General features: G+C 47.3%; 1 protein-coding gene across 1 annotated transcript; it reads right to left on the minus strand.

Moving 5' to 3' along the window:
- Nucleotides 1-26,259: 26,259 nt before the first annotated feature.
- LOC147736818 (uncharacterized) lies at nt 26,260-53,476 on the minus strand. Its single transcript, XM_086953516.1, has 2 exons — nt 53,275-53,476; nt 26,260-30,716 (listed from the first exon to the last, which is right to left on the minus strand). Exon 2 carries the CDS (start codon nt 29,997-29,999, stop codon nt 28,824-28,826), a length of 1,176 nt encoding a protein of 391 aa, XP_086809642.1. The 5' UTR covers nt 30,000-30,716; nt 53,275-53,476; the 3' UTR covers nt 26,260-28,823.
- Between the last annotated feature and the right edge of the window lie 18,613 nt (nt 53,477-72,089).

The raw sequence follows: 72,089 nt of genomic DNA on the forward strand, positions 1-72,089 counted from the left end.
TGCCATAGGAGTGACTGATAGGAACTCGGGTGTCCATTGGAGGGTTAGATATAGGGCTACTATATCTACAGCAAAGGGTGATTACACGACTTTGCCCCAGCTGTCATGCAGCCAGTTGTGTCAGATTTAGGAGGCCAGCCAGGGGTGGCATAATACATGCTGCAGCCCCTGGCGGCCCTGGGTACACCTATGCCCTGGGTTACAGGGTCTGATAAGGTGGCCCAGTACCAATTGGTAAATGCACCTAGGGCACATATCGTAATTTAGAGAGAGAACAGCCAGGCTGTGGGTCTGATTGGCAGGCCCACAGCCAGAGAAAGTCGTAAACCAGTGAAACAAAAGCAAAAAATCTGGGTGATCATAGGATTGCAGACCCTACTCTCCTACACTGTGGAACAATGCATTTATTCAGTTCTCGCAAATCAATCACCAGCCGATATACTGGCGGTGCATTGGGATCAGTACGTTTAAGAATCGGAATGATAGGGGAATTACAGATATTGGAGTCGGTTTCTACGACCACTCCTTGGGCTATGAGCTCTTCAATGATTTCCAGTAAAGCCACTACAGCATCGGGTGGTAACTTGTATTGTCTGATTCGGGGTAAAACAACACCTGCCTTGAGTGTAACACGGTATGGTGTAATGTGCATGCAGCCTACATCGGTTGGGCCTTGTGCCCACAGGTGTTCCGGTACATTTTTCAATCTGACATCAAACTCTTGTACTACATAGTGACCCTTGAAGTCACGCAAGAAAAGTCTAACTCCTTCCGGAGAACAACATATCACAGCTCCTAGAGCCTTCAGTGTCTTGATTCCTAACAAGTTTTCTGGACATGATTTCGTGAGTAACAGGTCTGTAACACGTGATAATGGACCTACTGCTAGGGGAACGGGTTTCGATACTTCATTTACAATAGGCTGTCCTGAAAAACCAAGGGAAACATTCTGTGAGCCTGAGAGGGGTGCCCCTGGGACTTCATCATGGCTGATTGTTGTGCGGCTTGCCCCTGTGTCAATTAAAAACTTTCTGTCTTTTCCCAATACTTGACTGTGTACGTAAGGACCTTCTTGATCTACAGGAATCTCAATAAGAGGCAAGCCAACCTCCCTCTCTCGGCTGTTTCATGTGTATCGCTGATAATCTGGATAATCAGATTGGGCATACTGATACATTTGCTGTGACACTTGCTGAGTCGCGGCAATGGGCTGTGGCTGTGACACTGCTACGGTCTGCGCTGTACGAGATGAAGCATGCATAGGCTGTGGGTTCTGTGAAGTCTGTGGCTGGACCTGGTCTTGTCTAGGCTGACGCGGTCTTTCTTTAGTTTTACCGGTTGCTATATTGTGTTTCAGAACTGGGCATTCATGTACGTAGTGACCTGGCTGCTTGCAATAGTTGCATGTCCCTTTAACGGGAGCTGCTGAATTCTGGGTCTGGGTCGTACCCTTTCTCTGGCCGTCGGATGGAACCGACTGGGCCACTAACATTTTCATTTTCGTGTCTTTCATACGTCTCTGTTCATGATCCTGTTCTTCTCTAATTCTGTTCTGGTGATACTGTAACATTTGTAACATCTGGGATGGCGTATTAGCTTGCCATGTACTTTCAACTTTGTATACACGGTTCTTAACTGATGTCAGGGAATTCTCGACTAATTTAGTTACAAAAAGATGTGGGTATGACTCGCTACCTGGTTTCAGGCCACTATTTATAATGAAACATTTCTCGAATCTTGAATAGAAGTCACTAGTATCTTCATCGTGTTTCTGTTTACAGGCTGAGATTGCGTCCCAGTCTTCCTTTTTAGTTGTCAATAATCTTGGCAAAACCTGTACTATCAAACCTGGTAATGCTTTAGCTTTCTCCCCAAGGCCTAGCCCTGGAGTACGAATTTTTTCCTCGTCTTCTATTTCAGTCCATATAATCTTTTTATCTCCCACCTCCCATTCTCTCTCTTTGAGTTTCTCGTAGATGCCGGTGGGCAACAGTACTTTTAACAATTTCATAATATCAGTATATGTGTAATCTCCCATAAGTAACATATCTTTAAGTTCTCTGTGAAAACCTGCAGGGTCTTTATCGTGACAGGGTACTAGTTTCTTCATCTCTAATACTTCTAACTTGGTCAAGGGTGTGTACACATGCACACGTTTCAGGGTATTATCGGCACCCATGACTGGGTGTACTTCTCGTAAGGGATTCTGCCTGTCAAAATGCTCCATATGGAACATTTTTCTTTCTGGGGGTGGAGCGGAAACATATTGTGGGCCTAAGAAAGCGTTATATCTGTGCCGTTGTTCTAGAATTATTTGAATTAACTTGGTACTTAGGCCTCTCCATCTATTCATAAGTAGTGCTTCTAATGTATCAGGTAAGGGACCTGGGTCCGAATGTTGATTTCTGTATAACGTGAGGAGGTGTTGAATCATGTATACACCAGCTAACTTCTGCTCGTCTGGGGAGAGGTTCAGAAATGTCTGTGCTACTGTGTCATCATTGTATGTATTAGGATTGTCAGCCCATAGTACCGCTGACCGGGCTAGTTCTTGTTCATCCATAGAGTTTAGTACGTGATACCCCATTCGTTCTTGAAGCATTTTAGCGGTATCTTGAAACAGATATTCAGGAGAATTTGGTTTTGATATGCTGGAGAGAAAAACTCTCTTGCTTTCTGGACGAATGCCTTTCCTAAGGTAATTTCCTTTACCTACATACGCTATCCTTTCTATAGTCGTTTCTGGTTCTTCAGGTTCCTCCTCCTCGGAGGAGTTATCATTTTCCCTTTCCTTTTCTTGTTCTTTTTTGTGTATTTCTACTACTTCTTTTCTGATTTTCTTGTACATGCTTGCTATGCAATTAAGCTTATCATGCTTTCCTTCGGCTATATTTTGACCCCATCGGTTTAGTGCTTCCATCTCTTCCTGGTCTACTCCAGGCCTGTCTCGGTCTCTTATTAAGCAATTTATGAAGAAACGTAGTATGTATGCTTGAGTGTCAACTTTCTGGTGTGCCATGGCGTCTTTAATACTTTCAGGATTTTCCCCAGTCTGAACAAAATGGTATATTCTATCTAGGTGGTCAGACATCCCTGGGAATAACACTAGGTAATCTGTAGCTTGTCGTATACGTAGTGATGCTATCAACATTCTATCGTCTTTACCGGGTACTGGATCGTATCTGCAAACTGGAAGGGGTTCTTTGAGCATGTTAGAACCTGGTGATTGGGGTGTACGTTGTTTCAGCATGTCTCTAAAGTTTAATCTGTGTGCTGTTGGCGGGGTCTGGAGACCCCCCGTCGCACCTCCTGAGGCTGAGGCTTGAGCATTATCTCTCTGTGGGGTCTGTATGTGTACCTGAATTTGTCTCTTATTTGTATCAGGCAAAAACGGATTTGGTATCTTAATCTTAGGTGTGGGAAGTGGTGGAGGTGGAGGAACAGACTGTCGAGCGGGTGAACTTTGTTGCGGTAATGGCGGGACATTGTCTTGGGGTAGGTTGCCACCTCCGTCACCGTCAACAGGCGGCACGCGGGCAGGTGGATTGGTGTAAGCGGGAGCTACATCGTTTAGATAGGAAGCAAGGAATATGTCTTTTGTAGTCCTGTGATTTACTTTAGTTGGGACTAAGGGTGGCGGCAGATCTTTCGGTATTTCTGAAGTGGCTTCAGGCGAACCCTCGGCCACTAAGTACATGCCATTTACAAGATTGTTTCGCTTGCGGTCTACTTGTTCTGCTTTTACTCGGATCCCTTCATTAACTAATTAGTTTTCTCGGACTTCGTCCGACTCTTCTCTATGTTTCTCTTCTTTTCGGAGTGCTTTTTCGGCACGTTTATGTGATTCTTTACGCCAAAATTCTATGGCGTCTTTCTGAGATTGTCTGGCTTTCCTTTTCCACAGCGCTTCTTCTACCTTCATGATGCACTCGGCATCCCATGTTCCTGTAACGGGCCATCTGTGTCTTTCTTCTAGGTGCTTAGTATAATCGGCCCATAAATCTAGGTACAGTATGTCATCTAGGCCATGCTTATGATACATGAAATTTCCAGGCGTGTCCCTAGGGGGGATAGGAATTTCTTCCTCTAGCATCCCTTTCCTAGTTCCTATCTGTCTTAACTTATTGAAAAACGGCATCTTGTTTACTTAGTACTGGATACTCGATACTTGTTACTTACTTTGAACACAGCTCGTTACACAAAAACACAGTAATGTACATCAAACAGTCACTCATACCACGACATTAATCACATGAGACATTTTGCACACATATGACTACCCTTAATACTAGATGTACTGCTAAACAGCACAGATACACTGTCTAAAACAGTGCAAGAACTTGAATGCTTGATATACTGCTAAACAGTACAGATACACTGTCTAAAACAGTGCAGACCGTGTTTGTGTACCCAAACCCGTCTTTACCGGATACATAATAATGCACCCGTCTAGATGCGTCCCCAGCAATGGTACTCACCGGGAAGCACAGAATCGGAAGGCCTCGGAAAACTCGACTGGACTGGACCGGGCTGGACTCGACTCGACTCGATACGTGAATACTTCGGAACTGGTGGGCCTCTTGACACCTCGGACCTTGCTTCTTTCGGCTAGGCTCTGGTCGGGATCCTCCGCACTCCTCACCGCCTCGTCTGGGTGCTGATCGCAGTCTCCGTCACCTCCGTGGGCCAGAGGGAGATACAGGAAATCCTGCGGGTACGCGTACTTGTCCGTCTCGACTTAAGGCAGGGGGCAAAGGTTGCAACGCACCAACCGGCGCGTGGGGTGGGGGAGGGGTCCCTATTCGGGCGCCAAAATAATGTGGTAAATATTTGATTTACCGTCTTAATTTCTATGCAGGTAAGTACTTAAACAAAAATAACTCAATCGGAAAGAAAGACGCAGAGTCCGTGGTGTTAGAGTTCTTAGGGGTTTTATTCCTTTAAAAGGAATGGTTCTTGGTACCGGATATCGTGTTCCTGCCACCACTGGGGTGCAGGAAGGGATAGAGCAATATTTTATTGACAATACATAGCTTATATACTTAAATCATATTATAGAAACCAATACAGTAGGCGTAACAGCTGAGAGAAACAAGATAAGAGCACACACGTGGTAGCAATACGTGATTTAGAAGGCGTGAACTAGGCGTGAACATAGGGGTGTGTGCTAGAAACGTCATATGTAAGTGTCACAAGTAGGTGGGTACATAGCAGAATCTTGCAATGTCAGCAGAAATCTGAGGTCTGGATGCGCGCGCAGCTGCATGACGTGTGATTGACGTGAAACTGGAGGGTGCAGGGGACTTGACATTTACACTAGCGGAAAGAGACAGAAGTCTGGCATGTCAGATCAACTCGTGCCTCTATCATATCTGATATCTGATGTTTAGGAACCATATTATCTAAAAGGAAAAGGTCTCTGGGGCAGAGGCTACTCTATACTGACTGTGAGTGCGTGTATAAGCGTCTAAGTGTCTGCATGAGATGCGAGGGGGCATGGGCCTACCATGGTAACAGAGGCTATGAATTACTTGCACGGAGACAGTGAGGCCGGGCCCTTTGCTCTGCAGCTGGGGGAATGTTTACTTAAACTAGTAGGTAGGAATGCATTTTCGAGGAGCGGAACAGATAATTCGAAGGTTGAATACAGTCTTGGCAGGCAGCAGGCTGAGCTAAGCGCCGTGAGCCGCGCAGGGAGTAAGGCAGAGGTCACGGGTACAGGGGCAGTCCAGGCTGAGGCATTCAGAGTCAGAAGGCAGGAAAAGGCTTGAAGACAGAATTCAGGGCCTACTTTGCCTGGGCTGGAAAACGTGTAAAGTATGCCACAAAAAGACGTTGGCATGGCATATTTAGAAACGGAATATTCAACCCGTTCATGGCGGATCTGAAAGAGGACATGTTAACGTTGGACGCAAATGTATTTGCGTCTTCATAGCTGGCACAGGAGGGAAGTTACATGTACTTTAGGCTGGTACATGGAGACGGTGGGGTACACGTTAGGGAACATTTCTTGACCATAAAATTTATATTTCCTCATTCCCTCCTTGTTCCCTACGGACCCTTCATGATATATCGATCCTCATGAACCGATCAGTCTGTTCACGTAACATCATTTGCTCTTCTTTCTTCTTTTCGCGTTTTGAATGGAAACTGGAATGCGGAATGCATGATGTGGCGCACAGACCACAAATCGCTGGCCCACACTGTAGGCACAGGCAGCAACTGAATACTATGACAAGGGCAATGCCTAGGAAGGATAGGATCTTCCATCCCCAAGCGGTCAACGTTGTCCAGAACCAACCGGACCAAGTCCAGGTGCCTGGATTCTGATGTATCAAACTTGCAATTTTATGAAGACTTGTAATAGCTTTATATACAGTTGGCGCGTTTTTTGGAATGAAAACACAGCAACTTGACCCGATGACCTTACAAGCTCCACCTCTATCTGCCAAGATGACGTCAATAACAAGACGATTTTGAAGAACAACAACCCGCATGGCGGACTGCTCCTCTGTTAGGTTGCCTAGAGCGGAAGTAGTTTCATTCACTACTGCTTCGAGGGTTCTAGTTAATTTGCGTATCAGTTTACTATTAAAAACAGCACCTAAGTAGGGAAAGAAACCTTTATTGAAGTCTGTATATTGCTCCCATGCCGTTTCAGTATAGTCGACAATCGGGAGATCTCTTCGGAGTCTACTGTTTACTAGATTTGTATTTCTATGATAATCAGGAGGAGCTAGGAAAACAGGGGGCAGAAGGAAGGCAATGTAACAGGTACCATCCCAGTCTGGAGGTAAGCGTATGTATGCGGTATGGCCACAAACAAAGTAGGAATGACGAGTAGCTCTAAATGAGGACCTGCCCTGATCATTGAATTCGACCACAGTAGTACATTTACTATGACCTAAGTGTACTGAACCCTTCTTTCTGACACATAAATCACCAGTGACTGGTAATACAGGGATAACGGGTGCGGCTTCGGATTCAACAGTAAGAATCATGAGGTTAATTGTATAATTACCTAATCCATATACTTCATTTTCTAGATCAGTTCCTGTCCTAATGGGTTGTCCCTTCTTGTCAGGGTAGCAGGCGTTGAGCAGAACTAGGTTCAGGTTTCCCCAAATCCAATTCCCCTCGAAAACAGCGATATCAGAATCTAAAGAATTAATTAATCTAAACCATGCACCACATGAGCCATTGTGAGTGAACGGATACGAAAAGAGAGGCAGAACTCCCTTGTATTTCTGGTAGGGAGGGAGTCGGCCACATATCCAACAGTTTGTAGCATTGTTAGTCTGATGGGAGTGATGTAACATACTAATGAATGTATTGTTGCGCAGCGCAAGTCTGTAAGATAACTCATGTAAGGGTAATTCACTAAAAGAATGTTCGGCAGAGACATTGTAAGCAGGTTGTGTATGCTTGAAGATAGGGTAATATAAGTGCAGCAATATACTGGCAGCAATAACCAGGAGGCTTAAGAAAAACAAAACCAATAATGTCACTATGCAGTGACTACGAAGTGATTTACAATATGCACGTTTCTTGAGTTGTCTCTCTCTCTCTCTATCTTGATCTAGGGGATACATGTCAGAAACTAATTTAACCGATTCACCTAGGGGAGGACTTAAACAATTAAACTGTCTGACTTGCTAGATCGAAGTTTTGTTCTATATTCCTCTTGCAGAGTTTTTTCTCTTTTGGGAACTTTAAAGTCACTAGATTCGGGACAGTCCTTTGAGGGGGTGGAAGAGTCAGTTTCTGGCAATAGTTCATTACATTTCTTTATATGACTCGTATGGATCCATCCTTTGCGGCCTTCCACCTTGATAGCGGTCCTCGTGGTCAGAAGGACGAGCTTCGGCTCCTGCCAACGGGGCTCCAGCGGACTCCTCCTGTCGAAGTTACGGATGAGCACAGTGTCGCCGGGACGGACATCGTGTGGCTTTACATCAGTGTTGTCAGGAAAAGCTGCGGCAACCTGTGAACGACATGATTGGAGTGCAGACATCAAGGAGGCAAGGTAATCTGTCAGCATATTACAGTCAACATCGGTTATTTTCTTAGGCATGGGCGTCCCCCACATATTTGGCGGTCTGCCAAAGACCACTTCATACGGGGATAGTCCTGATCTCGAATGGGGGACCATTCTCATATAGAACAGTGCAACTGGCAGGGCGACTATCCAGTCGACCCCTTTCTCTTTGCATATTTTCGCTAGACGTGTTTTCAGTGTCTGGTTATGTCTCTCTACAAGGCCAGCTGCCTCGGGGTGTCGGACGCAATGGAATTTCCACTCGTATCCTAGTAGGAGTGAAACTTGCTTCATGAGCTCGGACGAGAATGGCTGTCCGTTATCTGAGTACACGATACGAGGCAAACCGTACCGTGGGAAGAATTCTCGAACCAGCAGCCTGGCAGTGGTCGGGGCAGTGTAATCTGGGACTGGATATGCTTCGGTCCAACGGGAAAGTGCACAAACAACTACGAGGACATACTTGAATCCTCGACATCTGTCCATCTGGATATAATCCATCTGGAGGACTTCAAAAGGGTGATCGGGAGGATGAAATCCACCTTGCTCTACAGGGACGCTTTTACCTGGATTGAACTGACAACAGATCATGCAAGTACGCACTTTCTGTTTCGCTGCTGCTCGTAAATGTTTGTTGTACCACCATAATGTGTTTTGGCCTGAACACCATTGGCCTGGTCTGCAGCCTGCTGCCGCATACCCACGAGAGAAGGGCATTATTTCTGCTCCTTACAGAATTCCTCCCTGGAGGGTCCTCCTTCTTGCTGCCAATGGGTCAGCTCAGGCAGGTCCCCCAGCTCGGCAATCTGTTCCCCTGTAGGCTCCAGGGCATCCCCCTCGAGGTCTGCTTCCTCCTGGACCGTGGGAACTTCAGGGTCCGGTTTCCCGCGCCCCCTGCGCCTTCTCCCTAAGGCCGGTTCCTGAGCCTCTCCTTCAGGCCCCAGGACCTCTTGATCACCCCTACTGGCTGCCATTGACCGGGTGGTCATGCACGCCCAGTCAGGCAGACCCACCATCCGCAGGTGAGTCGTCTTCTCCACCTTTTCCCAAGGGGAGTGCTCCAAGTCATTCCCTAGCAAACAGTCAACAGGCATGGTTTTCCTTACACAGACCTGCAGAGTACCAGAGACCCCCCCCCCCACTCGAAGGGAACTTGAGCCATCGGACACTGACTCTCTGAATTATCAGCATTGATAACCCTACAGTAGGCATGGGGTACAACCTGCTCTTGAGACACCAGGTGCTGCCTCACTGCAGTCACACTGGCTCCTGTATCTCTAAGAGCCTCAGCTTCCTTACCATTTATGATCACCACCTGCCCATATTTCTTAGTGTTAGAGGGCAGGTAGTTTGTAGGGATCATCTCACTGTCTCCTAGTGCGACTAGGGTCATGTGAACGGGATCTCCACCCCCCGGGACCATCACTTCTTCTCCTAAGTGAACACTAGTCACTTGACGGGGCGGAGCACCAGTGGGTGCGGGTTTTCCAAACAGGCGACACTTGGGGTCACTGGATATGTGCCCAGGCTCGCCACATTTGAAACAATTGAAGGGTCCCTTTGGAACAGGTTTACCTGTCGGGGCCCCATTCTGCTTCGGGGGTGGGGGAGGCTGAGAACCCTGCTGCGGGTTCCCTTGGGGATTACTTTGGGGGCCTTTTTGGAACCCTTTCTGTTTTCCCTTGTCCCCCCCACTCTTCTGCTGGAGACCCTGCCCACTCTTGGCGGAGTCTCCCACTGGACCCTTGTGGACCCTGGTGCTGAGCCAGCGGTCCGCCTCCTCAGCAAGCTTCCTCGGGTTGGACAGCTTGCTATCGATCAGGTGTTGGCGTAACTCAGGAAAACAGTGATCAGACAAGTGCTCCCATGCAATTAAATCAAAGAGACTTTGAAAATCATTCACTTTGCTACCCTTCACCCAACCATCCAGTGCTCTGCAAAAGTAAGTCACATACTCCACATACGTATTCCCAGGCCGCTTAGTACATCCCCTAAACTTCTGTCTATACATTTCAGGGGTAAGCCCGTATCTATTCATTAAAGCTTCTTTCATGTGGGAATAGGACCTCTGGTTTTCAACGGGCAAATCTAGCAAGGTATCTCGCCCTTCGCTAAGGAACCTTCCCCACAACCCCGCTCCCCAATCCTTGTCAGGGACCCGGTGGGAGGACATGGCTACCTCGTATGCCCTAAACCATTGTCCTATGTCATCCCCCTTAAAGAACTCCTTAACTACGTCCTTAGGGATGTGCACTCTTGACTCTACCTGCACTGGCGATGTGCTGCCACCAGAGGGAGGATGATCCAAGTTTCTCTCCTTCAGACTCATCTCCCTCATTTTCAATTCGTAATCCATTTGGTGCTTTCGCTCTTCCAGCGCCATTCTTTTTGTTTCAAGCTCCAGTTGGATTTTTAATTCTGCCAGCTTTCTTTCATGATCCCTCTTTTCCTTCCTGTCCGCCAGCTCCTCTGGCGACAGGCCTTTACCATAGCTGTGCACGCTGTCTTGCCTCTCGAGATCCACCAGATCCCCAGGTGCATTCTGCTCCTCAATTGCATCTTGCTCCGCGAGGGCATCTTGATCCTCCGGGGACTTTCTGGACTCTATCCAGGCTTTCAGGGCCTTGTAGAGTTCTGGCTTGTTCTTGCAACCGGCGTGCGGAACCTTGAGTTTCTTGCAAAAAAACTTCAGTTCAACTCTGGTGTATTTATCCAGCTTTGCGGCGTCCCACTCCACCTCCAACATCTCCGAGGTCGTGGACTCCACTCCATCCAAGCTCTTTGTGCCCGGCATGGTTCTTTCGGTAGGGATCTTTTCTCGGCAAAATTGCAACAAAACCTGTGGCCAAGTAACTGGACTGTAATCACTGTGCAATGGTCAGAAGTTAAGGTATAAACACTGCAAATGTAAATTCGAAAAATCCTCACCGCTGCGTCCAATGTAGGAAGGGGGAGTCTCTAGTTGGCGCAGTGCAACACTAGCGACAAGCAGGGACTCTGCTCTTCCTCGTCAGGGCTGAGGGCTACCGTCAAGACAACCTCTGCTTACCCTCTAGGTAGTGTGGCTTAAGCAGTCTTAGGCTAATCTCTGGGGCACATAGGGTTAAACATTTGCAATATTACACCGTCACAACCAACCCACCACACAATGACACCAAACTGTATTTGTGAAAATATATATCTCTTTATATAAGTTTCAATCAGGTTTGTAGATACAGTTATCAAACTTTCAATACGGTTCCAGGTTACTTAAGTTCAGGTTGCCACAGTTCTCTTTCGGCAATAAGTGTTCTTTTGGGCCTTCTGCCCAGGTTCGACAAGGTTCAGTGTCTCGTAGCGCCTCAATGCGCTCTCTGCGTGGGCCTCGAGGGCCAGGAGCAGTGCGAGCCTCGGTTTCAGAGGCGGCTCGCGTTCAGAGCAGAGGGCACGGTGCGAGCTCGGGTTGCAGGTCGCTCGCACCGGGAGGATACAGCACAGTACCTTTCGAATTTCTTGTGGAGCGGGCGGCTTCCAGGGGAGCTGTCCCACGTCGCGTTGCCTTTCCGGGGTCGCTGTTCGTTGCGGCTCTCAGCCGGCAGGTCACGGGTCATCCGGGGCAGCGGTGCTCTGTGGCGGCAGGGTCCTTTCCTCGTCGTTCGCTCCGACCCTGGGGCGGCGGCCGTGTGGTGGGGGCAAGTGGCAGTACGGTCCTCAAGTGCAGGACGTACCCAGCCAAGTGCCGGTTGCAGCTGTGCGCTCACAGCTGAGCTGTCGGGCAGGATACCGACCAGGGGGATTCTCACAGGGCGACTGTCCGTCTTTACAAGTGGATTGGCTGCTCGTGGCGCAGTCAACTCGGGAGCTCGGACCGGACAGGTCCTCCTTCACTTTGCTCTCGGGCTCCGGGTCAGGGGGCAAGTTCACAGCAAGCCCTTGGAGATCTCTCAACAGAGTTCGGCACAAAGTTTCTCAAAGCAAAAGTCTTTTTGTAGTCTTTCCTTCTTCCTCTCCTTCGGCAGCAAGGCACCAGACACAGGCAAGAGCCGGCACTCTTCCTTGTCCTTCCCGGTCCTTCTCGTCGGGCAGAGTTCCTTCTGTAGCCCAAACTGGATCTAATTTACTAGGAGCAGGGCTCCTTCTTTTATACGGTATTTCTTTTGTTCTCGCAGGCCAGGGGGGCCTTTGCAAAGCCACTTTCAGTCCTTGAGTACTCGGTGGCGTAATCCGGCCTCTGCTTTCAGAGCCAAGCCAAGTGCCGGTTGCAGCTAAGCGCTCACAGCTGAGCTGTCGGGCAGGATACCGACCAGGGGGATTCTCACAGGGCGACTGTCCGTCTTTACAAGTGGATTGGCTGCTCGTGGCGCAGTCAACTCGGGAGCTCGGACCGGACAGGTCCTCCTTCACTTTGCTCTCGGGCTCCCGGTGCAGTTGCGGTCACGGTGTTCGGGCCAGCGGCGGCTGGACCTCACGTTGCTCTCGCTGTTGCTTTGGGCCCCGGTCACGGTGGTCAGGTGGATGTCGTTGCCTTGGAGGAGATTCCTCCGTCGGTACTGCAGCGATGAGCAGCACACACAGTCGCTTTCTTCAGGATGTAGCGCCCACTGGTCCTGGGGCGCTGGTCAGGGGGCAAGTTCACAGCAAGCCCTTGGAGATCTCTCAACAGAGTTCGGCACAAAGTTTCTCAAAGCAAAAGTCTTTTTGTAGTCTTTCCTTCTTCCTCTCCTTCGGCAGCAAGGCACCAGACACAGGCAAGAGCCGGCACTCTTCCTTGTCCTTCCCGGTCCTTCTCGTCGGGCAGAGTTCCTTCTGTAGCCCAAACTGGATCTAATTTACTAGGAGCAGGGCTCCTTCTTTTATACGGTATTTCTTTTGTTCTCGCAGGCCATGGGGGCCTTTGCAAAGCCACTTTCAGTCCTTGAGTACTCGGGTGGCGTAATCCGGCCTCTGCTTTCAGTGTGAGGGGCAGGCGCATCAGACGCCCCACAGGAGGTGGAGCCAGAATCATGCACTGGGACAGGAACAGACTAATTTGCATACAGCCAGGTTCTGAAACTGGGATGGTGCAGTGAGCTAAAAAACGGTGTTGGATCTAGCCCTGATCTTTTGACTGGGTGAGAGCTTTCTGCTTAATTAAGACACTCTGTTCATCACCACCCCCTTTTCTGAATCGTTTTTGGCCACTATAGGTGTGGCAGGGTATACTCAGACATGAGTCCCTTTCTCACTGCATCATCAGGATTCAAGCAAGCCGGGCCGAAGACGGCTGAAATGCCAGAAACCGGTCCCCGGTAGCTTGTCTCCTTTCTGGTGAAGAATTGGCTTGGTAGTTTAGTCTGCCCTGTTCCCATGATGCACTGGGCCAGGGACAGACTGATTTGCATATAGCCAGGTTCTGAGCTGGGATGATGCAGTGAGATAAATAACGGTGATGGATCAAGCCCTGATCTTTGGACTGGGTAAGAGTGGTCTGCTTAATTCAGACACTCTGTTCATCACCACCCCCTTTTCTGAATCGTTTTTGGCCATTATAGGTGTGGCAGGGTATACTCAGACATGAGTCCCTTTCTCACTGCATCATCAGGATTCAAGCAAGCCGGGCCGAAGACGGCTGAAATGCCAGAAACCGGTCCCCGGTAGCTTGTCTCCTTTCTGGTGAAGAATTGGCTTGGTAGTTTAGTCTGCCCTGTTCCCATGATGCACTGGGCCAGGGACAGACTGATTTGCATATAGCCAGGTTCTGAGCTGGGATGATGCAGTGAGATAAATAACGGTGATGGATCAAGCCCTGATCTTTGGACTGGGTAAGAGTGGTCTGCTTAATTCAGACACTCTGTTCATCACCACCCCCTTTTCTGAATCGTTTTTGGCCACTATAGGTGTGGCAGGGTATACTCAGACATGAGTCCCTTTCTCACTGCATCATCAGGATTCAAGCAAGCCGGGCCGAAGACGGCTGAAATGCCAGAAACCGGTCCCCGGTAGCTTGTCTCCTTTCTGGTGAAGAATTGGCTTGGTAGTTTAGTCTGCCCTGTTCCCATGATGCACTGGGCCAGGGACAGACTGATTTGCATATAGCCAGGTTCTGAGCTGGGATGATGCAGTGAGATAAATAACGGTGATGGATCAAGCCCTGATCTTTGGACTGGGTAAGAGTGGTCTGCTTAATTCAGACACTCTGTTCATCACCACCCCCTTTTCTGAATCGTTTTTGGCCACTATAGGTGTGGCAGGGTATACTCAGACATGAGTCCCTTTCTCACTGCATCATCAGGATTCAAGCAAGCCGGGCCGAAGACGGCTGAAATGCCAGAAACCGGTCCCCGGTAGCTTGTCTCCTTTCTGGTGAAGAATTGGCTTGGTAGTTTAGTCTGCCCTGTTCCCATGATGCACTGGGCCAGGGACAGACTGATTTGCATATAGCCAGGTTCTGAGCTGGGATGATGCAGTGAGATAAATAACGGTGATGGATCAAGCCCTGATCTTTGGACTGGGTAAGAGTGGTCTGCTTAATTCAGACACTCTGTTCATCACCACCCCCTTTTCTGAAACTTTCTAAAAGTAGCATTTGCAAACACAGGATACTAAAATAAACTTGTCTACAAGAAATATTTTATCATCCTGAGTTCAGGCATACTAAACACGACTCGCTACCATGCTCCTTGAGCCTGCTGGGATTATAGGGTGTAATAATTCCAGCAGCTCAGTCTGGCCTAATGGAAGCAGGTAGCCTTCAATAGTGAAATACGATTTTAGTTGTAAGTCACTACTAGGACAGGCCACACACATCAGGGCTTGTCCTACCTTACACCTACAATGCACCCTGCCCGCAGGCCTACCATAGGGGTGACTAATATGTAGTCAAGGGAAGGTTCAGGGGCTGGCAAGTGGGTGCACTTGCTCAGCTAGCGTGACAGTACGAGACCCAATATCGAGGCCAAGCTCACAAAGGCTGCAGATTCGGAGTCCCAAACACTGTGTGCGAAAGATTATCGCCTTCTGCCAACCAGGGGCTGGTAAAGATAATGGGCTCCTGATCTCGACCGTGCAGTGGCAACAAATGGAGTACAACTGTGGGCGGTAAGCAAAGCACCCAATTAACAGTGAGTGTGAGCCAAACCAAACTTTGCGCAATGATGCTATATAGCCAAGCTTGTCCAAACGAGAAAACGGGAGCCGAGCAAGTGATGTGACGAAAAACTTTGTAAATGATGGGCTGACCATGCACTGCCTAAAGAGCTGACACGAACTTTAAGCTTGCACACGACGAGCCAACTGGGAACTTCAAGAGTACTTTGAGAGATTATGAGTCGAAGTGAACTTTGTGCGTGCAATAAATGAGCTTATGTGAACTTTAAACTAGGAATAAGTTGAAGTGACCTCGGAGTGCAGAGCGGATCTTGGAAGCACAAAGGATGCTTTATTTCGCAATGTTATTAAGTTTAATGTCAACAGTCTCCGTGTGCCTCTGGAGAGTGTTAAAAATAAAATGGGCCTTATATTATAGCGCTTACTGCAAAGTACTTGAAATATCACCCGTTTCTGGCTCACTGAGCTGCTGCGCTATGTGTGTGCGTCCCTCAGCCTCTTGCCCCTCAATCAATGCCTGGTGCTCTCTGGTGCCGTGGATGTTAGTCCTTGAGTTTGGAGTGTGTGGCCTCATTACTGGGCTATGCATGTAGAGGAAAGCCGACCGGGCCGCAGGCCACTTACTTCGGGATTACTTTTTTAGGGTTAACAACCTGCTTTTAAAATACCATTACAAAAACAGAGATTGCAAAGAGTCAAGCTACCCTACCAACTTTACCCCACGCCCCAGGCACTCACCTACGTCTCCTGAACCACAAAATCATAGGGTTCCCCGAGAACTTCTCCCAAGATAGTTTCCAGCGGAATGCTTCCATCCTCTAATCCAGGAACGCATCTGGTGAGTGTGGGTGCAGCGGGATTCTTGGGAGCACCAAGGAAACTTTATTTCGAATTGTCCTTTCTTTTCACAACGTTGCGGCGCTCCCCGCCCACGTTATTTTGCAGCTCTTGTTGCTTTATGAAGCAAGAAATCCAATGTATAAAAATATAAATATACCTCTTTTGATTGCGGGCGCAGGCGCTCGTATAAATTGCCTTCTGCTGAACGTTTTATATTGTATAATGTTTAAAGGCAATCCTGCACATTTCCAGTTTGCAGTTTGCCGTGCCGCGCCCCAGCTCAGCCAAAAGCCCGCCCTTAGCCAGTCTTCAACGGAAATGAAACAATGTTCCGTGAATGGCTGGCAGACGTGATCTGCTGCAGTGTCATCAGTAACGTGATGACGACACGCTCTCTCAGTATGCCTAGGCCAGGTCGGACTTTCTGTGAGGACGTACCAGGCAGAAGACACAGAAGGAGAGCAGGAATTTTATTTAAATAATTACCGGGCCATCAAGCTGCCGGAGGAGAACAAGAACAATCGTATAGACCCGGCCCTGTGAAAGAAGTGCCGGTGCTGAGCACCGGAAAGCACCGGCACAAATTAAGCCCTGCTCGTACGCCAGTAGCACCATTCGTACGTTGTAACAAAACCAGGCAACTATTCTTAAAATGACCTTCCTCTTTACAATACGCACACTGATTGGGACCATACGGTAAACGCTGTTGAGAAAACTCGTTTCTCTGCGAGTTCCTCGAATATTGCTGAGGCTGCTGATAATCGCGCTGACTATTAGTGCGGGGTGGATAGGCTTGCTGCAACAGAACTTTAGTTTTTAACTCTTTAGTCTTTTTATCCGCCCTCTCTAATTCATCTTTGCGCCTATTTTCGTAGTACTGGGCTGTAGCTAAGATCTGTGCTGACGTTGAGACAGCCCAGGCACTTTCGGAATCCTTCAACTTGGCGCACAACTCCGGAAGTAAATTATGCACAAACTTATCGACGAACAACCTCTGGCCACCTTCAGTAGCCATATCCTGACCGCTATGATCTACAAACGTTTCTTCAAATCGTGCGAAGAAATCGGATACCATTTCATCTTTCTTCTGCTTACACGCAGACAACTTGTCCCAATTTACGCGCAATTCAGGCATTAACGTCTTCATGTAAGAAATTATTCTACCAGGGAGTTCTGCAATTAAAGGTTCGGGTTTGGCACCACCAATTTGTCTGTTATTTACGGCGGCAATATTAGCCCATGTGTCACCTAAATCCTGATCGTGGTCGGTGTGGCGAATCTTTCCCCATATAGGCTGTGGAACCACATTCCCAAACAACATGTCTATATCGGCCAAATTCATAATGCACGAGCTTGCTGTCTGTGACAATTCCTTATAATACCCTGCAGGATTTTTACGGGGATCAGGCAATGTCTGTTTCAGGGCCAAAACTTCAGATCTCTTCCACGGATCATGTACCCATACACGCTGAAAATGTGGTGGTATGGCTGGATCAGCATTTGCGTCCCCTTCCCTCCAAACCGGTGGAACCTCCCTCATGGGGTACTGTCGCGCCTTTTTCCTACCGGGTGCGTCATGCTCAGATAGTGATCGAGAAGTTGCCCCTTTACTCCGATACGACAACAATATCTCAATCGCTCTTTCAACATCGGGACCTACGATCATGCCTTCTGCAAAATTGAACCGCACACAACACAATTCAGGCGGACTGCATTCTAGATCGTTTCCCTCCAAATCTTCCCTGAGATAAATACACATTTGCTCAAAAACATATCTCTGCTTCGGTGCTTCCCACTGTCGGAAGACTTCCACGACAGACTGTACATCATACTTTACAGTGTCGAGAACCCAGTTACTGGCTAACCGATCCAGTAATTCTCTCTCTCGACGGTCGGGCAGTTGACTCTGCAACTGTCTTCGTTCCATATTAGGGGGTCGTATTAGGCGACCCGAAGAAAGGTGAGAGAATGTTACCAATAGTGTCAGCCATTCTCTGTTAAAAGGACGGAGAAGCTGATGGGAGAACAGTAGGAGAACTAGGAAAGGCTGGAGCAGAGGAAATAGTGGAGGAAGTGTCAGGGGAAATAGTCGGGATAGCAGGCAAAGTTGTGGAAATTGGCGGGCCTTGAGGAGGCTCCACCAGAGGAGTAGAAACCAGCAGGGAAGAGGCTGGTTGTCGTGAAAGAACTGGGGTCTGTGCGGCGGGACGTGGTATAACAAAGTGTTGCGGAGGTGCAGTAGCATTTTGTGCATAGGGGGGTGGTGAACTCAATAAGTGGGACATTAAAGGGTCCCTTTCAGGGTCTTTCTTTGCTTCCTGTCCCTTATGCGGCAAAACTGGGTAGCACTTATCTACCGCTAACTTCTTTATTCTAAGCATTTGTTCGCTCTCCTGTTCTTCCTCATTATCCCTAAACGCAACGGCAGCTTGTACCATTGACATACCTCGTTTATTTCTCTTTGCTAGTTTTATTTCTTTCTGTTTGGCTTCCTTGCGCCATATGCGAAAAGAGTCAAACATTGCCGGCCGGGCTTTCTTCTTAAAAAGTTTAACCTCTAAATTATCTAATATCTCTGTATCAAAGCTACCATATTGAGGCCATTTTAAAACACCGTCTTTTCTGGTATAACGGGTACATACTTCATTATATGCGATAGGACCTACGCCGTGTTTTACATGGAGTTCATATGTTGGAGTTCCAATCGGAGAAACCGAACACGAGTCCTCCAATCGGGAATCCTTATCACAACCAAGACAGAACAAATTTCCAAGTCTGCTAAAACCAGGCATCTTCGCTCTCTAGTCTAGCTTCAAACTTCGAAGGATAATCGAATACGATAGTCTCGTGAATACACGAATCCTTCGGTTTTGACACTTGCAAGTTCCAATACAAAATAATCCCGAAGGATACCAAGAACTAAGAATCAAACTAAGGACTGGGAGACGCTCCACTTATACTTAACTGAGGTATCGATGACATCACCAGAAGACTCGTCTATTGTTTTGCTCTACAAATCATCAAGGATCCAAAACAGGGCGATAGTCAGGGCAGCAGTCCTTCGTAGCCGTCGGGACGCGGGGAACCTCGCAGCAGAGACCTTCGGACCACGTCGACATACAGGGGTCGCTGAAGTGGCTGGCTGTCCTCCGGAATTTTCACACGAAGCTCCTCACGATTCTCTGGCTTGGACCGGTACCGCTGATACTGACCAACGTTGGGCGCCAAACTGGAGTACCGGGTTTTTATGGACCCGGCCGTGCCAGGGGACACACCTGAAAATTCTGAGTTCTTCCTGTTTCGGCCCACAGAAACACGAGTCTTCTAGGTGAAGTCAAAGATTGTATTTATTGGCTGCAACCAGTAACAGGTATCCTAGAAGTACAACAGCATGTAGGTTCTCAGGAGACTGCTCAAAGATACAAAGCCAGTCTTCTTATTTATACGAAATATTATGCTTTAGGCTCAAATTCCCTATTTTACAATCGGTTATTCACATACTTTACTACAAAGAAAGAAAAGAATCATGGTGACAAGCCCACATTCTGATAATTCCAACCCATGATCAATTACCCGACGGCGTCCAGTATTTCCATCAGATATCGGCGGACCCCCAATAAAACAGGGAACCTCCTCCTCGTAAAGTAAGTCATAAAGCAAGAAACAGGGACAGGTGTGTGTAAGATCAGGCGTGGTTTGCGTGCGATGAAAGGTTTATGATGTGTTGTGTCCTGATACGAATCTAGCTCGGCCACTGGGAAAAAGACCTGGCCGAACAGGTTTGGCTTCGGGCAGTGGAGTCAGCTTGCCCAGGTCACAGAGGAGTCAGCTACGTTGTACGTGTCCTTTGAACTGGGTTCTGGCTTCTAGCTATTTGGCTATGTGAGGGCAATCGCAAAATGGATGCCGTTCACAAAATGGAACCCGAGGGTTCGGAACGGAAATGCTGAATTCAAGGTGTTTTCGTCACTCGATCGTGACGAAAATGCTTGTGCATAGTATACTTGTCATTTCCGGTCTGCTGATACCAAAATCGTTTCGATACGATGAGGTTTATGACACGGGTCCAGAATTTCAGTACCACAGGCGTGCTCATGATCTGCTCCTCGCAGCTCTCTACTTTGTTACAATGTATTGGGACTGGACACACCACAGGCATCACTGAGGAGTCCCTACCCAATGGCTTGGCTACTTAGTTATTTAAAATATAAATGTGAAGCCTTGAGACATTTTAATAAGTGGGGTTTGAGTCACGGGGTCAGTCCTGCAGTGCTGCCGGCCCGCGCTACCCGCAGCATTGCGAGTGCGTGGCATTTCAGGAAGTGTTCACTGACACCTGTCAGTGTGTTGGGCAAATTAATGGTAGCTCAGGTCCTCTTTGTCGCTCGCACCATGGCATTGTGGATGAGGATCGATACCCGGGCCCAGAGTTGGCCCGCTTGACTTGCCATTTTGGTGAAGCTGGTCAGCATTGCCATATGCTCCCCAGCCCAGCGGTATGGATTCCGTGAGTTACCATGTCACACACAGGCTGAGCCCACCAGCGCTGGCAATAGAGCTGATGCCAGTCCGAGTCAGCAGCCTGCCCCCCTGCCAGAGTGAATACTTTCAGCGCAACACACGCAAAGGAAAAGGAAAGTGGATAATAAAATTTGACACGCACTCAGTGAGAAAAAACTGCCCTCACTCACAAAAAAGTGGCATGCTTCATCATTGGGCTTGCTTACTAACAACCTTGTGTTCCATGATGTCCCCTTGCCCCGTGAGCATCTATCTGTGAATAAAACTAAATAATATATGAGAAATACATACAACTGAACATGCTGTGTGGCAGTAGAAAAAAGTTGATGAACTAAAACGTAGGAGAGACACAAGTTAATGCGAACCTTAGTTGTAACCACACTAAAGTACCATTAGATGCCAGAAATCCAATACAAAGTTTACTACACACCACCTAGAGGAACACCACACAGTAAATGACCTATCCAGGACAGTGCTACTAACCGAGAATCAGACCACCTACAGGAGATAAAAAGAGATTACTACTGACGAGGGAACAGACCTGGGTGTACAGACTAAAAAGCCATGTGTTGGGATTGAATGATGATATCACTTGGAACACCCTGAATATATAAAGTTGACCACTATATAGACTCCAGTTTTGATTAGTGGCTCCCTTGCCCCATGAACATCTATCTGTGAATAAAACTAAATAAAGTATAAGAAATACAAACAACTGAACATGCTAGGCGGCTATAGAAAAGACTTGATGAAGGAAAACGTAGGAGAGATACGCGTTAAGGCTTTGGTGTGCACAAGGGTGTTAGTAACCAACCCAATGATGAAGCATGTCACAATTTTGTGAGTGAGCAGTTTTTTCTCTACCTGAGCATGTGCCACCTTTTATTATCCACTACCCCACTCCTTTGTGCGTGTTGCAGTCATAAATTGGGGAGGTCGGAATAGGGATGTCACCTCTCCCCCCTTCAGGTTGTGTTAAAGTGAGTGCTGTCACCATCGGAGTGTGTACAGTGGCTCATGACCATGAATCATGCAGGGGTGGTGCTGGTTGCACCACAGGCCCGGGAGTCCACGGCGAGTTGTTGCAGGCTGGCCATGCAGCGAGTCTGTCTGTTGCAGCAGCGCCAGTGTTCCGTTGTAGAAGTAAGTACCTGAAAGCGACCCAGCATTCATTCCTCTTCATGTAAACTTGTGCCAGATCTGTTATTTGCTTTTAAAAGACTATCCATACATAGCTACCAAGGTTTCAGGTTGCTATATGTGACATATTTCATATTTTCTGTGTAATTATGAGGGACATTTCAATGACTATGAGTGACACTATCTCCGTCACCACTGACCAGAGTCACCCGACGTCACCGCCGCAGCCAAAGACACTTCTGATGCAGATAGATAAAAAATGAGCATTTGGAAGTGGCATTTCTTGAGACCAGTTGTGAGTAGCCCCCTAGCTTGTCCCATTTATCCTCGGTGAATTCTTTGCTCTATGTTTCCTCCCATGTTCTATATTTGAATCACCTGGTATAATTCGGTCAGAGCCTTACATCCAATGACCATCCTACAGGTGGGCTTACTGGTGAGAATTTAGTAGGGTATTTGTGACACATAAAATAAAGACATTTTCTGCTTAACAAATCATGAGTATCCCACCAGAATCAGGTCTGTCGATATGTATGTTTCTGTTCATTGGACAGCGCATTCTCCCATGTCGTCTTCCGTTAATTTCAACCTTCCTTGAAGCATGCCATGGTACTTGTGTGTCCTTCCACTGTTTGGGTTGTAGGATCTACTTTGCCCTGCTTACTTGATGCCTAGTTACAAACATTTTTAGCCTCAGAGGCTAAAAATTGACCTTTGGAACCTACTCGACACCACACCGCCGGACGTTGCCTTCCTTACAGAAACCTGGATGAACGCTTCATTAGCTCCTGACATCGCCATAGCCATCCCGGACGGCTACAAGATCATCCGAAAGGACTGCATCAACCAAACAGGAAGAGGCATCGCCATTGTCCATAAAAACACCATCCGCATCACAACCAACTCTGATGACACCCTCACAGCCGCTGAACACTAAACTTCAAGTGATTATCGAGCCCTGACAAAGTTTCAGTGGAACGAAACGCGTTGGCTGAGGCTTTTCTAAAGATTGAAATAATAAAGAATTCAGTGATCGAAGATTTTGGGAGTTTTCTGAATTTTGCGTCTTGGCGCACCGTCCTTTTTGGAAAACGTCTGTTATCTGTTGATCAGTGGAGCATATGCGTGGCAAGCTCCGGACGTGCTTTGCACATAACAAGGACTAATTTGGTGACTGTAAAATTGAGGTGCTTAACCAGGGTCAGCCACACGGTTTGTTTTTTGAGGAGTAGGAATTCTTATTCATTCATAAATTCTTTATTTCGGCTAGTTCCGCCATAAATGAGTACAAGATAAACACATTGATTAAAAGGAGATTATGCATAGAGTTGATTTAAGTTGGCACAATAAGTTATACATTTCATACAACGTATAATACACGTATTCACAGTACAATAATCTTATAAATATTTAGTCATTAACATTCATTTGCGGTTAAGTGCCGTCGCTTAAACCACATGGCTAACAAGTACTTAGAAAGTGCAAATACAATGTGTCCAGAAGTATTAGTTTTAAGAATTCTAAAAGCATATATACAATGTAGAAAACCCAGATTTTTACATAAAGGTACTAGCCAATGCTTCTTGGATTTACTGTACGCTGGACAAAAGAAGAGGACGTGGAGTTCATCCTCTACGTCACAGCTACATCCTGGGCAAGACTTCTTTATAGAGGCTGACCATTTGCTTGTAAAAGCTCTTAAGGGTAAAGTACCATATCTCCATTGTTTAAAAGTTTCCTGGCTAAAATCGGATAAACAACATCCATAAAATCCTCAATAAAGTAGGAAACCTTGAATAATAAAAGGAATTGGTCAAAGTGCCAGCATGGGAGTCGTACAAAACAGAATTACGTTTTTTGTCCATAAAAATCCTAGTAAGGGACTTATCCGAAACCTCGCGACAGCCCCTTTCCGGATCATGCCACAGGGCATGTAATCCCAATCTCTCAAATTCATGTTTAAGGAACATCAACCAGGGGTTTTCTGCTGCACTATTATAATTTAGTATTTGCTTAAGCTCTAGCCTATAATTCAGCAGATCTGGCGTTGTCCAGAGCCTGCACCAGAACCTAAGAGGTTTGAGGTGCCAGCTTATCTTCTATGGGACTCAGCCCTAGATCTAGCCTTAGGGGGAGAAGCAGGGTGCTTTGCGGAAGTGTTAATAACTGTCTGATGAATTTAGTTTCAGTTTTAGGGATTTCAGACCGGCATGAGTGCCCCATAACTCCCCACCATAGAGAACCGCAGCCCTCGCTGGAGTCGTATAAATCTCCAGTGCGGGGTTCACTGGTTTAAAGGTCGAAGTGTTGGAGACTCTAAGAATGCCCCCCGCCAGCAGGGACAGTTTCATTTGCGATTTTACTTGTTGGGGTCCCCAGGACATATTTTCATGCAGTGTAACCTCTAAGTACTGGAAAGTCGTAACCCTTTCCAATATCACAGAACCCAGAATAGGATTAGGACGGGAGGATGCCGGAGGATTAAATATCATACATTTTGTTTTGTCAACATTTATCTCCAATCCATTGACAGAAATCCCCAAAGCCGTCCAATATTAGTTGGATCCCCATAGGGGACTTAGAAAGCAGGAGGTTGTCATCAGCTAACACAATCGCCGGCACCCTCCTGCCTGCCAACCTTGGCGCATCATTATTAGGGACATCATCCAGATGTGAGATTACGCCATTTACGTAGAGGCAAAACAGGGTTGGTGCCAAAACGCTCCCCTGCCTCACCCCCCTGCCAACTGGGAACCTAGATGACAGCGCCCCATTCCTCCCACATCTTACCTGTGCAAAGTTCCCCGTATGTAACCTCATCAAGACATTCAGGAGTTGGGACGGAGTCCGTGTCTGCCCACAGGAGCGGGCAGATCCGAATGACAGGCCGGCTCCCGCGGCAGCAAGCAAGCGTGCAGGCCAGTTGGGAAGTCAGCAAGAGCAGCTGGTGGTGGGCACCAGAGCTGCTCTCCAACTTACCTGGATGCAGGGTGCCCGTGTGGGAGTGGGCCCCCGAGAAAGTGGAAACGGGGCATGAGGCCACCATCGGAGTCTGTGTGGCTCTCCCCGGAGCAGCAGGAGAGCCGCTGCTCAGATAGGCATGTGATGGGGTGGAACGCATCCCATATAGCCTTGCAGGGCCTGGCAAGGCCTGAAGTGAAAACCTACTAGTTTTCAGTGCATGGTGGCACCAGGAAGACGGGGTCATCACTATTTGTTGGCAAAGGTGCAGGGGGAGCTGCAGAAGCAACGCAGCCTCCCCCAGCACAAAAGTAGAACGTCTCCACCCTCAGTCTCTGGGGATTGAAGGAAAGAACCCCTCAAGGGTTATTCATGTTTAATAAAGCCTCCTAGTGCTGGAACTTTTGTTCTGCAGCTGGGAGCAGATGCTTATGACTACACAGAGGAGTGAAAGGGTGAACATGGATTGTCTTTGTGGAGACATCGCCTAGAGGTGTAAAGGTGCAATTGCACAAGTGGTGCATTTACATAATGTAGTTTCTTTTGGGGATGGGAAGTCACATGCAATATGCGAAATGATACGTAAATTGGAAGTATTTTGCCATGCATTCTTGCCATGGTGCCTGGTTGTAATTTTATAATCAAGTGATTATAAATACGATGCCTTTTAGGGGCTGTGATTGACTTGCATTGATCATGTTACCAAATATGATATGTACCTGTCATTCCAAGTGATGCTTAGGCATGTATTCTTGCTAAAGCGTTAGTTCAACAACCAGACTGTCAGCCACTGTGATTTAAATATGTATACTGTATGGTCAGTATGAGATGCTCCTCTGAAGACCCAGGGATAGCCAGGTTGGTGGAGATCACTTAATATGGTGGATGGTAGTCCAACGGGGTTGTGGAAGTTGTTACGCCTGCTCCTCTGACAGACCGTGGGCCACCTGTCAAACTATAAATGAGGGGGACAGTCTTCAAATGTAACTCAAAATAGACGGGCTGGATTCAGGGTGTGGTGGACAGGGCACTCTATCAAAAACGCAACTAAGCATTATATCAGCCAAACCAATGGTCCACCCACCAGCCCTGTTTAGAGGTGGACGGATTGTCAACCTTTAATCAGAAATCCCATTGGGTCTGTCGATGGAAAACTTCTTCCGAAGGAGAAAGGGCTTTCGAAGAAAACCCATCAGACATTAGATACAGAACCTTAAAAAAATGTTTTAAATGTATTTGACAAATTCATGTTTAAAGCCCTTGTATGGCAGACTGCTTTCAAATACTAAACATTCTGTGGTATTTTTATGGATTATTAACAAGAGTAGTGCCAGGATACAGACATATTTTCAGCACCTCTCACTCTGAGAGAAGGCACACTGGCGAGATTAGTCCCCGCTAACACCACCTGCGGCAGACTCCTGCTGAAAGCAGTCATGCTATTGAGACTAGGCCCCTCTAATGCCACGTGCGGCAGACTCCTGCTGAAAGCAGTCATGCTATTGAGACTAGGCCCCTCTAATGCCACGTGCGGCAGACTGCTGCTGAAAGCAGTCACGCTATCGATATCAGTTGACCACTCTAGGGCCAAATAAACTAGGCTCTTTGCTGACATCACAAATTATCTTTATAGTTTAGGAACTAAATCACATTTAAGATTTCCTATACAATCAACAGTCAAATACCATGAATTTAAATAAATGTGTTGTTTTATTACATATCAAAAACATACATTTCTTAGTAATAAGTAAAATCTAGTCATGATTGTGTACATTTCATAGCATCATGATTGTTCTTGCTGTATCATAATTTAGTTCATGTAAATGTTAAAGTAAATCCTGTTACACACCTCTGTAGTGTGGTTTTTAAAGGCTCTTGGATGTCCATACATGGGTGGTGTTTGGATGTTTGGTTATGTATCAGTAAATCAGATCTATAAATTACTGGGTTTCAAATGTATTATGCCACTAATGGCCGTACAAACCCCTTGTTCCTGAATATAAATTGTTCAGTTTAGAACTTGTTGCTGTTGACGTGAAAGTAAAGTGAGTTTGACCCTGGAGCAAACCCCTGTAGCGTGTTATGTATAGGATGGGTGTGCTGAAGAGCAGTCTTGTTGCTGTTCCTCAATGGCTGGGTGGTGGTGGTGATGATGATGGTCGGCAGCAGGAAGAACGTCCCGGACTCAGCACTTTGTTAAAATGAACTCAGTGTAAAGCATTCGTTTCTACTATCTTTGGCTACTGAAGATGTATCTTTTCTTCTGATGTGCATATTATATCGGTGAACTCCTTCCTCTACACAAGGCTGGGCTATCAGAGCACTGTATTTGGCAGCTCCAGCAACACAAAAGCACCTTACAGATGATTCAGAATGCTACGATCTATCTTATTTGTGGTCTGAAGACGTCCCAACTGCATTACAAAGTTTGACTGTTCGCTCACGAGGCAGCACATACTTTTTATATCCATTCATTCACTGGCAGTTTATAAAACGAGGGTATCTTTTTGCTTGTTATGTTATGTTAAGGGGTTTTATAAAGCACGCAGTTGCCCCAACAACGGGCATAACAGCGCTAAAATGTCACTGCCATAAGCAAGCCATGAAAACCTAGGAGGCAATTATGCAGGGAAGAGGTGAGTTTTGATGTTTTACGGAAAAGAGAATGTTTTTGAATGTTTCTAATATGTGCAAGGAGGGAGTTCCAAAGCTTAACCGAGGAACAACCGCTAGATACTGGTCTTTGGAGCGCAGCTGACGGGTAGGTCTATAGGATGCCATGAGGGTAGCCAGATAGCAGGAGATTGGAGAATCATGATTCTGTGGGCAATACAGAGAGTCTCGGATGCATTTCTCCACCGGCAGCAAATGTAGTTTGCGGATGGAATTAGCGATGGAGCAGATTCTCGGCTGACAAAGGAGGGCCCGGGCTGCTACATTTTGTGCCTTTTGTAAACACAGTATCTCTGCCCTATTGGTCCCGATATATAGGGAGATCGCGTAGTTCAGTCTAGAGAGTACTGTGGCCTGAATGATTACCTGATGGATGGTAGGGTCGAAGAAACCCAGCAAAGGAACAAACTCCGGCTACTACCTTAGTCTGGGTTTGAAAAGAAGGTCTATCCAGACTCTTAGATTTTTTACTGCCGTTTTAAGAGCCGGCGGAGGGCCCAAGGAGGACGGCTACCAGAGGTCACTCCACAGATGGATATCTTTGCCCACCACCAAGAGCTCCAATTTGTTGCCTTTGAGCTGAAGACAATTGGCCGTTATCCAATCTGCAGTAGCTGCCCAGAGTCGTCAGATAATGCCACTACCAGCTGTGAGTCATCCGCATAAGATACCACAGCTAATCCTTTGCTCCTGGCCACTGTTGCCAGAGATTGGATATAGATGTTAAAAAGAGTTGGGCTTAAAGCTTGTAAATGAAAACCTGAATATCATTTGTATCAAAACTCAGTATCTTTTGTGTTCCTTTACTTATGAATCCAGATTTCTTTTCCAGTGCAAAGGATCAAGAAATGTAAAGCAGCGAGTCAATATTTCTGGATTCCAAGAGCTGAATTATTTACTGCTCGAGATTCAATCTTTACCTAATCGTGAAGCTTTCAGAAACATATTAAGAACTAAACTTTTCAAATGCTTTCTCTCTGATCAATAATGTTGCCATCATGCACGGATTTTGTCCTTTCACCAGTTAGGTGTTGGTTGGGTAAATAAGAAAGGTCTAAAATATATTCATATACAATTATTCTGTCCGTGAATCATTTACAGTCAGTGGTGAGCCAGCAAATTTCCCAAGGCTCCAGCTTGATATTGGACACCTCTGGGGAAGTGCCACTATGGTGGGTGTATTAACAGATGCATGTGATGATCGAAATTAGCATCTTTTGCCCCACGTCAGGGCTTCGGAAGTAAATGTTGTGTACTGCAAGCATGATCTCTCACAGTTACAGGTCACAATTTACTTTTACTTCTTCTGCCTTTGAACGTTGTTCTCTAGCAGCTGTCATTGAACCGGTTGTTGCACAAAAGGACCAAACACCAAAACCAGCTAGAAATATTCTCCAGTCTGTGCTTGTTAAACTTGTTCAAGTGTGTTGTGTTTATAGGTTTTATCACTAATCCCTGAAGTTTGTTGAAAATCCTTCCCACAACTACTTCCAAATCCACTGCAATGGTATGGTTTCTCCCCTGTATGTGTTTGCTGATGTCTTCGTAGAATTGATAATCGACTAAAGCACTTTGCACATTCACCTCACTTGAATGGCTTTTCCCCAGTGTGTGTTCGCTGATGTGCTTGGAGATGTGATAACTGACTGAAGCTCTTCACACATTCACTGCACTGGAACGGTTTTTCCCCTGTGTGTGTTCGCTGATGTCTCCTGAGATGTGAGGAATCAGTAAAACTACTTCCACATTCACTGCACTTGTATGGTTTTTCCCCAGTGTGTGTTTGCTGATGTCTCCTGAGATTTGAGGAATCAGTAAAACTACTTCCACATTCACTGCACTTGTATGGTTTTTCCCCAGTGTGTGTTCGCTGGTGGCTCCGGAGGGTTGATAAATGACTGAATTTCTTCACACATTCAGTGCAATGGTATGGTTTTTCCCCTGTGTGTGTACGCTGGTGGCTCCGGAGGGTTGATAACTGACTGAATTTCTTCACACATTCATTGCAATGGTATAGTTTTTCCGCAGTGTGTGTTCGATTATGTTTTTGTAGGTCTAATAAGCGACTGAAGCTCTTCACACATTCACTGCACTGGAATGGTTTTCCCACTGTGTGTGTTAGGTGATGAATCCTGAGATTTGAGGAATCACTGAAACTACTTCCACAATCATTGCAATGGTATGGTTTTTCCCCAGTGTGTGTTCGGTGATGTGATTGGAGATGTGATAACCGACTGAAGCTCTTCACACATTCACTGCAGTGGAATGGCTTTTCCCCTGTGTGTGTTCGGTGATGAATCCTGAGATTTGAGGAATCACTAAAACTACTTCCACATTCATTGCAATGGTATGGTTTTTCCCCAGTGTGTGCTCGCTGATGTCTTTTGAGTTGTGATGAACGACTGAAGCTCTTCACACATTCAGTGCAATGGTATGGTTTTTCCCCTGTGTGTGTTCGCTGATGTGTTTGGAGTTGTGATAACCGACTGAAGCACTTCACACATTCAGTGCAATGGTATGGTTTTTCCTCTGTGTGTGTTCGCTGATTATCTTTTAGGAGTGCTAACTGACTAAAGTTCTTCATACATTCATTGCAATTGCACGTTGCTTTTCCTGTGTGTGTTTGCTGATGGCTCTTTAGTAGTGATGACAAACTAAAGCTTTTGCTGCATGTGTATGATTTTCCTTTCTTGGTCAGTGACTCTGGGTCGGGTTTATATTTGTCTGCATCCCTGGATTGCTTTTCCTGAAGAGCTAACATAGTTTATAAAGCACGTGTGTTATTCTCACAATCCCTGTATGCGTGTGGTATTTTGGATGCTTGATTTCAGATTTCACAACAAAATACAAGACTCACCAACTACATATATTATAATTGTGGCAAGTAAAGCTTCTTTGTAGGTGGTAATGTTTTTAGATTACATAATGGGTTTGCATGTTTACGGGTAAAGATTAGTCTTCCTTCAGGTCGATGCAAATTGGGACAGTCTGTTGTAGACCAGAGACCCTCTCTTTTCTTTATCCTTCAGTTGTCTGGCTCCACTCCCTTGTGCTTTTTTCTTGCTCCTTATGTTTGGCCAGAAAGAGATTACAATACACCTAGCACGCTGAATGGTGGTCTGCCATCAATACATGAAGCAGAGCAAAGCTGGATCCACCTCATACCGAACACATGATCAAAGCTGGTGGTGGAGGCCTGTTTATTCAGGAGGTAGTTTGTCAGTGTTGTTGCCTTAATTTTCTAGAGGTCATTTCGTAGTCCTGTTGCGTGGAGGTGCACAGCTCAGGCTCTTAGATCCACTGAATTGCTCATGACTGCTTCTTCCAGGATCTATCATTTTATGTTCAGGTTTCTCAGTCTCTGACTGTGCAGATCTTTTCCTGAATATTGGAGCTCATTTTTTCTAACCGTTTTTTTTTTAGATTTGCACGATTACTGTCATTATTCACGATCATTTGTGCATTCAAGGCTGGTTTCCTATTGGATGTAAAGAGATTTAAAATCACTAAATGGAAATGTAAGAGAATGTGAATACACAATATTTAACTAGTTGTAAAAGACATCTCTTCTTTACCATTTTTTAAAGTTACCAAGAGATATTTCACCATACACAGATATTTAACTAAATCTTCCATTGAACATGTCACTCTTACCTAATTCAGAAAAGGAGGTGATTTTCAGAGTAACTTAGTACAGAAAGAGCACACACGGAGCGCCCTCTTGCTAGAGGTACAGCTTTACGAAGACGCACATGGCTAAGATTTCATTTAAACAAGAAGTGATCGTGGAAAAAGAGATGGCTCAGGATGTGCTGCTGTCACTTCAGTTTCAGTAAGTGTATAACAGCAGTAACGCTTTCAAGACTACATAACAAAGAAAACTCTTCATGAAGTATATAATAAAGGTATCGGTTCAGGAAGTATATAATAAAGGTAACGCTCCAGGAAGTATATAACAAATGTAGCTCCATTCACACTCCTCTTGACAGTACTTTCCAGTTTACACTGGAGAAGCTTAAGTTCCAACTCCTGTCTTTACTTTTCTGTTTAAGTTATCTTTGCCACATTCCTAGGGATGGTTCAAGCATTTGTTGGAAGATTGCAGCATTTATTATAGAGATTCCATCACAACCAGTAATATACCTGCGATATCTCTGCTGCCAATACGTGTCTACTTTTTGTCTTTTTGTACCTTACCATGGTTTCTGACAATGGTTTGTGTTTGGTGCCAGCATGCTTCTCTGTCGGTGGATGGAGCATTGGCAGAGTGGGACAAGATGTCCGTTGCTTGAGGGTGAGTGCAGCATTTACACCGATGCACATTTCCTACATTCAGCTTTACCTCATCCCTGTTCATCATCTTCCATACTCCCTTATGTCTGTGTACTCGCTCAGCAGGGTTCATTGACAGCTAAAGCAGGGGAATGACTCGATGCACACAGCAGACATCAGGCAATGATCTGATAGACAAACGCCATGGTTGGCAGGACAAGGATCCCAGGGCATATAAACGGAGGAGGTGCACAGGTAGATGCATATGTGGTACAAACAGAGGAGGCGAACATGTAGGTACACGCTCCTTTATTTGGGTCTGTTTCAGGCCTTTACTGGGCTGGGAATTGGTGTGCACTGTCTCTTATTTCCGCTCCTGATAAAGGCACTTACTGCATTGATGTTACCACTTTGACCCTTTACAAGAGGGGAGCAGAGCCTTAGAATGCACAACACCTGGAGACCTCCTGACCTGAGGGGAAGGTGAGGGTCCAGGTGTCAGACAATATCAGCAAGGGACATAAAAGGATCCTAAGAAAAACAGCGGCAGAAAGGCGAAATCATCAGCCCAGATGGAGAAGAGACGGGTCTTCCACTGTTTCCGAATCAGTAAGTGATATTGAATCTTTCTAAGGTTAGGGGGCATAGAATTCCATCTGGTCAGATCTAAGACATGAAAGGAGCAACCTCTCATTCTGGCTCTGCTATGATGAGGGATATGGGCCAGGTTTAGATTAGCGAAGCGCAGTGTAGTGTTCTGGAGGGCATATAAAATTGCATCTAGGCAGCTAGGCTGGGTACTCCTTGGATCTCAGTTTTTTTGGAGTTAAGTTTTAAACAGTTGTCATGCATCCATCTGGGCAGCACTGTGTTAGACTTGGCATCTTTTGGTGTGTTTCCCCCGAGTTTTTGCTTTCTGCCCTCTTGGTTTTGACTTTGTTTTTGCTGGCATAACGTTTCTGCGCGCTTTTCGCACTGCTGATCAGTGGTAAAGCGCAGGTGGTCCTGTGGTAAATTGTGTTATGATTGGATGTGTGACTTACTTGTCAGTCCCCAGTAACAAGCACTGCGGGTGCCGGGGCTTGTGAGCCCACCGCTACTCGTAGGCCTGCAGCACGGATTGTGCCACTCGCGTACGTAGCCCGAGAAAGGTATAAGTGAAGGAAGTTTGGTAGGCCTGAACTCAGCCTCTAAAGACACAGTCTTTAGCGAGGGTGCCCTTTTCATTCTGAGTTCATAAAGGCCACTTTTAGAAAGTGGGTATTATTTTGCTCGGTCATCCCATGTGCCTCTGCTGGAATGTGGATTGCCGGTCTGGTTTTTGGACGACAGATGGCTAGGGAGCCTGGGTCTCCCGATAGTTTAGGTAGGTCAGGAAAAGGCAAAATAGCCCTGAGTTACGACGGGGGAAGAGGGAGGAGATTTCCTTACACCTCAAAGGGCCTGGTCTGCCTCTGACAAAGCCGTCTCCGCTCCTGCCAGGAATTCACGCAAGAGAAGGCCCAATTGGTTCTGGCTGGACACCAAAGGATTTTTGTGGACAAATCCGGGGTCCCAGACCCCTGAACTTTAGAACTCATTTGGATCAAGAAGACTGCACAGAAGGAGAGCCGAAGAAACTGTGAAAGGACAGACCGCTTTGCTGCGTGCTTTGCTGGGCTGACCTGCAGTGGCTGCTTTTGTCTTCGGCAGAGAAACACCTGGACTGGATTTCTGCAACCAAATTGGTGAGACTCTCCAAGGGCTTGAGTAGAGCTTGCCCCCTGTTCACGAAGTCCCAGGAACAGCAAAGACTTCATGTTCTTTGACCCGCAGCAATGGGGACTGTGTGTTTTGTGCTGCCACCCAAAGAACGCCACCCGACGACGTCTACCAAGATCCTACTGAACCCGTGTCCTGAAGGCACCGCAAAAGGCACCGTTGCAATGCCGCACCACGACCCTGGTCTCACCGATGATGCCTGCTGACGCCATCACTGAGCCGCTGCTTGCACCGTGACCTCTGGGCACCGCACTCTGCACCGCCTTGCTTCACGCCAAAGCTTTGGCACCTCAGAGGGCACTGCCGCCACGCCGCACCACAAACCTGGTCTCACCGACGATGCCTGCTGATGCCATCACCGAACCGCTGCTCGCACCTCGACCTTTGGGCCCGCACTCTGCACCACCTCGCTACACGAGGACATCGTGCCCTTCCTGACGCTGCCACTTCCAGCCGAAATCAACGCCACTGCCTGCAACGTGGTTTGGGGGCACCACTCGTAAGTTACACGATGCACCACCCTCATCCCACACCGCAGCCTTGGCCTACCGACGCCGGCGCCATCGACTCCAGTTCGTCAGCCGACGACAGTGCTTCAGTAACAACAATGCCGCTGCTTGCACCATGACCTGCTAGCACCGTGACGAGCACCGCCTATATAATCCACATATAATATATAATCCACATTTGTAAAGCGCACAATCACCCGTTAGGGTCTCTAGGCGCTGGGGGCTGTCAGGAAGATTAAGTAAGCTATTGCCCAGAGTCACATGGTGCTAGGCTAATCTGTCGCCGGTGCAGGGGATCGAACCATGATCCCCAGATTCCGGAGTCAGTGCACTAGCCGCGGCGCCACACCTCTTCCTCCGCCTCCATCTTACACCGCGACCCTGGTCTCACAGACGACACCATCTGAGGCAGCCACCTACCTGCTGCTCGCTCTGCGACCTGAGGGCACCACACGCTGCCCAGCTGCGCTTCACACCACAGCACCCAAAGCCTGTTGGCGCCAGCGCTCCAGATCCCATCTGAAAGGAGCTCAACCTGCAACGCGAGTGACTTCAAGGGCCCCATCGCCATGCATCTCTGAAAGGCACTGTTTGAGGGTCTTCCCGACCATGTAGTTGGCCTGCGACCCAGCGGTCAGCCAGAACTGTTTTTGGATTTGTTGTTCATGACGTCGTGATAGCCCCGGATGGAGCTATCGACAACAAGGAACTATTTTTAAAGCATATTTGGATAAGTGGCGATTTTGAAGTATAGGATTGTGGATTTTTATCGTATTTGGTCTTGTCTTAAGTATATAAAAATTGAATATTTTTCTAAACTGGTGTGGTGTCCTTCTGTAGTGCGTACACTGCTTTACCGTTGGTTATGTGCAAATGCTTTACACACTGCCTCTAAGATAAGCCTGGCTGCTCGTGCCAAGCTACCAAGGGGGTGAGCAGGGGTTATTTTAGAAGGGTAACTCCCTTATCCTGACTAGATTGGTGGTTTCTGCTTAGCTTTGGCCCAAGTCTGATCTAGCCATTAATCCCATTTCTATCACTAGTTGTCAGCGGTGAGGATCGGACTTGCATTTGCACTTGCCTTACAGTGATTGGTGTGCACTACTGCCATATCGCAGACCATTACGTGCCACATACTAACCTGTTTTCTTATTGCCCCATTTTTGTTATCTTACCAGGTGAACTTTCTGCATCATCATACCGGAATCAATAGCTTCATCCTTTGCATCCATGGACATTGCCTTCGAGGAGGATAGGTTGGAGCTCTACTCAGTGAGAGAATTGAAGTCTTTGTGCAAAAACCTCAAAGTCCAAGTCAGACGTCTCACTAGGAAGGACAAGCTACAAAAGGCGCTGAGGGCCTGGGTGTAGGAGAGTAGGGTCTGCAATCCAATGATCACCCAGACTTTTTGCTTTTGTTTCACTGGTTTACGACTTTCTCGGGCTGTGGGCCTGCTAATCAGACCCACAGCCTAGCTGTTCTCTCACTAAATTGATGTGTATACCTTAGGTGCATTACCCAATTGGAACTGGGCCACCCTGTCAGACCCTGTAACTCAGGGCATCGGTGTACCCAGGGCCTACCAGGGGCTGAAGCATATATTATGCCACCCCTGGATGGCCATCTAAATCTGACACAACTGGCTGCGCGACAGCTGGGGCAACGTGGCGTACTCGCTCGTTGCTGTAGGTATAGTATCCCTATATCTAACCCTAAAATGGACACCCGAGTTCCTATCAGTCACTCCTATGGCAGGCCTTGACAATCCTGAAGGCAGAGTGCGTGGAACCGTGTGAATGGGGCTCTGGCACGAGCCGAGCCCGGTTGCAGCTTGCGGAACCAAGACCCAATGGCTGTTCCATGATAACGCGTACCATATCGGTAACTTCGGTATCGCGTTATCAAGACATGTCGAGTAAGGTGTCATACGAATCGGGATGCTGCCCCCTCACCAATGCTGGCGACGAGGTTAGCATTCCGCCCTTCTAGAGGGACACGACATGTACGTAACTGTGAACCCCGGTTAAAGTTAACTGAAGCCTCAGCTCCACAAAATGGACGCTGCCACCACAGACACGAGTCTGACCTCCTGCTGCTGGGAGTCCTTCCAGCGAGGAGAGCTTGGTCAAAGGGTTTCCTGTCCGGGGCGGTGTTCGCACCATCCCAGACAGGGTTTTGTGTATCCTGGGTAGGCAGGGCTTTACAAGAAGGTGACTGCGGAGTGGCACCCCGGTGCTCACTACGCATCTGCCGGCTAGAACCAGTTCCAGGGGCGCGCAGCCCCTGACCTGGGGAAAGCCCGGCAGGGGAGAGGGGTGTAACTACCCCCCTTCCTGGTCCCACCCCTAGGGCAGGACCTAGTCATGTACCCGCCCCTTTCTTTAGGATAAAGGCCGGAGCGGGGACCTTTCCAGATTAGATCATCTTTGAATCAAGAACTACTTTCTACGAAAGGACATTCAAGACTCTTCTCAAGATTTCTCCCTTGTGGCTAAGGAGTAGTCACCCTGCATCCGCAGGCACCATCTAAGAACTCTGCGGTTTGCTGCAAGTCCTTCCTCAGGAATCCGACGACCCAGCTCGACGAGAACCGGCTTCCCTGGCACCCCTGACCTCTACCCACATCGTCAGCTCAGCTGAGATCTGTGGGTGCGACGAGACCTCGAGGGACCGGCCATCATCAAAACCTGCACGCTTTCTTAACCAGCACAACCACCGAAGGAATCCTCTGGTGAGTGCTCTGGGGTCCGAGAAACCCCGACCCTGCGCAGCTCCAGCACCGAAGTGCAGTCTCCCAGCATCTCCACGATCTGCGTGGGGCCCTTCTGCTTTGCTGTTCAGCACGTTGTCCGATCACTAGCCGCTGGCTTGTGACTCTTTGACGACGAACGACAACCAACGTTGCTGGTCTGGATTCTCCAGACTAGCCTTTGCTCCCTTCTGCGAGAGGAGCACCCCGGACCCTCCTGGTCCACTCAAGACGCCATTTTAGGCCCACCACGTGGCCCTGAAATCTGCCAAGGCTTGTTGCCCCAATCCTGGGCCCAGCGACGCCGACAGCATCAACCTTCGTGGGACAGCTCGCACCTCCATTCTGGTCGCCGACAACGCCTCCTGGTCCGTGAGACTGCAGAGCCTAGCGTCGCCCACTCACCTAGTCGAGGTGACGATCATCCGGTGCCCTCCTGGTACCCTCTGACTACTGGCTAGTAGTACGAACTTGGTCCCCTCTGCTTTCAGGTATCATCTATCTCTGATCCAGGCTTGGATCTCTACGAACTATCTCCACTGGTCGCCGGCCAGCAACTCCTTCCTTCCGGCTCCTGGCTCGTCAGCGAAGACCCCCGACGCCTGTAAGACTTGTGCAGCCGCAGCCCTTGTGGCTAGGTAACTTCGGCATTTCGGTGCCCGCATAGCCTCCTTACTTAAGGGTCCCGAGTCCCTCGCTTCCGACTTGCCTTATCGGGTCCGCCCGAGACCACTAAACTTTCCGTGCCCTCGGGCACTTGTATTGATTGTGCACTTGAAGTATTTTCTTAAGAGTTTCGTTGTGTGCTTAGTACCCTGTCCTCATAAAGAGTACAGGGCTGTTGTGATTCTAATAAATACACTGTTTATTTTCATAACACTTGTGTGGTGTCCTTTCACTTGGTGTTCAAGGGGTATGTGATGGTATAACAGCTGGCTTAACACGCCCTCTAGAGTTTAGCCCGAAGACTGCTCGTATTCACGCTACTAGGATAGCTGGTCTAAGGTTGACTTACAACCAATCACCATAAGGGTCGTTTGGACCGATGCATAGTGGTCGCTAGAATAGTAAACACTGCATATCGGGCCAACTTCTCACACTGGGTAGCAGCCAGAGATGCAAGTGGGCAATCTGGTGACCTTAGTGGAGAGGTGGGGGAGTCTGGTTCTAGGTGGGATGAGATTTTGGGAGGGGGGAACCCTTCCGGCCAGGCAGCAGTGGCCTGTCCCCAGAGGATCTGGAGGACAGGTGGGAAGCAAGGAAGTTTGAGTTGGAAAAACTCAGGATGGAAAGTGAGAGGGAAAACAAAATACTAGCCATGGAAGAAGAGAAAATAATATTAGACCATGAGCGAGGTCTTATGGCGCTGGAATTAAGGAGTAGACCCGGCTCAGATGGTGGCGGCAACTCGTGAAGACAAGGAGACAGAATCATGCACATCCCTAAGAATGTGGGCAAGTAATTCAAGTAAGGGGATGACATACAAAGGTAGTTTCAGGGGTACGAGCCAGCAATCCACATGAATGGAGTCCCTGAGGAGAATTGGGGAGCAGGATTGTGGCCTCTCTTCCCTGAAGAAGCGAGGGGCACTTTAATATCTTTGGGTAAGGGGTATCACCTCACCTATCCAGACATGAAGGACGCGTTCCTCACTAAATATGGTCTTAATCCTGAAAAGAACAGGGACCAGTTTAGGTCCAGTAAGAAGTCCGATGCCAACACATGGTTGGAGTGTGTGGATGTGTTTTGCCGATCGTTGGATGGCTGGGTAAAAGGCAGTAATGTGACAGATTATCAGAGGGTCTATAATTTGATTGCATGGGAGCACCTACGATCCCCGTAGGTTGGGATCGTCATCAGGACAGGGTTGTCGATGAAGACAGTGAGAGTCACCCAAGCGAAGGCGCGTGGGTGGCTGGGGTCCAAGCGGTCGCTCAGGAGTCGATAGCTGATCGTTAGTTGAATCTGGTCAGCGAGGGGGGCGGGCGGCGCCTGTATGAGTCAGGGCGGCGGAGGGCGATTAGGGCTCTTAAGATCAAGTGGTGCTCGCAATTAATGCTGGAGCTACGTAGCTCCAGCATTAATTGGGTGACTCTCGCTGTCTTCATCGACAACCCTGTCCTGATGATGATCCCAACCTACGGGGATCGAAACGCCGTCGACTTTACAGCATAACTATATGACGCATATTACGTTTTGTGCTCCTGTTAAAATGTATGCAATCATGTTCTAAGTGACTACAACTTGATCTTTTGGAGCCATTATTGATTTATAATTTGCCTTTATGCGCCGATCACGCTGTTCACCTTAGCACTTGCACCTTCACAGTCACCAACTGTATATATCACTACTCACCAAGTGCCACTGGGTTGTCACATGATTTGTTCTGTACAGTACTGTTTAACTGTATTGCCATGTGAAAGACCCCCTCTTGTTTCAATTGGTGAATAATACCGCCTTTTTTCAAAAAAACCCTAGTGACTCCTTGTTGCTTATTTTTGTAATGCGAATTGCATACATTGTTAAAATTGCCTTCGTATGATACCTGTTGGGAATTGTTCTTGTTTACAGTAACGACCTGGAGCAGTCCTTATGGAAGGATATTGAGCTCAGGTCCCACTTGGAGATGTTGGGGTTGCCAAAGTGGACATGCGTGTCGATGGTGGCCTGAGAGGGTGATCAGAGGGACCCGGAGCCTGAGACAGTGGCCCAGGTCCCTACCAAGAGAAGGGGCAAGGGGCACAGGAAAATGGCCCCCCTGAGGTTCTCATGGCCCGGGAGGAGGCGGACCTCGAGGGGGACGCCCAGGTGCCTACAGGGGAGCAGGTAGCCGTCTTGGGGACATCTCTGAGCTGACCCATTGGCAGCAAGAAGGGGGGTCCACCAGGGAGGAGTTCTGCTGGGAGCAGAAAGAGTGCCCTTCTCTGGAGGGCCTGCGGCGGCAGGCCGCAGCTCAGGCGACTGGTGATCAGTCCGGATCACATTGGATCTATTGAGAGAATGATCTCCTGTACAGCGAGCCTAAGGTCGTGGAACCTGGATCAGCCCGTGTGCTGGTGGTACCCCAGCGCTACCGGACCTTTCTACTGGGTCTGGCTCACGACGTGCCTTTGGCAGGACAAGACCGTTGACCGGTTTGTCACCCACTTTTTCTTAACTCAAATACGAAGGCAGTCGGATGTGCATTGTCGGTCTTGCCAAACTTGCCAGGCGAGTGGTAAGAGTAGGAGGAAGGTCAAAGCGCCTCTCCAACAGTTCCCTGTGGCGGGGACACCCTTTGAAAGGGTGGGGATGGAAATCCTGGGGCCACTGGATCTCAAGACAGCCATGGGCAGAAGGTACATCCTTGTCTTGGTGGACCATGCCACCAGTACCCGGAGGCAATCCCTCTCAGGACAACGATGGCGCCAGTGGTGAGCAGAGCGCTAATATGGATCTTTTCCCACGTGCGGTTTCCCAGAGAGGTAGTTTCCGAGAGGGGGACCAATTTCATATCAAAGTATATGACATCTGTGTGGAAGGAGTGTGGTTTTTAGTACAAGTTCACCACCCAGTACCACTCCCAAAGTAACAGTCTGGTGGAAAGGTTAAACAGGACCTTAAATAGCATGATCAAGGGTCTTACTGAACCCATGAGGCGTAAGTGGGACGTCCTCAAGGCCGCTCCCAAGAAGACAACCCAGGATGTGTTCAGCTACGTGCAGGCCTTCCGCAACCAAACGGCCTGCTTCAGGAAACACGCTCAGGCGAAACTCGAGGCCAGCCAGGAAGAAATGAGGCAGTGGTATGACCAGAATGCCACTCTGGTAGAGGTTCAATCTGGACAGAAAGTGTGGGTTATGGCCTCTGTGGAACCTTGTGCCTCGGGGCCCTTTGAGGTGGTGGAGCACAACAGTGAGGTCACCTACCTGGTGGATTTGCAGACTCCTTGGAACCCGTTGCAGGTCCTCCACGTGAACCACCTCAAGGCCCACTTTAAGATGTCCGAAGTGAGCATACTCTTGGTAACAGAGAGAGAGAGAGTGAGCCTCTTCCAGACCTCCTGTCTGCCAAAGAGGGGGATGGTTCGGTGGATGGTGTGACCCTCTCCCTGGCCCTGACCGCGGAGCAACAGAGCGAGTGTCACCAGTTGTTGGAGCAGTTTGTCTCCCTGTTTTCCTTGACCCCCGCGGTTACTCACTGGTGTACCCACGACATGGATACCGGTGACAGCCCCCCGGTGGAACATAAGATTTACCGGTTGGCTGACCAGGTCAAGGCTAGCATCAAAGAGGAGGTCTGGAAGATGTTGGCATTAGGGGTGCTTGAGCCATCCAGCAGCCCCTGGGCCAGCCCCATGGTCTTGGTCCCGAAGGCCACGGCACCCGGCGCCGCCCCGGAACTGCAGTGAATGCCGGACTATCGGGGCTCAATGTCGTCACGCGGACTGACGTACACCCCATCCCCCGAGCCGATGAGCTCATCGACCGGTTGGGGACGGCCAGATTCCGGAGTACGTCCTAACCGAGGGGGCCAAAGAAAGATTTGCATTCTCAACCTCACACAGGCATTACCAGTTCCACGTGATGCCTTTCGGCTTGAAGAATACCCCTGCCACGTTTCAGAGGTTGGTCATCCAGGTGTTGGCCGGGTTGGAGGAATTCAGCGCCACATACCTGGACGACATTGCGGTGTCTAGTTCCAGTTGAGACGAACACCTGCAACACCTCGGGGAAGTGTTGAGGGCACTGCAGACGGCAGGCCTCACGATTAAGGCCAGTAAGGGCCAAATCGGTCAGGGGCCAGTTGTGTACTTCGGACACCAGGTAGGGAGCGGCCAGGTGGCACCCCTACAGCCCAAGATCAACACCATTCTGGCATGGGAGCCCCCCAAGACCCAGACCGAGGTGAGGGCCTTCTTAGTACTCACCGGATACTACCCGAGTATTGTTTACGGATATGGCATAAGGATATAACTGAGCTGACTTCCAAGAAGCAGCCGAAAAAGGTGATCTGGACTGAGTCCTGTCAGAAGGCGTTTGATACCCTGAAGGCCGCCATGTGCACAGCCCCCATGCTCAAGGCCCCCAACTTCTCCAAAGAAATTGTTGTGCAGACCGACGCATCAGAGAATGGAGTGGGAGCAGTGCTCTCACAACTGAACGAAGAGGGCCTAGACCAGCCAGAAGTCTTCCTTAGCAGAAGACTACTCCCCAGGGAGCAAAGGTGGAGTGCCATAGAAAGGGAAGCTTTCACAGTGGTCTAGGCACGGAAGAAGCTGAGGCCCTACCTGTTTGGTACTCACTTCCAAGTTCAGACCGACCACAGCCCCTCAGATGGTTAATGCAGATGAGTGGGAGATTCCAAAACTGCTGAGGTGGTCCATCTCCCTACAGGGAATGAACTTCACTGTGGAACACCGTCCTGAGACAGAATACGCCAACGCAGATGGCCTGTCTCGGTTTTTCTGCCTTAGTGAGGAAAACTCCCAGGAGTGTGGGTAGTTCCCCCTACATTCAGCTGGAGGGGACGTGTGTTAGACTTGGCAACTTTTGGCGTGTTCCCCCGAGGTTTTGCTTTCTGCCCTCCCGGTTTTGACTCCGTTTTTGCTGGTATAACGTTTCTGCACGCTTTTCGCACTGCTGATCCGTGGGAAAGTGCTGGTGCTCCTGTGGTAAATTGTGTTATGATTGGATGTGTGACTTGCTTGTCAGTCCCCAGTAACGAGCACAGCGTGTACTGGGGCTTGTGAGTCCACCGCTACTCGTGGGCCTGCAGCACGGATTGTGCCACCCACTTACATAGCCTGAGAACGGTATAGGTGAAGGAAGTTTGGTATGCCTGAACTCAGCGTCTAAAGACGCAGCCTTTAGCGAGGGTGCCCTTTTCATTCTGAGTTCATCAAGGCCACTTTTAGAAAGTGGGTATTATTTTGCTCGGTCATCCGGCTTGCCTATGCTGGAATGTGGATTGCCTGCCTGGTTTTTGGACGACAGATTGCTAGGGAGCACAATGTCTCCTGATAGTCTCGGTAGGTCAGGAAAGGGCTAAATAGACCTGGGCTGCGATAGGGGAAGAGGGAGGAGATTTCCTTGCACCTCAAAGGCCTTCGTCTGCCTCTGACAAAGCCGTCTCCATCTCCTGCCAGGAATTCACGCCAGAGAAGGCCCAACTGGTTCTGGCCGGACACAAAGACCCTCTGCCTGGAAGATCAAAGGATTTTTGACTACAAATGCTGGGTCCGAGACCCCTGAACTTTAGAACTCAACCAGATCAAGAAGCCTGCACAGAAGGAGAGCCAGAGAAACTGCTGAAAGGACCGACCACTTTGCTGCGGGCTTTGCTGGGCTGACCTGAAGTGGCTGCTTCTGTCTTGGGCAGTGAAAGGCCTGGACTGGACTTTCTGCAACCCAATTGGTGAGACTCTCCAAGGGCTTGACGTAGAGCTTGACCCCCTGTTCACGAAGTCTCAGGAACAGTAAAGACTTCAGGTTCTTCGACCCGCAGCACTGGGGACTGTGTGTTTTATGCTGCCACCCGAAGAACGCCACTAGATGACGTCTACGATGATGCTGCCGAACCCGTGTCCTGAAGGCACCGCAGAGGGCACCGCTACAATGGCGCACCGCGACCCTGGTCTCACTGACAAGGCCTGATGACGCCATCACCGAACCGCTGCTCGCACTGTGACCTGTGGGCACCGCACTCTGCACTGCCTTGCTTCATGCGAAGCTTTGGCACCTCAGAGGGCACTGCCACCACGCCCCTGGTCTCACCGACGACACCTGCTGATGCCATCACCGAGCTGCTGCTCGCACCGCGACCTGTGGGCCCGCACTCTGCACCACCTCACTACACGACAACGCCATGGCCTTCCTGATGTCGCCACTTCCCGCCAAAACTGATGCCACTGCCTGCACCACGGTTCGGGGGCACTGCTCGTTAGTTACACAACGCACCGCCCTCATCCCACATCACAGCCTTGGCCTACCGACGTCGGCGCCCTTGACTCCAGTTCATCAGCCGACGACAGCACTTCAGCAACGACAACGCCGCTGCTTGCACCGTGACCTACTAGCACAGTGACGAGCACCACCTCCATCCCGCACCGCAAACGTGGTCTCACCGACAATACCATCTGATGCCGCCACCGTGCCGCTGTGTGCACCGAGACCTGGGGACACCGCACGCCATACCGCTGCGCTTCACACCGCAGCACCTGACGCCTGTTGGCTCCAGAAAGGAGTTCGACCTGCAACACGAGTGACTTCAAGGACCCCATCACCCTGCATCTCTGAAAGGTACTGTTTGCGGGTCTTACCGACCCCGTAGTTGGCCTGCGACCCCACTGTCAGCCAGAATTGTTTTTGGATTTGTTGTTCACGACATCCTGATAGGCCCGGATGGAGCTATCGACACCAAGGAACTTTTTTTAAGGAAGATTTGGATAAGTGACAATTTTGAAGTATAGTAATGTGGATTTTTATCGTATTTGGTCTAGTCTTAAGTATATAAAAATTGGATATTTCTCTAAACTGTGTGTGGTGTCCTTCTGTAGTGGGTACACTGTTTTACTGTTGGCTATGTGCAAATGCTTTACACACTGACACTAAGATAAGCATCACTGCTCGTGCCAAGCTACCAAGGGGGTGAGCAGGGGTTATTTTAGAAGTGTAACTCCCTTATCCTGACTAGAGTGGTAGTTTCTGCCTCGCTTTGGAGCAAGTCAGAGCTAGCCAGAAATCCCATTTCTAACACAAAGTTTTTAGATTTGGCACAAAAGCCAGTCGACTGCTGACAGGGAAATAATTACACAATACTTACACTAATCGATCCTTAGCCATATCTACACTTGGGAGAATGCATTTAGCTCCGTGTGAAGTGAGTGATGTTTCTTCACATACTGAACCACTGATAATTCACTGTATCAGTCGGGTGGGTGTGGTTATCCTTAAATCTCACCTTTCATTCTCCTACGCCCATGGCAATTTATTAATTAATATTGCTGAGTTTAGCGCCTTATAGTGCGCTTTTTAACTTTTGTAATATATTATCTATTGATTCAATTTCCTCTTTTATAGAATCACTTGCCCCACTTCACTCCCTGCGTCCTGATGAAGACCCCGTTTTAAGGTCTCATGTGTACCTAACCTTCTAATTGGGGGTCGAAACGTCGACGGATACCACCTTCAACCAGCTTGCGCTCCCAGCATTGAATATATTAATATATGTGCTGCCGGCATGGCATTAATTGTTTATTTTGCACAATTGACCAATTCTGCACATTTCTTTTCTCACATCACTTTCCCTCTCACCCTTCCCACCCCTGGGGCACCATTACGATAGTATGATTATAAATGATGTGTCCTGGACAGGGAAATAATTAGCATACAACACTCGTGAGATATTCCAAAAGATTTCACTACCTCCGCTAGAGGTCTGACAGAAATATTAAAAAGGGCAGGACTGAAGTCCGAACCCAGAGGGATGCCAGGAGCCAGTCCTCTTTGGGATGAGGCAAAGGGAGGGGTGTGGGGCATAAATTGAAAGGACCGCTCCTTTAAAAAGGAGGTAAACCAGGCCAGACCTTTGCCCTGTACCCCCAGGTCAGTGAGAGAAGTTAATATTATTGCATGTGAGACAGTGTCGAAGGCCGCACTTAAATCCAGAAGGTACAGAGCCTGGGATTTTCCAGCATCTGCTGTACAGCAAAGGGATTCAATAACTGTGAAAAGAGCAATTTCGGAGCTGTATGATCTAAATCCATTTTGCGAACAATCTAATATTTCATTATGTTAAAAAATGTTGGTTAAGAGATTGTTTACATGTTTCTCCACAACCTTGGACAGAAACAACAGAACAGAAATGGGTCGATAGTTTTCTGGCTGAGTGGCATCTAGCGAAGATGTTTTTTAGAAAAGGGATAACCTTGACATGTTTCCATGATATTGATACTTCTTCAGTGGCTAATTCTAGAAATATGGGTGTGACGCTCTACTGAAATTGAAAAATATAATCAGGTTTAAATGGGTTATCCGGAGATCCAGATTTCACTTGACGCATTAAGGTGTAAATAGAATCTGTGTCAAGTAGAGCCAATTGCTCCAAGGTAGCCCTTTGAGAGTGGTAGGTCCCTGTCTCAAGAGAGACAGGTTTGACTGTTTTCCCACCCCTGTTAAAGTAAAGATAAAGATCATTGACCAAGCGTATTGCAATGGTTATTAGAAGCTTCCGCTAATCCAGGCCTGGAGGTGGGTTTAATCAGGTTGTTCACAATAGAGAAGATTTCCTTAGAAGGCTTACAGTTGTTTTTGATTTATCTGCAAATAATTCGACATGTGCTCTTTCAATCAGTTTCTAGTAGCATTTAATAGCTCTCATGTATTGCATTCATACTGCAGCATCATAGGATTTATGCTCTCGTACTTTGAATCCTAAGGGCGTAACCACAACAGATCCAAGGTTCACTCTCTCAAACTCAGATTCCTTTCCAGTGCCTCTGGGACTGCAGCTGCTTCTAGCCCCCCATTTTAATGCTGGTTGTTAGATTTGGGGGTGTCTAGTTGGCAGAGGTAGGTACCTTTGATCAAATAGGGACCCTTGCGTCTAGTCAGGGTAAGGGGCTACACTCCCAAAATAACCCCTGCTCACCTCCTTTGTAGAATGGCACGAGCAGGCAGGCTTATCTCATCGGCAGTGTGTAAAGCATTTGTAAACACATACAGTAGTACAGTGACAACACTACAGATGGACAGCATACAGGTTGTATTTAAAAAATAAGTATCTTTATATAGACTTAACACAAGACCAAAAACGACAAAAATCCACAATACTGTACTTTAGAATGGTAGAAATAGCTTAGTTCTCTTTAGATGGTAAATGCAACACTTTACGTTACCTTCAATGTACCTTTGGATGCGTAATGCTATACAACAAAAGAGTTGCAGGGAAGGTGATGCGTCTGTTCCTTACACGCAAGAACAGTGATGCGTCAGTTCCCTACTGCTGCGTAGGGGACGGTGATGCGTTGGTTCTTATCTGCGTGTAGAGGTGATGCGTCGGTTTCTTACTGCGCTTCTGTGGCGATGCGACCCGCAATGCCGTGATGCGATGAGGATCCGATGCAATGAAACAAAATGCGTCTTCTTCTTGATGCAACATCCATGAGGCGATGCGTGCACGCCTGACGGCCGTGCGGCAACTCAGTGAATCTTCTGAGCCGCGACAGGGCCTGTGACATGCTTCTCTGGTGATGCGACGGAATCTGTTGCAACGGCGACACTCTTCTCCGTTGATGCGAGGCACTTCGGTGATGCAATGAGACAGCGGCAGCCACGGCACCCTTCTTCAGTGATGCGACAACAGCAGCGGCAAAACGCTTCTCCCGTGATGTGACGGCGTATGCTGTAACGGCGACACCCTTCTCTGGTGATGCGAGGCGCTTCGGCGATGCGACAGTGGCGGCACCCTTCTTCAGTGATGCGAAGACAGCGGCTGTGGCGGCATCATGCTTCTTCTCCACGAGTCGTGCTTCCAGCTCCCAGCGACACGTAGTCTCTCCGAAGGCCCAGCACAACAGCAGGCACTTCAAATTCCCAGCAAGGGAACTCAGGGGAGCTGGTTCGTGAAGTCTGTTTTCCCAGGGACTTCAGGAGGAGAAAAGCTAAATTTACAAGCCCTTGGAGATCCTTTACAAGTTGAAGAAAGTAACACAAAGTTCCTTTCTACTTTATTTGGTAGTCAGGCAACCACTGCATACCAATCCCCCAAACAGCACTCAGCTTAGGGATAGTCTCCTCCTTCAGTTTCTCTCTGGTTCCTCTCCTCAGCAAAGGTTCTTCCTGTTTCCCAAAAGTGATCTACATTTCTGGGCTCTGAGTCCCCTCTTTTATACACCTATTTTCTTTGTTCTCTGAAGGCAGAGAGTGTCTGTACCTAGTCCAAACCAGTTCTGGTCAGTCCTGAAGCACTTTGTTGACAGTGTGGGCCAGGGACATCAGACGCACCACAGGAGGTGGAGCCAGCATTGTGGAAGGCAGGCACAGCCCTATTCAGGTCTCAAGGTCATCCCCATTTCTCACTCTACATGCAGATGGGTCTATTCAGCCCTGTGCTGACTCACCCTATCTCCTGGAATCCTCCAGTCCCTGTCACTCAAACTCCAGACAAGGAATACACAACCTAGCAGAGGCAGGCTTGGATAGTTAGGCAAGAAAATACCTACTTTCTAAAAGAGATATTTTCAAACACAGAATATTAAAACCAACTTCACTAAAAGATGTATTTTATCATTCTGAGTTCAGTAATACGAAACTCGAATTTCTACCTAGTTCCCTGAGTCAGGTAGGATTACAAAATGTTATAATCAAACTGCTCATTCTGGCCTATGGGGAACAGGTAGCCTTGCAATAGTGAAATACGAAAACGGCTGTAATTCACTATTAGGACATGCCACACACATCAGGGAATGGCCTACCTTTTACCTACAATCGACCCTGCCCTAAGGCCTACCAAAAGGGTGACTAATATGCAGAAAAGAAAAGGTTTAGGGGCTGGCAAGTGGGTGCACTTGCCAGTCAACATGGCAGTACCAGACTGCACACAAATTCTGCAATGGCAGGCCCAAGACACACTTTACAGGCTGCTTCTGTTGGTGGCACAACCATTGCTGCAAGCCCACCAGCAGCCCTGGGCACACACAGTGCACTGTACTAGGGTTTGGCAAGTAAACCAAGTAGGCCAATCATGGAATAACTAATCCATACATTAATTTATAATAGGCAGAGCATATGCACTTTAGCACTGATCAGCGGTGGTAAAGTGCCCAGAGTCATATATGACCAACAAAAACAGGTCAGACAAAATACAGGAGGAAGGCAAAAAGTTCAGGTATGACCCTGCAAAAAAGGCCAAGTCCAACACTGGTTCTCTCTGCTACAAAATTGGTTGCAGACTTGAAGATTGATTTGAATTTTAGCAGCCTGGTTATTGCATCACAAATGTGACAGATATCCCAGTCCATCTTACTACAATTGTCATTGGATTAAATGCACTTCTAATGTTTTCTGTCACAGGAAGGTATAACCACTTCCCAGGCAGGCTGTAGTGTATTGGGGTTGGGTGGGTGCATTCAGAGAATGCTTTTCAGACAGTGCTGGGGGCACACTTGGTGTCCATGTGCACACCCCTGTTCAAACCAGTTGCAGGGGCACTCAGCCCCTGCTCTGGTGCGAAACTGGACAAAGGGAAAGGGGTGTAACTACCCCTTTTCCTAGACCCTCCCATAGGTGGGTCCCCAGAGTATGTCCAACCCCTTTCTTTAGTATAAGTAAGGGACCCCTGGCAACAGGACTTTAGATTACACCTGGATGAAACTCTGATACATATATCCTGGAATTTCGACATTCTACACGACTAGAAGACGGAAGAATCTCCCTTGGGGTCAAGGAGTGACTCCCCTGTTCAAACAGGCACCAAAGAAGCATCTTGCCAGTCTGCATTTTCGAAGCTCCTGCCGGAATTCGAAGTATTTGCGACTCAGGACATAGACTTCCAGACTTCTCTGAGGCCGACACGAGATCCCAGTAAAGCTGAGACCTTCAGCCCTCACAAGTGACGTGGGACCGGAACTCCTAGACACTGTGCACATTTGCTAGTACATCGACTTCCCGAGCTTTCCTGAAGTTGTGCATTGGGCTACCTGTAGTCCTAGCCCAGAGTACCATCTGCATCGAAGATTGTGGGCCTACACTCCACAAGTGTTCCGTGAGCCCAGTTCTAGCATTTCTGCTCGAGGCCGATGCGCGATCCCTGGTCCGTTGACTGGTGGGTCCCCATGAAGGTAACTCTACTTTCCTTTGGGCTTCCCAGGTTGCTCCAGAAATGCCCTGACTCCCCACCAAGTGGTGACTCCCTCAGACCATGCTGGTCTGCACCAAAGCCAATCTCTGCTTTTAGCATGGGTTGTTGTTGCCAAGGCTTGTTGGGTCCTATCCGGAAACCGACACCGCAGCACTCGACATTCTCCGTGGGAAAGCTCGAATCCAGTACCTGGTTGTTGTTGATGCCTCCTAGTCCAAGTGGGCTGAAGACGCAGCTTTACCTTCTTCACTTCCAAGTACCCGACATCGGTGGGCGTACGCTCATCGCCTTCCTGGTCACTGGCAAGTGACCCAGACTCTGTCCCCTCTGCTTTCAAGTTCTTCACATCTCTGATCCAGCCTTGGAGTCACCTGGATACTTTCCACTTGGACGCCAGCAGCACTTTGCAGCAGATCGCCATTGAAATCGACGGCGAAACCCAACACGAAAAGACACCCAAGCATCCGGCTTCCCGGGGTGAGCTAACTCGAGTACTCCGGTGCTCCTGTGGGTGTTGACTCTAGAACCTCTTAGTTCTAAGGGGTTTGCTCTAAGTCCTCTTCTAAGTGTCCATTATCTCTAAAATTCCAACAGCGACTTTCCCATAGAAGTTAATGGTGATTTGCTGCTGTGTTCAGACACTGCACACGTCACCCGTGGGTCCCCTGTGTCACTACCTTGGGTGGTTCCTGTTGGCCCCAGGAGTTCTACAGGCTCTAGGCCTGGTCTCCATGTCAGTCGTGGTTCTTATACCACTTTCTTAATATATGGTTTGGTATGCCCGTAGGGCACAACATATATTATGGTAATTTACTGTGTACTAATTAAGTTTACTGAATGTACTTTTGCCTCTAGCCTCATAAAGAGACTAGAGGGATGTGTTTAGAATAATTACATATATTTTATATATATACATAGTGTGGTTCTCCTTTCATTTGGTCATTCACAAGATTATAGACTGGTAAAACAAGCTGCTTTACATTCCTTCAAGACTTAGCCCGAAGGTTGCTCTCCACAGCTACCACTAGGATAGCTTTCTATAAAGGTTGTTTTAAACCTACCATCAATAAGGGTCGTTTGGACTGGTGAAAGGTGCCCACTCGAATAGTGGACAGCATATGCCAGGCCAACTTCTCACATTCACTTGGGTATTGTTTTTTGCCCTATGTGCTTTTATGTTTCTTCAGCTATGAGTCACAGTACAGGAACAGGACAAGTTTCAGCAAAGGAAACCAGGTAAAGTGATAAGACGTGTGTCCCGGGATCTAAACTGTTTAATATAGAACTTCACCACATACAACGATTACATAGCGCACTACTACAACACACCTGGTATCAACACATGATCTCAGTGGGAAGCAAAGCATCTCCCCAACTCCTGCTATGTTTGCTCATTCACACCCCATGCAGTAGGTTCAGACTACACCTGTCCCAGGAGGTACCGCCCAACACAGCCTCATGCTGAATAAAAGCCAAACTCCAGCCCAACACTATAGCACCACAGGAAGTCACAGTGAACCTAGCCAAGTACGATATCAAACCTGAACTCCTTTACATCCTGACACAGCAGGATGAGATCCAATCCAATGTAGACAAACTCAAGAAAAAGGGGCAGACATGGTCTTAGAACAGAGGGCCTAAACCCAGGGTTTCTTGGAGTTCACAAGCCCTCAGCCCGGCGCAATAACAGATCTGCATAAGTACCAGCCTGTGGACCAAGGCTAGCCCTTAGTGTAACTGGAGCAGTATTTATGAACTACATGTGGAACCCCAATGTTCACTTCACCTGCAGAGCCATCAATTTGGGGAACAAAAGTGACAACAGGCACTGTGGAGTCAGGTTGAATGACACTTTCCTGACCTCATGCCAAGACTCGTGGAAATCAGAGGCAGGAGTTACACATGGATAGAAGGTAAGAGGAAACCCAGTATAGTCAGGAAGCTACCAGTGTATTCCTTGTGTTTTAGGGGAAGGGGGCAATACCTGTCGGGGTGAAAGAGCAAAATGCTAGAGTATAACCGATAATAATGATATGCAGTGGGGCACCTAATGGTAATGCAGTGACCACGCCTACACCCAGCTGGGCCCAGACTGGAGAGGGTCTGCTCACTGGTCACCGTCTACATGCCAGCATTGGTCATACCCGGAGAAGATCTGCACTGCATCCCCATCGCATCAGCAAAGGCACCACGCTTCTACACCAAGTATGCAAAAAAAGGTCAGCAGAATACTTTGGATTAGGATTAGGATTAGGATTAAATCCTAGATCCAAAGCTATAAAGTTGGTTCAAGTATTGGTACCACTAAACAGCACATTACACCTATAACACTTGAAGACTCATTCACGTCAAACTTAAATCAAATTTATAGCTCCTAAAATATAATTCAACTTTTGGCAATCTACAAATAATGTTCATTACATTTCTTTTCCTGGCCATCTTTTAGAAATCTCATTCCCTCCCATACAATTTTCTTTCTTTCATATTTTGTCCGATATCTATTAATTACTTTACTCCACCCATCGTGTATTTTCTCTCTGTATCCCTCTTATTTCTCTTCTCTGGCCTCTTCTTGCTTTTTCTGCTCGCTCATCTTGTTCTCCCCTTCCTACTGAAGAGACAACTAGAGCAGAATGACTTCAAGAGTCTCTTGGAATCCTTCATGTAGGCTTCATGTCATAGCACAATCCTCATCAACACACCGTTGATGAGAGAGCGCAGCAACCCCTTGTAGCATTGACATACAAGTAGCCCTGGATGCTTGTGGGCTCTCACATATTTGGAAGTCGTGCTGAAGTCTCACTCAAAGCTGCCTAATTCTTCCAAACTATGGGGAAGAACTAGAACTTCACATGTGACTTTGCTCAGACATCTGCTGTGTGCCGAGTAGCACCTGACTATTCTGCACAGAGCAGACCCTCTTACAGCAAGTGATCCTAAAGATTCCTGTACAGAGAGGAGAGGCCAAGAAGAGTGACTGACAGTCCTGCCAACATCTGCTAAGACAGACGTCCTGCAAAAAGACTCACTGTAGACGCACCTCATAGACACACACACACAGCCTGCAAAGACAACTCGACCCTGTTCAAATGCACACACATCCAACCTGCAGATGTTCATCAAAAACACAGACATGTATGTTCCACTGCTTGAAAGGTCTCCGACCTGGCAGACCCAAGGTCAGTGCGCGCACACACACATTTCCTGCAGCAGACACATAACCTCTGCAGCAGATAATGCTGTTAGCCAACTTATGCCGCTGGAACCTATTGCAATGACTGAGGTTTTACCTAGATTGAGATATGAAAACAGGGGCAAAGGGGCATGGGGCAGCACAGAAACCTTAACGTTCAGCTACCTGGGGGACAAGCTTCTGGCACAGGGGTACAGTTGGGCAAGTCAACAAACTGATAGCGAGAGCCGAGCAAAGAGTGTGCACAGATTTCTCATAGAGATCTGAGATGCAGTGCAATGTGAACAGATTTTTCACAGTGCAGTAAGATGCAGTGCAGTGGCACAAATTCCTCCTAGTGCATTAAAGTGCAATGTGCACAGATCTGTCACAGTGCATTAAGATGCAGTGCAGCGTGCACAGATTCCTCTTAGTGCAGCAAGATGCAGTGCACAGATTCCTCACAGTGCAGTAAGATGCAGTGCAGCATGCACAGATTTCTCATAGTGCAGGGAAATGCAGTGCAGTGTGCACATATTTCTCACAGTGCATTGAGATGCAGTGCACAGATCCTCTCTTTAAAACAAATGATGACCACAAACACCCCCAGGGCCGGACAGAAAGCCCCCCAGAGGTCCCCGGATAGAAGAGCCCGGCTCCTGGCAGAGAGTTCTTTCAGGATCATTCAGTCCATATCTCCAAACACAGCACAAGGTGCTGACAATCTCCTACCTGAGCAGAAACCAGTGAAGACATTTCCAGGCTCTCTCCTCCTCCTACGGCTTCGGGTGGGGCAGGTACAGACTTGGGGTCTGGGGTAGGAGGGGGGTCTACGAGGGTCTGAAGATGAAGATAACTGCACAGAGGGCCAGGACATCCTTCCTCCACTGCAACAGGCTGGACACAGAGGGAGAGGCCGGAAATGATGTCAACATCTGCTGCTTGTACTGTCTCTGCCACCGCTGACCTGGAACAGGAAACCCTTTTCCCTTTCATGCAATGTGCTCAGTGGATTCGTCTCAGGAGGCGAGGCGCGCCCTCTGCTGGCCACTTAAAGAACCTTCACATCCAGTCCCTAGGAGTGAATATACACAAATAAGCATTTTGTGGCAAGAAATGTCTAGATTTTTAGATGTCACAGAAATAAATGTTTTTAAGAAACACACAGTCCACGTCCTTGGTTGCTGCTTTAAAAAACAATTTACAGCTTCACTTAACATGAGCATTTTCAAAACACTGATGCAGAGGACTAAAGAGTATTTATAGAAAGTTGTCAACTGGAAGTGAGTTTATATTTCATTAAATATATGAGAACATGTGTTAGTGGTGCAATTAAACTGGGCATCTTATTCATTTTATTATTTAAAACGCTTTATTTATTGGGTTTTTCAAATGCACATCATGATACATAGCAAAGTAAATAGAGAAAAATACCATGCAATTTTATGCACCAGACCAAATACAGCATGGCATAAGTCATATGTCAAAGCGAAAATGAAAAGAACAGACTTTTTCTAATCTTCCTGTGTTTTTGGGTTATTCCTTATCATAGCTGCCAAGCTCAACAAGAAACTAAAAAGTTAAGTGCTGCAAAGTACCAGAAATGGAAGGGCTCTAACCTAGTGCCCTTGTAAAGTCAGAGGCAAAACACTACTGTTAACTGCTGCGACTATTTAAAATATCTAAAACACGCCTAAAACCATTCATAAGCAATAGCTGTGTCACCTATGGTTTCCCCATTCCTTTTCGCCATGCGTGCAATGGTGTAAAGCTATTTCTGTGATATCGACTGATGGAGGTAAATCTGTTTGTCTATTTCTGTATTACACATGCAGCACAAATGGTGTAATTCATAAGGATTCATGCGGACTGCTGTGATTTCTGTCTCGAATCAGAAGGCACGCTGGACGTGAGAGGAGCTCTCTGAACTGGTGGATGTCACCAGATTCAAAGTACTGGTGTTGCCAGGCGACAGCAATAGTTCTAGGGGCCTGGGCCGGTAGGAAATTGAACTAGGGACATGTTGCCACAGCCTCGGATACCTGCTGGAGGAAGGGACGGTGTTCTACGGGCACAAAAAGATGGGGAGCTCAAAACAATGTTACAACCGCAGAAAAGCAATTAGTCATTCCAGCTTTCACCAGCCTTAGTATACCCACTGGGCCCAAGGCTTTTTCCTGGCAATCAATCGAGGCAAAGGAGGAACATCACTGGCCAGGGGGCTCTCTCCCGGGTCCAGTCTTGTAGGATGTGAGAGGCCCCGACACAGATTTCCGCTGCCTCACCCTTCATAATTATAGTTCGCTAACAGCAGTCTAGCTCACAGCCTGGCAGGCTGCTGTATTTCAAAACACACTCACTGACAACTCTCAGTAGCAAAATAAAAATCACTCATTACAGCTGAGATTCCGACTGCCACGTGAACCGGCGCGCCACGTGCCCACGACCTCAGTTTAGTTGCATCACTATGGCCAACCCTGCCACTTACCACGCATCAGGCATTAGACTAACTCATATCAGTGTGGTGGTCCGCATCACTGCACTGAAATCCGAAGTCACACATTATAGCGCCTCCTCAGCTGCTATAATACACCATGACTGAGGGGCAATGCGTGATGCGCGCTGTTCCCATTATGCTTCTGGGGCGTGCTTGTGATCTGCTCCTCGCAGCTCTCTACTTTGTTACAATGGATTGGGACTGGACACACCACGGGCTGATACGACGCAGCATCACTGAGGAGTCACTACCCAATTACTTGGCTACTTAGATACTTAAAATATAATTGTGAAGCCTTGAGGCATTTTAATAAGTGGGGGGGTGAGTCACGGGTTAACCCTGAAGTGCTGCCGGCCCGCGCTACCCACAGCGTTGCGAGTGCGTGGCATTTCAGGAAGTGTTCACTGACACTTGTCAGTGTGTTGGGCAAATTAATGCTAGCACAGATCCTCTTCGCTGCTCGCACCACAGCATTGTGGATGAGGATCGATTCCCAGACCCAGAGTTGTCCAGACCTTACTTGACATTTTGGTGAAGCTGGCCAGCAATGCCATATGCTCACCAGCACAGCGGTATGGATTCCGTGAGTTACCATGTCACACACAGGCTGAACCCACCAGCACCAGCAATACAGCTGATGCCAGTCCGAGCAGCCTGCCCCCCTGCCAGAGTGAATACTGTCACCCCCAACACACACAAAGGAGTAGGAATGTGGATAATAAAAGTTGGCACGCACTCCTTGAAAAACAATTGCCCTCACTCACAAAATTGCGACATGCTTCATCATTAGGCTTGCTTACTAACAACCTTGTGTTCCATGATGACCCCTTCCCCCATGAGCATCTATCTGTGAATTAAACTAAATAAAATATGAGAAATACAAACAAATGAACATGCTGTGTGGCTATAGAAAAAACTTGATGAACAAAAACGTAGGAGATACACGAGTTAATGCGAACCTTAGGAGTAAGAACACAGAAGTACCATTAGATTCCAGAAATCCAATACAAAGTTTACTACACACTACCTAGAGGAACACCACACAGTAAATGACTTATCCTGGATGGGGCTGGACTAACCCAGAATCAGACCATCTACAGGAGATAAAAAGAGATTACTCCTGATGAGATGACAGAAGTGCGTGTACAGAATAAAAAGCCACGCATTGGGATTGACTGATGATATTCCTTGGAACACCCTGAATATATAAAGTTGACCACTATATAGACTCCAATTTTGATTAGTGGCTCCCTTGGTAACTTGAGAAATAGACAAGCATTCAATAAAGTTATCTTTCCAATAACCTGTAAAAAGAAATCACAGTATAGATCGCCATAGACGTCGAGATCATGTGACTCCTACGTCCCCCGCGTGACCTGAGCTTCTCCCGGCTTAGGTTAGGAAGAGGACAGCAACTCGCCACCTACATGGTGAGAGTTGGAGAATGTCCAGGAAGTGTACCCACCTTGAAGAAGTTAGGAGCTAGGGGTGGGGTCTGGGACAGATCATCTAAAAGATGTGGACATAGATTACGGTACTGGGTGTGCAGTTACACCGACAAAGTAAATACATGATCACTTACTTTCATTATGACCATGTGTGGTGGTATACGCAAGTATATCATGAACTAGAGCATTTCCACTGTAATCCAGGCATTCTTTCAGCGGTCATGACCTTTACGACTGTGTGAAGTGGCACATTGAGTTGCTTCCACATTTATTGATTTTCCCAATTTATACATATCAAATAATCATGCCTATTTATAACACCTTTATGTATATGTTTTATCTCCTTATAGAAATTGACTACAGAGGGTTCCTCCCAACCCCTCTCTAATTCTATCGATTCACTTGGTGAAACTCGGTGAGTGAGATTTTCTTGTGCAGCATTAGTGGATGCATTTGATTGAAATGGATTTTGGCGATGGTAAAAGCGTTTTCATAAGTGTTATGTGGTGTGGACACTGTTCCACGATGAATCTTTAGTCCGAGTTGGATGCAATACTCTAAATATTATACCTATAGGGTACTGTGAGCTTTGAGGTGGTCCGTGGGTGTGGTGAATAGAGGGAATAAGCGCCCAGGGGTTTGGATTTTTCACTCCCTCATACTTTGTGGAGGATCAAATGGCAATCTAGTAATAATTTTCCCCCCCTCCATGTGCTTTTCCCACAGATTATGAAGTGTACGTGAAATAGGGAACCCCAAGTTAACCCCTTCAGCGCGGCGCAGATTCCTGCGCTGTGCTGAAGGTTCTAATGAGCCTACCGGCTCATGACGGAACGGTTCCGTCATGAGCACAGCTCAACCGTAGCTAATGACGGAACCGTTCCGTCATGAGCATCGAAGGGGTTAAAAGGAATGCATTCCATAGATACCTAAGCCAGGATCAGGGGGTACTACATTTTGGGCTCCGGAGAGTCCTGATGAATGCTAGATTGACCCGAAACTGTGGGCACGATTTAAATGGCAGAAACATGTCGACACATTGGGAGTAAGGAGGGGTGAAGGAATCTTAATCTTCTCCTGTCACCATCATCCTTCAGGTTTTAAAAACTAGCCAGATGACCCAGGAATAAAGTTTCGAGTGGGTACACATCCGAGCTAGTTTTAACTTTCACTAGCTGCTTTTTTCTTCGGTGATCCCAAATTTTCATTGTTTGTATTGTATTCCCCTCCCCTTTGCTCTACCCCAGGCGTTGGTCTGCGCAGGGGTGTTAGTAAGCAAGCCCATGATGAAGCATGTCACAATTTTGCGAGTGAGGGCAGTTTTTTCTCTACCTGAGCACGTGCCACCTATTATTATACTCTTTCCTACTCCTTTGTGTGTTGCAGTAATAAATTGGGGAGGTCGGAGTAGGGATGTCACCTCTCCCCACTTCAGGTTGTGTTAAAGTGAGTGCTGGAACCATCAGTGTGTGTACAGTGGCACATGACCATGAATCATGCAGGGGTGGTGTTGGTTGCACCACAGGCCCAGGAGTCCACAACGCGTTGTTGCAGGCTGGTCATGCAGGGGGTCCACCTGTTGCAGCAGCACCAGTGTTCCGTTGTAGAAGTAAGTACCTGAGAGAGAGACAGCATTCTTCGTCTTCATGTAAACTTGTTCCAAATCTGTTATTTGATTTTAACCCCTTCGACGCGGATGACAAAGCCAGCTCGTCATGGGCGTTACCTGCGCTACGCGCATGACGGGCTGGCTTTGTCACAAACCTCGCGTTTTTCAAAAATCAGCGCACAGCGGGAAAACCCGCTAGCGCGCATGCGGTTAAAAGACTATCCATACATAGCTACCAAGGTTTCAGGTTGCTATGTGTGACATTTTCATATTTTCAGTGTAATTATGAGTGACATTTCAACAACTATGAGTGACACTATCTCCGTCACCATTGACCAGAGTCAGCCGACGTCAACGCCGCAGCCAAAGACACTTCTGATGCAGATAGATAAAAAATGAGCATTTGGAAGTGGCATTTCTTGAGACCAGTTGTGAGTAGCCCCCTAGCTTGTCCCATTTATCCTCGGTGAATTTTTTGCTCTATGTTTCCTCCCATGTTCTATATTTGAATCACCTGGTATAATTCGGTCAGAGCCTTACATCGAATGACCATCCTACAGGTGGGCTTACTGGTGGGAGTTTAGTAGGGTATTTGTGACACATAAAATAAAGACATTTTCTGCTTAACAAATCATGAGTATCCCACCAGAATCAGGTCTGTCGATATGTATGTTTCTGTTCATTGGACAGCGCATTCTCCCATGTCGTCTTCCGTTAATTTCGACCTTCCTTGAAGCATGCCATGGTACTTGTGTGTCCTTCCACTGTTTGGGTTGTAGGATCTACTTTGCCCTGCTTACTTGATGTCTAGTTACAAACATTTTTAGCCCCACAGGCTAAAAATTGACCTTTGGAACCTACTCGACACCACATCGCCGGACGTCGCCTTCCTTACAGAAACCTGGATGAACGCTTCATCAGCTCCTGACATCGCCATAGCCATCCCGGACGGCTACAAGATCATCCGAAAGGACCTCATCAACCAAACAGGAAGAGGCATCGCCATCGTCCATAAAAACACCATCCGCATCACAACCAACTCTGATGACACCCTCACAGCTGCTGAACACCTTCACTTCCAGATCCACATCGACCCCAAGACCACACTCAGAGGCACCCTCATCTACAGACCACCAGGAGCTCGCACACAATTCAGCGAAGACATCACTGACTTCATCAGCCCTCACGCCCTCACGCCCTCCCCTCCGAGGACTACATTCTACTGGGAGACCTCAACTTCCACCTGGAAAAGAACAACGACAGCCACACCACCACCCTACTGGACAACCTCACCAACCTCGGACTCAAACAACTTGTTGACACCCCCACCCACTTGGCCGGGCACACGCTCGACCCAATCTTCACCTCCAGCAAACATATCTCCTTCAATCACACCACAACTCTCCACTGGATGGACCACAGCGGCGTTCACTTCAATTACAAAAAGACCACAACCCACAACCACCCACAACCATTACCCCGCAGAAACTGGAACTAAATTTCCACCGACCACCTCTTCACATCGCTTCACCAAAACCCTCCTGACGAATCAATGGACCCAAACAAAGCAGCCGCCGACCTCACACAATGGATCACTCACAGCGTTGACGAATTAGCACCCTTGAAAAACACTCATATCAAGCAAGGTAGCAAAAAAGCCCCATGGTTCAACGAAAACCTTAAGAAATCCAACAAGACCTGTCGCACCCTAGAGAAAGCCTGGCGAAAAAACCCAACCACTGACAACCTGTCCACCTTCAAGAACGCTACCCGCAAACACCACCAACCGATCCATAAAGAAATCAGCATTCAAGGATCGACTCGACAACAACGCCCACAACAGCAAGGAACTTTTTAACATTGTCAAAGAGTTTACCAACCCCACCGCCGGCACCAACGACATCACCCCCTCTCAAGACCTCTGCGACTCTCTAGCCTCATTCTTCCACAACAAAATCGCTGACATACATAACAGCTTTGAAAACCAGTCAACACCCCCCCCTCCGAAAAAAAAACCCCCTTCCAACAACCTTTACGCCTGGAACCCAATCACCACTGAAGACACCATCCGCTTGATGAACTCCATCCACTCAGGATCGCCAACCAACCCATGCCCCCACCACATCTTCAACAAAGCAGACTCCACCATCGCACCCCACCTCAAAGACATCATCAACTGCTCCCTCGATTCCACTACCTTCCCGGAAAGCTGGAAACATGCCGAACTCAGCGCCTTTCTGAAGAAACCCACAGCAGACCCCACTGAACTTAAGAACTACCGCCCCATCTCGCTCCTCCCAGTCCCTGCCAAAGTCATTGAGAAAGCAGTCAACAGTCAGCTCGCCACCTTCCTCGAATCCAACAAATCCCTCGACCCTTCACAATCCGGCTTCAGAGCCAAACACAGCACTGAGACCGCCCAAATCGCAGCAACAGACGACATTCGAACCCTACTGGACAAAGGAGAAACAGCTGCCCTCATACTACTCGACCTATCTGCAGCCTTCGACACAGTATGTCATAGCACCCTCATACAACGCCTCAGCAACGTCGGAATACAAGGAAAGGCACTGGACTGTATCACCTCGTTCCTCACCGGAAGAACCCAGAGAGTCCGCCTCCCCCCTTTTAGATCAGAGGCCACCCCAGTCATCGCGCGCCAACACAACCTCAACATCATCTCCTACACAGACGACACCCAACTAATCCTCTCCCTCACCAAAATGTAAATGTAAATGTACAGGAATTTACATAGCGCAAATCACCGAGCGGTTTCTAAGCGCTTGCTTAGGGAACCCGTCCTGGTATTCCCCTGTGAGATAACCCCGGCAGGGTATCCGCAAGGTGAAAGCCAGGTATCCCGCCGTGAGGGGCCGTTGTGGAGATTAAGCAAGCTATTGCCCAGAGTCGCAGAGTGTGAACCCATGAATCGAGTAGGCACCGGAGTGAGAATTGTCGAGTCTGTGGACATTTTAGGACTCAAGACCCCGCTGAACCGGGAATTGAACCCTGGTCCCGGGCTGACCTCTGCTTCCAGGTCTGCCTCCTCTAACCAGTGAGCCACACTTCTCCACTGACCAAAGACCCAAACACCGCCAAAACCAACTTACACGAAGGAATGAAAGAAGTAGCTGAATGGATGAAGAAAAGCCGTTTAAAACTGAACTCGGACAAAACTGAAGTCCTCATCTTAAGTTCATCCTCCTCCGCCTGGGACAACTCATGGTGGCCTCCAGCCTTGGGAACAGCACCCATCCCCACGGACCACGCACGGAACCTGGGTTTCATTCTGGACTCCTCCCTCTCGATGACCAGACAAGTCAACGCCGTCACATCATCCTGCTTCAACATCCTACGCATGCTCAAAAAAATCTTCCGCTGAATCCCCACCGAAACTAGAAAGACGGTCACGCATGCACTGGTCACTAGCCGACTGGACTATGGAAACACCCTTTACGCCGGAACCACGGCCAAACTACAGAAAAAACTCCAACGCATCCAAAACGCCTCAGCCAAACTCATACTAGACATCCCCCGCCAATTAATTGTGCAAATAAATTTACTTACTTACTAGACATCCCCCGCCAAGCTCGCATTTCCGGCCACCTAAAAGACCTCCACTGGCTCCCCGTCAACAAGAGAATAATGTTCCGTCTCCTCACCCACGCCCACAAAGCCCTCTACAACTTAGGACCCGAATGCCTCAAAACACACCTGTCCTTTTACACCCCCCGCCAACTACGATCGTCCAATCAAGCCCTCGCCACAATCCCACGCATCCATAGATCCACCATAGGAGGAAGATCCTTCTCATACTTAGCGGCCAAAACCTGGAACTCTCTCCCCACCCACCTCCGCCTTACTCAGAACCACCTCTCCTTCAGAAAACAACTAAAAACTTGGAGATTCGATAAGTAAAGTATCCACCTCCCTCAAGTGCCTTGAGACCCTCTGGGTGAGTAGTGTGCTATACAAATTTCAAACTTGAACTTGAACAGGGATACTCTGTGAATGTATTTCGTTATCAGAGGCTTTTTTTTCTCTTTTTAATACTTCATTTAATAGTTTTCTTTTAATGATATTTACTTATATATTTTAAACTTCCCTTGTAACTATGCCCTTAGCAGATGCCCATCCAGACCGCATACTTTAAATACTTTGCTCAACATTCTTTGTTTAATTCTTAATTTCAATGGCACGTACACTTTAAACTCTCCCGGTGACTATAGGTCACTGACAGATGCACATCCCAGATGCATACATTTATTTCAACCATTTAAAACCAATTTCCATATTATATATTTTTACAGACTTGAATTGCAACAGATTTTTACTTTAAAATATATATATACTTACATACCTAGCTAGACTTATAATGCTACATCTTACCCCAACACCCGTACTACCAACCTACCGTAAGAAAATAATCAACTATGACACAGCCAGTGCTTGCCACGTCAGAGCGCTTTTTTCCTAACTGTACTATTTGGTTTCATTTTTTGTGAAATCGGTTCGTGTTTGCACACTTTCGAGAAAACAGTGTTGTGTATTAAAAGTGTTTTTCATAAACTGATATATGGTTTCTTTGGCTGCTATACGATAACTTACGTTTATTTGACAGACTCAATATATTTTCAAAAGCTCACAAAGTATTGCAATCTGCTCTTTCACAATCTTTTCCTCCCATTATTTTAACTGACCTTACTGCTGCAAAGAGCCTGAAATATAAGTAAGGGCACTCGTGAGAGGCCCCTGCGGTGAGCGGGCCTGAGCCAGCTTTATGAAACTGAACAGAACGGAACTTGTTGTGCAGACAGTCCGTGACTGCAGAGCTCTGAGCTGTTTCACTTTCACAATTACTTTAGGGGCTCCCAGTTGTGAAGTTACTTTGTGCAGCTGGCTGCATACAGGGAAATGCAGAGCAGCCTCTCAGCTAAACTAACAGTTACAGGCTGAATGAAGACGTGCGCTTGGCATCCTGTGCTGCAGGAGACAGTACGGGCTACAAAGCAGGTTGATTTGCCCCTGCAGACAACAGGTCTCCTGGGATTTGTAGTCCCTTTAGCAGGCAGCTGCAGTGGTTTGGCGTCCCACGCTGCAGGACATAGTCCACGACTATATAGCGTTTAGAAGATGCGGTCCCTCCTCCTCCCTCAGCAGACAGCAGGTCTCCTGGGATTTGTAGTCCCTTTACCAGGCAGCTACAGTGGTGTGGCGTCCAGCGCTGCATTTCAGAGTCCGATAGTATATAGCGTGTAGAAGATGTGACCCATCTTCCTCCAACAGCAGACAAACAGTTCTCCTGGGACTAACAGTCCATTTAGCAGGCAGTCTGTTGACAGTGTGCATGGCTCTTTGTTGATAATTAATGCTTGCCACAGTGGGGTGCTCTCCAGACCAGGCCAAATGGGGTTTTATGGGTGGTCAGTCATAGCTCCGATCCTTTGCTTTCCCGTCTCCTCTGATTCCGTACTCTTGCATGGACACGTACTGACTGGGTTGTTACTACTTTGTCCCTTTCTCATAGGAGAGCAGAGCCACAGAAAGCACAGTCCCTAGAGACTGCCTGTGCCTAGGGGCGATAGCCAGGCTAAGGTGTCAAGCACAGGAAATACATGCCTATAAGAAAAACTTGGTTTCGGGGGCGTTCCCACCACTGGTGCAAGGGTTCCTTTGCTATCAGCCCACTCTCTCTTTTTCAGCACCTTTAGTACTACAGCTGCCTCCAGGTCTCCCTGCTGTCATGCTGGTTCTCTATCTTCCTACAATGTAGGGTACAGAGTTGGTATACATAATAGCCTACCAAGTGTCTTATCAGACAACGAAAGCCTCAATGTTATTAAAGACAGCATTACTCCTCCACTACTGTGACTTACTGTCATAATGCTGTCCTTGTTGTTCCGAAATAAAGACTTGATAATAATTCTGTGTTCGGATGTTATCATGACAATATATGCGTACATTAATTAAAGGTATACTTATCTACTCTAATCGTACGCTGAGACATAATTCAATGAATAATGATACACAATATAAGTTTGAGACTCTTACATTGATTCACCACAAATATTGCCAATTAAATTAACCTTTAAGAAACAGGTGTAGTATTTCTCTTTTAGCAGAGTTTACATTTTTTCCCTAGAAGTTAGGAGTAGGAATTCATTTTTAAGATTCAAAGACCTCTTCTTTTAATTAGATAAATTAACAAAATGAAACTGTTCCTTTTAATAGAACTTGTATAGCTACTCTAAGGAGTTAGTGGATGTGTAGGGATCGAGCAAAATATATTGTTGTTTAAGTCAATTGTTTTATGGAGAAATAATAAATATGAATGGCTATATATTTAACAGAGATACATCCTGTGACATAACCTTTAGTGTCATATTGTGCTAAGAAAATAATTAAATTAAATGTGCACAGGTTTAAAAGAATATAATTTAAGTGATCAAAATAACCGTGTGGAAATTTATTGTGAATTTATACTATATATTTGAGATGTCATTCTCATTTACAATTCTTTTTTGAGTGATAATTGACGTTTTAATTATAAAATGTTTTGTTTGTGTATGTATTATGCACTTGCAGATACGTTCTTATGTGAAGCAAAGTAAAACATACGATAACTGTTTGTGTATCTGTCTTTTTTTGGATAGAAAATATTGTTTATGATCACCCAATAATCATGTAAACAATATTGTTGTGCTGCATAAACTAGGGCTCTGGCCAAGCTCAATAGGCTTTGGCTGTCCCACCAACGGGTGCCTGGACGAAGTTCAGTGCTCCATCGCTTAAACGTAAACAGAATTCCAAGTTATTGTACCCCCACACAACCCCACTGGGCATACTTGCCAGTGTGGTGTTGAGGAAATATAAATTTTTGGTCAAGTAGTGTTCCCTAACGCGTACCCCACCGTCTCCATGTACTAGCTTGAAGTGCATGTAATTTCCCTCCTGTGCCAGCTATGAAGACGCAAATACATTTGCGTCCAACTTTAACATGTCCTCTTTCAGATCCGCCATGAACGGGTTGAATATTCAGTTTCTACATATGCTATGCCAACGTCTTTTTGTGGTATACTTTACACGTTTTTCAGCTCTGGCGAAGTAGGCCCTGATTTTTGCAATCGAGCCTCTTTTTTCCTGCCTTCTGACTCTGAGAGCCTCAGCCCAGGCTGCCTCTGTACCAGTGAACCCTGCCTTACTCCTTGCGCGGCTCACAGCGCTTAGCTCAGCCTTCTGCCTGCCAAGACTGTATTCAACCTTCGAATTATCTGCTCCACTCCTCGAAAATACATTCCTGTCTCGTGGTTCAGGTAAACATCCTCCCAGCTGCAGGAGCAATGGGCCCGGCCTTTCTGTCTCCGTGCAAGTAATTCATAGACTCTGTTGCCATGGTAGGCCCATGCCCCCTCACCTCTCATACAGACACGTAGACGCTTATACACGCACTCACAACCAGTATAGAATAGCCTCCGTCCGAGAGACCTTTCCCTTCCAGATAATACAGTTCCTTAAACATAAGATATCAGATACGATTTGGGATTAGGTTGATCTGACATCCCAGACTTATGTCTACACTTGTAGGGCTAAGTGTCAAGTCCCCTTCACCCTCCAGTTACACGTCAATCACACGTCATGCTGCTGCGCGCGCATCTCTGCCATGTATTTCTGCTGACATTGCAGGATTCTCTTATGGATCCACCTACTTGTGACCTCATGATAAATGACGTTTCTAGTACACGCCTTCATGCACGCCTATTGCAACGCCTTTTCTGTTACGTATGAGCATTTTATCTCTCTTCTCAGCTGTTACGCCTTCTGCATATGCCTTTACTGTAATGCATTGACTATATATATGAATAACTGTCAATAAAATGTGGTCTGTCAGTCCCTTCCCGAACCTGTGTGGTGACGGAATGGTATGCCACCTTGGCTCGAGCCAAATACCCAATTCCTTTTTAAGGAATAAAACCCTTTTTGAGAAACCTCAAATATCACGGATTTTGCCTCTTATTTATCTGAGTTATTCTTATTGACTTTACCGCATAAATTAAGCATGGGTAATTAGAATTTACCACATAACTGGCGCCCGAATAGGTACCCCTCCCCCATCTCACGCGCCGGCGGTGCGTTGCAGGCCTGGCCCCCTGCCACAGCCGGACGGACAACTACGCGTACCCGCAGGATTTCCTGTATCTCCCTCAGGCCAACGGAGGTGACTGAGGCTGCGATCGACACCCAGACGAGGCGGTGAGGAGTGCGGAGGATCCCGACCAGAGCCTAGCTGAGAGAGCAAGATCCGAGGTATACGGAGGCCCACCAGGTTCCGAAGTTCCGAAGTATCTGCGTCACGAGTCGAGTCCGAATCCAGTCCGGTCCAGTCCAGTCCAGAGTTTCCGAGGCCTTCTGTTTCCGTGCTTCCCGGTGAGTACCGTTGCTAGGGACGCATCTAGACGTGCGCATTAGTTTGTGCCGGTTAAGACGGGTTTGGGTACACAGACCTGGTCTGCACTGTTTAGTAGTGTATCTGTACTGTTTAGCAGTATATCTTGTTTGCACTGTTTACGGTGTATCTGTACTGTTTAGCAGTACATCCAGTTTCACGCAGTTAGTAGGTTTTATTATAATTATTGTTGTTCGTTATGAAATGTTTTAATGTGTCATTCAAATGTCGTGGTATGAGTGAGTGTTCGATCTTCTTTATTGTGATTATTGTGTTCAGTGTGTTCATATCTGAGTAAGAACCAAGTAGCCAGATTTCAGGATGCCGTTATTCTCCAAATTAAGACAAATAAAAACTAGAAAAGGGGTACTAGAAGAAGCCGTTCCCATTCCACCTAGGGACACCCCAGGGTACTTTATGTACCACAAACATGGCCTAGATGCCGTTTTATTTCTCGACTTATGGGTGGACTACACTAAAGAACTATCAGAGAATCAGAGATGGCCCGCTGCTGGGACATGGGATGCAGATTGCATCATGAGAGTAGAAGAAGCATTATGGAAAAAGAAAGCCAGACAGTCACAGAAAGATGCCATTGAACTATGGCGTAAAGAATCGCATAGGCGTACAGAAAAAGCACACAGACTAGAAGAGAAAAGTAGGGAGGAGTCTGAAAAGGCCCGAGAAAACGCATTAGTTGAGGAAGGTACCCGAGTAAAATTAGAACAAGTAGACAGACAGCGAAACACACTCATGAATGGCATGTATCCCCTCTTGACTGAGGGTTTGCCTAAGGCCACCCCGGAAGTACCGAAAAATCTACCACCCCCACTGCTCCCGACTAAAATGCATCAGAAAACAGCAAAGGACATTTTCCTTTCTTCCTATCTAGACGATGTAGCTCCTGATTATGTTAATACCGCACCGCCACGCACACCTCCTCCTGGCGGTCAAGATGGTCAGCTTCTACCTCCCCGACAAGCTACTCCTCCTCCCGTTCCTCCTGGTCTTCCAGCCGTCTTTCCACCTCTTCCTGGACCTGCTCCTCCTGCTTTGCACCCAACAAACCCCTTCGGAGACGGCGCCTCAGGAGGCGCGTCCGGAGGAGCGATAGGTTTCCAGACTCCGCCATCCGCCCATCGGTTGACCTTTAGAGAACTAGCACAACAACGTACACCTAGAACAGGCAATATTACAATATATGGAGATCGTCTTGCAGACTGTAGATATGATCCAGTACCTGGTAAAAAGAATGACGAAAGAATGTTGCTCGCATCAGTACGATTGCGACGAGTCACAAACTTTTTATTAACACTACCTGGAATGGTAGATCATCTAGATCGAATATATCAGTTTGTCCTAACAGGAGTAGGGCCTGAAAGTATTAAGGAGGCCATGGCCTACCAGAAAGTGGATACTCAAGCCAAGATATTACGGTTTCTTATAAACTGTTTAATAAGAGAAGTGGATAGGCCGGGTATGAACCCGGATGACGTAAAAGCACTCCACAGGTGGGGTCAGAATATAGCAGATGGGAATCACGATAAACAGGCCTGTATAGATAATATGTACCGAAGAATAAGAAATGCAATAAATAAGATGCATGAAAAAAGACAGCCGCCACCGGAAATAGATTCAGACAAACTTGAATCCTCAGAGGAGGAGAACGAACAAGAAGAGACACCAGAGCACATACAGTTACCAGCTAGAGAAATGATAGCTTATGTAGGTAAAGGAAGACCTTGTAATAATTCAATGCGTCCAGTACGTCCAGAAAGCAAAAGGCTTTTTCAGGAAGCTATGGGCAACCCGAGAACTCCTGAACACTTATTCCAAGCCACTGACAACAGGCTCCGAGAACGAATGGGGTACCATGTGCTCGATTCTATGGACGAACAAGAATTAGCCAGGTCAGCCGTGCAATGGGCTGACAATTCTGAGAAATATGGTGATGATGCGTTAGCGCATACGTTTTTGAACCTGACACCGAGCGAACAGCGTTTAGCTGGTACATACATGATACAACACCTACTCTTATTGTATAGAAGCCAACATTCAGATCCAGGCCCCCTGCCTGATATATTAATAGAACTGCTCATGAACAAATGGAGAGGTCTAGGTACCGATCTAATTAAAGTAATTCTAGAACATCGACACAGATATAGTGCCTTCTTATGTCCACAGACCGACTCAGCACATGTCATGGAAAGAAAAATGTATTACATAGACAGACAGAATCCGTTGCGAGAAGTGCACCCAGTTCAGAACGCAGACAATACGCTTAGACGCGTGTTTGTGTACACACCCATAACTAAAATAGAATTATTGGAAATGAAAAAATTAGTACCTAGTCATGACAAAGATCCCGCAGGTTTTCACCGTGAAATAAAAGATATGTTATTAATGGGCGATTACACTTATCCAGACCTTATGAAAATATTGAAAGTATTACTGCCTCCCGGTATATACGAGAAACTCAAAGAAAAAGAGTGGGAGGTGGGAGACACAAAGATTGATTGGGCTGCATTAGAAAATGAAGAAAATACTCGAGTTCCAGGCCTAGGGCTTGGAGACAAAGTCAAGGCGTTACCAGGATTGTTAGTACAAGTATTGCCGCGTTTATTGAGTACGAAAAAGGAAGATTGGGGTGCAATATCAGCCTGCAAACAGAAACCTGATGAAGACACTAGTGATTTCTATACCCGATTTGAGAAATGTTTTGGTATTAATAGCGGTCTGAAAGCAAGTAGCGAGTCATATCCACATCTTTTTGTAACGAAATTAGTCGAGAATTCCCTGCCCCAGGTTAAAAACAGAGTACTGAAAGTAGAAAGTACTTGGCAAGCTAATACTCCTTCACAAATGTTACAAATGTTACAGTACCATCAGAATAGACTTAGAGAAGAACAAGAACACGAACAAAGACGTATGAAAAATACAAAAATGAAAATGTTAGTTGCCCAGTCGGTTCCTGCCGACGGTCATAAGAAGGGTGCGACCCAGCCCAGTAATTCGACAGCTCCTGTTAAGGGAGTATGTAACTATTGTAAACAGCCAGGTCATTATATAAACGATTGTGCAGTTCTGAAACACAATATCTCCACGGGTAAGACCAAGGAGAGACCGCGTCCACCTAGACAAGATCAGATTCAACAACAAGTACCCCAGAATATTCAACATATTCCGCCTATGCCAGCTTCATCACAGACCGTAGCAATACCCCAACAACAGCCTATCACCGCAACACAAAACACGACACAGCAGATGTACCAGTATGCACAAAATGATTACCCCGATTATCAACGATACACATGAAACAGCCTAGAGAGGGAGTTTGGCTTGCCTCTTATTGAGGTTCCTGTAGATCAAGAGGGTCCTTATGTACACAGTCAAGTATTAGGAAAAGACAGAAAGTTTCTCATTGATACAGGGGCAAGCAGAACTACGCTAAGCCACAATGAGGTTCCAGGGGCACCCCTCTCAGGCTCACAGAACGTGTCCCTTGGATTTTCAGGAAAACCCATAATTAATGAAGTATCACAACCCCTTCCTCTTGCAGTCGGTCCTTTGACACGGACTACAGATTTATTGCTCACGAAATCATGCCCAGAAAACCTGCTAGGCATAAAAACATTGAAAGCTCTAGGAGCTATTATATGCTGTTCTCCGGAAGGAGTACGATTGTTTTTGCGAGATTTTAAAGGCCATTATGTATTGAGAGACATGGATCACCGGTTACAGAATGTCCCTGCACATTTGTGGGCACAAGGCCCCACTGATGTAGGTTGTATGCACATTACACCATATCGAGTTACACTCAAAGCAGGAGTGGTATTACCACGGATTCGACAATATAAGTTACCCCCAGATGCTGTAGTGGCTTTACTGAGAATCATTGACGAGCTCATTGCACAAGGAGTGGTTGTGGAAACTGACTCCAATGTATGTAATTCTCCTATCATTCCAGTTCTTAAACGTACTGACCCAAATGCACCACCTGTTTACCGATTAGTTATTGATCTGCGCGAATTGAATAAATGCATTGTACCACAGTATCCCGTGGTCCCAGATATCTCTTCATTACTGACAGCCATTGATTCAGAAGCGACGTTCTTTACTGTAATTGACCTCAAGAACGCCTTCTTCAGTGTCCCAATTGATCCGGAAAGTCAATATCTGTTCGGATTTAGTTTAAATGGACGATCTTTCAAATTTGCACGCGCACCTCAAGGATTCACAGAAAGCCCTAGCATCTATAGTCAAGCATTGAAAAAACAACTCGACAGTATCCACATGCCAGTGAACACTGCCCTACTTCAGTATGTTGATGATCTGCTGATCACCGCTCGAAGTGAATCCGAATGTGAAAATGCCTCACTGACGGTTTTGAATTTCCTGGCCGACAAGGGGCACAAAGTGTCCCCTTCGAAGCTGCAATTCTGTGTTCAGCAAGTTGTGTACCTGGGTCACTTGCTGTCCAAAGTGGGGAGACAGCTCACTCCTGACCGCATTCAGTTAATTGTAAACATGTCACCACCCAGAACACAAAAGGAGGTGCGGGCTTTCATAGGCCTCACTTCGTATTGCAGACAATGGATTCCCCAATATGCATTTCTAGCGAAACCACTCATTCAGTTGACAACACAGGAGGCAGCGACTTCGACTGTCCTCCCTTGGACTCAGGAACATACACAAGCTTTTGAAGACTTAAAGAAAGCCTTATGTCAAGCACCTGTTTTAGCAACACCATGTTATAGTAAACCTTTTACACTTTTTGTCACAGAACGTGAAGGTACTGCCTTGTCAGTCCTCACTCAGGAACAAGCAGGTTCACACAAACCGTGTGCTTACTTTTCTAGCACATTTGATCCAGTAGCCCAGGCCCTCCCGGCGTGTTTGAAATCAGTTGCAGCGACAGCTTTAGCAATCAGACAGAGTGATTCCATAGTGTTAGGACATCCATTGACAGTACAGGTTCCACATTCCGTGGAAGTCCTTTTGAATCGAACACAGACCCAACACCTGACCATAGCAAGACTGACAGGTTATGAACTGACATTGTTTCAACCACACATAGAAATCAGACGCTGTAGCACATTAAATCCTGCCACGCTATTGCCACTAAATGGAGTAGATCCATTGGCACATGATTGTATTGAAGTCATTACTATTACAACAAAACCCAGACAAGACTTGACAGATGTTCCATTATCAGATCCAGACCTGACACTTTATGTGGACGGTCCATGTATGAGAACAGGTACAGGTGAATTAGTGGCAGCCTACGCAGTCACGACAGACACCGAAATTATTGAAACCAATTGTATCGACACCTTATCAGCTCAAGCAGCAGAGCTCATCGCTCTGACACAAGCATGTATTCGAGCCAAGAATAAGAAAGTCAACATATACACTGATTCACGTTATGCATTCGGAGTCGTTCACGACTTTGGAGTCCTCTGGCGAGAGAGAGGTTACTTAACTTCTCACGGTGCCAACATCCAACACGGTCCCCTTATTCAAGCTCTGTTAGATGCAATACATCTACCT

Source organism: Lissotriton vulgaris, chromosome 1_2 (assembly GCF_964263255.1).
Source record: "Lissotriton vulgaris chromosome 1_2, aLisVul1.2, whole genome shotgun sequence".
In the NCBI taxonomy this organism is placed as follows: Eukaryota; Metazoa; Chordata; class Amphibia; order Caudata; family Salamandridae; genus Lissotriton; species Lissotriton vulgaris.

Coding starts and splice junctions, on each gene's coding strand:
- LOC147736818 (XM_086953516.1), bottom strand. CDS start 29,999: ATGTTAGCTCTTCAGGAAAAGCAATCCAGGGATGCAGACAAATATAAA.